The 72,089-nt window shown below is 35.5% G+C and overlaps 2 protein-coding genes across 2 annotated transcripts; both read left to right on the plus strand.

Annotated features, from left to right (window-relative positions):
• Positions 1–18,301: 18,301 nt before the first annotated feature.
• LOC113079251 (B-cell receptor CD22-like) lies at positions 18,302–38,603 on the plus strand. The gene is made up of 11 exons (XM_026251476.1): positions 18,302–18,376; positions 20,486–20,554; positions 20,672–21,013; positions 21,107–21,358; positions 23,137–23,394; positions 23,560–23,641; positions 23,854–23,887; positions 24,030–24,110; positions 31,193–31,235; positions 31,408–31,493; positions 38,169–38,603. Exons 2-11 carry the CDS (start codon positions 20,512–20,514, stop codon positions 38,178–38,180), a joined length of 1,233 nt encoding a protein of 410 aa, XP_026107261.1. The 5' UTR covers positions 18,302–18,376; positions 20,486–20,511; the 3' UTR covers positions 38,181–38,603.
• A 13,414-nt stretch (positions 38,604–52,017) lies between these two features.
• On the plus strand, positions 52,018–55,506 carry LOC113079242 (uncharacterized). Its single transcript, XM_026251456.1, has 4 exons — positions 52,018–52,111; positions 52,258–52,584; positions 54,872–55,276; positions 55,374–55,506. The coding sequence occupies exons 1-4, from the start codon at positions 52,075–52,077 to the stop codon at positions 55,442–55,444; spliced, it is 840 nt and encodes a 279-aa protein (XP_026107241.1). The 5' UTR covers positions 52,018–52,074; the 3' UTR covers positions 55,445–55,506.
• The last annotated feature ends 16,583 nt before the right edge of the window (positions 55,507–72,089 follow it).

Consider the following 72,089-nt stretch of genomic DNA (forward strand, 5'->3'; position numbering starts at 1 on the left):
GAGGAAACATTCGCCATGATGTCGATCAAGTTCAACTGACAAGTGAATTTGAGTTGGCATCAGGGTTATCACATTTGATAAAGATATTAAGTCATTTTTCTTTTTTTCTTGTTGTTAAAATTCTAAATACTTTTTAAATATTATTGGATTGTCACTGTTCCCACCAATCCTTGCACAAGTTAAGTTTATGCATGACAAAAGCATGTTAGTGCTAGTCCTCCTGGAACTCATTGAGATTGCATTGCAGTGCCTGCAGTTTGAAAAAAAAAATTCTTTAAATGGAAGTCTATGAGAGCACTCGGGGCGATTCTCAGTCTGACAGAAATCGCCAAAATGGGCAATACTATACTAAACACGACTCAATACACCCTCCACCAAGAGACCCGCCCTCCTCTGACTTTGATTGGCCGTGAACCTGAAACAAACCAATCAATCCAACGATGTACGAGTATTAACCAATCAGGGGCAGAATAGGACGAGTCTTCACAGAATGCAGGTGGGATGATTTGCATGAGATGCTGCATTGAAGACAACTCCGAAAATACAGGACAAACCCCGTCCCGTATTGATTCAAAACGGGACACGCTATTTTATTCTCAAATACGGGATGATTCCATATTTTAAGGGACGGGTGGCAACCCTACTCATGAGCTAAATTTCAACTGTCCCAGAAAAGGGTATGAATACGTATGCAATGGAACCATTTTTTTGTTTTATAAAAAATAAAACAGTTTATGCTCCACCATTATGGTGTATAGATTGATGTGGGGGAAAAAGTAATTGAAAGCAGTTTAACATTGTATACACTGTAAAAAATTATTAACTTTATTTTCTCAATAAAATTGTTTCATATTTTACATCCAATATTAATAAATACATTTAACACATTAGAATTAATTTGAAATAATCAAATTAGATGCTTAGAAGCAACAATTCAAAATGAGTAGAAAAACATGAAAAAATTAAGTACAATTTACAAAAAATATTGATTTCATTGAAAAAAAAAAAAAAAACACAATGCTAAAGAATACTATGTTATACATGCCAGGCCAGTAGTTGGCGACCATTAGCGATAGCAAGATGAAGCCTCATGAAGCATTAAGATTTTCAGCCAAGTGGTTTACAAAAGGATTAATTTCTGGAAATTTAATTTGCACACAATACCACCTGGCCAACAAGAGTAAAACAATCAGATATATTACAGACAGAAGTGTAAAGTCAGGGGTCAGAAAGTAAAATTCCTGGCATATTTTTGTTCCACTCATGAACTCAGCAGCTGATTTCATCAGAGGAACCAAGTCATTCCTTCCAAGTCACAAACAACTCTCAGTTAAATCCTAAGTCCTCAAACAGTTAAAGTTAATGAGATAATTAAGTGACTAATTAAATGATGATTGTGCATTAGTGATGAACACCTGCTGTTATTGAGAATTACAGAGGATCAGATGATGATGTTTTATTGGTTTAAATTATACCTCTTTAGTTGGGCTCTTGACCCTTTTAATAATTCAAAGTAATTTGCTTTTAAACACTTGCGGCTGTGGTACATAGTAAATCTTAAAAAAAAAAAAAAAAAACTCTCCATATCTACTTCACCACCTCGGGGTGAAGCCCCCCGGGCCTTGACCATTGTGTAGACAGTATGTCTGCTCCCACAGTAAATCTCCCAGGAATATACATACACTGCCACGAACGAGAGGAGTTTATCCTGGGACCACAAAAGGATCTGGGGTGCCAGTTTGCACAAGGGGCGCGAACGCAGATCTCTCTGGTGACTGATATAACAGACCACTGATGTGTTATTGGTGCACACCAACACATGGTGACTTCTCAAGTCTGGGAGGAAGTATTTCAATGCTCGATGCACAGCTAGCATCTCTAGACAACTGGTATACCATGTCAGATTGCGACCGCTCCACAGACCGCTAGCAGGGTGGCCACTCATGACCATACCCCAAACTTCCTGTGTTGTGGAAGGATGGAGATGCATCTTTGAGATCTATTGTGACAAACCAGTCCTCGGATCTGATTTGAGCTACAACCTGCTTGATGGTGAGCATTTTGAACTTCAGTGACATAACTGAGTGGTTCAGCTGACGTAAACCTAAGATCGGATGCAACCCCCCATCCTTCTTTGGAACTATGAAATTCCAGCTGCAAAACCCAGACTCCCAGTCTTGTGGAGGGGCCACCTGGATGGCATCCTTCCTTAATAGGGTATTCACTTCTTGTTCCATAACCAGAGCCTGCTGGGAGCCAACTAGTGTCAGTCTAACCCTGTTGAATATTGGCAGTGGATAGCCAAACTGAATGCAGTAGCCTTTTTCTACTATATGCAGGACCTACTGAGATACATTTGGCAGTGGTTTCAACGCTGCTAAATAATCTACTAAGGGAATCAGTCTCTTGAGACTGACCTCTGGTGTAAGAGGCCCCCGAAGGGGCGGCGAGCGTCTCAGCTCCGCTACACTCACTGGTGGAAATAACTGAGAGCAGCGAACGGGGAACTCGGGCGGCAACGCTCTGTTTGCATGCGGAGGGGGCTGCTCCTGCCCAGCAGTCCCTCCAGTACATTCAACTTCACAAGTTAAATATATTTTATTATATTCCTCAGAATTCAATGCAATCAAACAATCAGACATTGAAGTGAGATAATTGTCATTATATTCCTCAGAATCTAATGCAATCCAACAATCAGACAAGTAAACCCGGTCTGGATTGTGATAGAGTACACATTGAAGTGATATATTAACTTCTCAAAGGTAGATAACTGTCATTATATTCCTCAGAATTGAATTCAATCAAACATTCAGACAAGTAAACACAGTCTGGCTTGTGATACAATTCACATCGAAGTGATATATCTCCTCCTAAGAATAAGAATAAGAATAAGAAATTTAAACTAAGAAATTAAGAAAGGCAGAGCGTCGAGCGCCTCGGCGAAAGCGGGACCGGTAACGTGAGGAATGCTGGCGACGGCTCACTTCTCGAAGAGAGCCCTCTGGGATCGAAGCGTCCGCGTGTGAGATCATACACAGCGTGCTTTGTTGTTGTTGTGGCTGTTTTTTAGTTGTTATTTAAACTTACTTCTTTTTTTGCTATTTGACTCATTTTTAATGGTTAATTTCTAAGCATCTCATTTGATTAATTCTAATGAATTCTTATATGTTAAATTTAATTAATAACATTGCTTGTAATCTGCTTGTAATAAGCTTAAGTAAATATAGTGTATTATTTTTAACAGTGTACACCAACTATGTACACATTTCCTATTTTGTATGCCTATGAAAGACGATCGAACCAATCAGAGTAGGTATGGGGCGGGTTGTGATGTGCAACCCCGCCTCTATATGCAGGCTGCAGCCTGGTGCTTCTCGTTTTTTACAACCGAACCAATATTTTTGTAAAAATTTTACTTATTGTTTTAATGTTATTTTACTCATTTTGAATGATTGCTTGTAAGCATCTCATTTGATTAATTATAAATAATTTGAATGTGTTAAATTTAATTAATAATATTGCTTGTAATCTGTTGCCACAGTTTTATTGAGTAAATATATAGTAATATATATCACTTTTTACAATGTACAGCATGCATAACATTAAAACATTATATTAAAACACACACACACACACAAACACACACACACAAATAAAAACACACACACACTTGTGGGAATGTGGTAATATGTCCTTGAAGATAAATGTGGCCACGAGATAATTTTGTCAAGGTAATGGCCACAACATAATATCACATTCCCACAAGCTAATGTAATGTTCCTTCAAATTAATATCTTGTGGCCACAACAAAACTAAGTAAACCGACCATGTCACCTTAGGGGTACCGTTAGATTGTGATAAAGCAGCTTTACAGTGATAAATAGGAAAACAGTGTGTCAATAATGCACACAAAATTCAAAAAGAGGACGATAGTAAACTGTCAACTCACAGTAATGTGGAGCAACGTTTGGTTGAGTAAAGAGTTTGTCTTGTGTTTGAATAGCTCCTTACTCTGATTTTTAGATTTTTTTTTAATAATTGCATTTCTGGTGAATATCAGTCCTAAAGATCTGCTTTGAAAAACGTGTAATATGTGTGTGTAATGTAAACCAATTCTCATAGTAGAAAACAAAAAACAACAACAAAAAAAAACCTTTTTTAATATTTTTCTTTGTTTTATGCCAGGTGGTGTCTGGTCACTGTTGACTGTCATCTCTTTAATAATGTGTAAGTGTAAGCCGATAGTTTTCTTCAAACACATGTCTGCTGATCCTTTATAAAACCTTTGAACTTTATAAAAAAATGTATGCCGTCGGTTACATTTGTCGGTTACATTTATTTCTTAGTACTTTCACTTTTAAATTATTTAATTAAGAATATAACGCATATTAACAGACCAGTTAATCTCACTTCCAAAATGCATTCTAAATGCATACAAATCTAAATTAAATATTCCGAAAATATTGAATGCATTTTAAAGGATTGATACAACACAATAAAAGCAAATCAACAGTATAGTCCACAGATCCTTTAGTTCTGCAAAGGGTTGAAAAAACAGTGCAAACTCGTGTGTTTCACAATAAATTAAATGTGCTAAACATGCTGGAAATTCACCTGGTATTGTATCTCTGTTTTCTGACTTTGATCATATCTTTCTCATCCTCAGGTTTCATATCCACAACTGCTACTGAACCAAGAGCAGCCGTTAGTCCAGTTTTTAACTGTGAGCTTAATAATGGAACATACATCTGCACTGGTGCTCAGTATCACATGTACTGCAACACAGGAATGCATCATTTCAGCTACCAGAGATACCAAAACCAAAACCAATACCAGTGCATAAGTAATAACTGTATCTGTGTTAGTAATAATGACACATGTACATGCTACTTTAATACTTCATCATGCTTCTGTGATATATTTAGCAATAACATCACTGCCCCTACAGCAGTTAGGCCAGTCTATGAATGTGTGCATTATAATGACCTGTACATCTGCAATGGTGCTCAGTATCGCATGTACTGCAACACAAGTGTACATGATTTCCATTACAGTAGATACCATTACCACTGTATGAATGGTAACTGTTACTGCATTGGTAATAAGGACACCTGTACGTGCTACAGCAGCACTTTGTCCACCTGCTTCTGTACAAGCAATACCACTATTTCTGCAGCAGTTAGTCCGGTCTTTGACTGTGTGCTTTATAACGACACTTACATCTGCACCGGTGCTCAGTATCGCATGTTTTGCAACATGAGGATGCATTATTTCAACTACCAGAGATATAGAAACCAAAACAATTACCAGTCCCTTTGCAGTAGTAATAACTGTTACTGTATTGGTGATAAGGACACCTGTACATGTTACAGTAGCACTTTGTCCTCCTGCTTCTGTGAGACCTACAGCAATAACATCACCATCCCTACAGCAGTTAGTCCAGTCACATACCCTGACTGTGTGCTTTATAATGACAAATACATCTGCACTGGTGCTCAATATCGCATGCACTGCAACACAAAAATGCATGATTTCTTCTTCCAGAGTTATCAGTACAAATACCAATACCAGTGTGTGAATAATAACTGTAACTGCATTGGTAATAAGGATACCTGTACATGCTCTAGTAGTATTTTGTCCTCCTGTTTTTGTGAGACATATGGCAATAGCATTTCTTCCACTGTAGCAGTTAGTCCAGTCTATGACTGTGTGCTTTATAATGACACATCATACATATGCACCGGTGCTCAGTACCAAATGTACTGCAACACAAGAATGCATGAGTTCAACTACCAGAGAAATAGATACCAAAACCAATATCAGTTCCAATGTTGGAATAATAACTGTAACTGCTTTGGTAATAAGGACACCTGTACATGTTACAGCAGCACATTTTCCTCCTGCTTCTGCAAGACTTATGGCAATAGCATTGCTCTCACTGCAGGAGTTAGTCCAGCTTATGGCTGTGAGCTATATAATGGCATATACATCTGCACTGGTGTTCAATACCGCATGTACTGCAACACAACAGTGCATGATTTCTACTATCAGAGAAACCAGAACCAATACCAGTATCAATGTGTGAATAATAATTGTTACTGCATTGGTAATAAGGACACCTGTGCATGCTACAGCAGCACTTTGTCCACCTGCTTCTGTGAGACCTACAGCAATAACATCACCATCCCTACAGCAGTTAGTCCACTGAGAGTCTCTCAATGTGTGCTTTTTAACGACACATACATCTGCACTGGTGCTCAGTATCGCTTGTTCTGTGACACAAGAATGCATGATTTCTACTATCGGAGATATAGATACCAAAACCAAGACCAGTACCAGTGTGTGAATAATAACTGTTACTGCATTGGTAATAAGGACACTTGTACGTGCTCTAGTAGCACTTTTTCCTCCTGCTTCTGTGAGTCTTATGGAAATAGCATTGCTCTCACTAAAGCAGTTAGTCCAGCTTATGGTTGTGTGCGTTATAATGACACATCATACATCTGCACTGGTACTCAGTATCAAATGTACTGCAACACAAGTGTACATGATTTCCATTACGATAGATACCATTACCACTGTTTAAATAATAACTGTAACTGCATTGGTAATAAGGACACTTGTACGTGCTCTAGTAGCACATTGTCCTCCTGTTTCTGTAAGGCATATGGCAATATCATTGCTCTAACTACAGCAGTTAGTCCAGTCTATGACTGTGTGCTTTATAATGACACGTACATCTGCACTGGTGCTCAGTATAAAATGTACTGCAACACAAGTGTACATGATTTCCAGTACAATATATACCATTACCACTGTTTAAATAATAACTGTGACTGCATTGGTAATAAGGAAACCTGTTCATGCTCTAGTAATACTGCATCCTCCTGCTTCTGCACAAATGACAGCAGTAGCATCACTGTCCCTGCAGCAGTTAGTCCGATATATGACTGTGGGGATTATAACAACACATACATATGCACTGGTGCTCAGTATCGCATGTTCTGCAACACAACAATGGAGTATTTCTACTATTGGCGATACAGAAACCAAAACCAATATAATTATGTATGCTATGGTTATAACGGTTACTGCTTTGGTAATACGGACACCTGTACATGCTACGGCAGCACTTTATCCTCCTGCTTCTGTGAGCCTTACATCTCCATCCCAACCACAATCAGTCCAACTACTGCAGGTGCGCATGTTTCTAGACTGGAATTTTGTGTTTGATATCCCTATGTTTATGATGTATTGAGGAATTCCTTTATTTCAGGTGTGAGTATCACACTGCAGGATCAATATGTGGTAAGCTGAATGTTTACATTTACACAGTGCACAAAGTCTTTCAGTGTTTTTTTTTTATTTTATTTTTTTTTATAAAATTCAATTGTGATTTCAGAGTCAGACCTCCAGAGGATATCTTCAAAATCATACTGAGCAGATAGAGTACATTACAGCTCAAGAGCTGCCTTTGTATGTAAGTCTTCAAGAGAAAAAATATACAATCATTGAATTAAATCAATTTAATATATGATTGATGTAGCAGTGCAGTGTGAATGGTTCTCTTAGCATTTACAAGTACATTAACTGTTCACTAAATTAGACTGTGATGAACATGTTGACGGTGGTATTCAACACTTCAGAGAAGATTTTAGAGTCATCTTCATCAGAAAACTCAACTGAACTAGCCTTGATTGGAAACCATGTGTTACAAACCAGTGAGAAACTCATCTCTACATTAGTGAAGCCGACAGTCACAAATGCCAGTGTCAGTTTTACTCTGGCTGCTGTAGGTAAGTGAAGACACAATTATTATTATTGATCATGAATATGTGATGTCAGTGACTTTTTATAGTCTAGAGTAGGGATCCTCAAATCTGGACCACACTGTAAAAATTTTTGCCGTTAAATAACAGTAATTTTCTGGCAGCAGGGGCGCCAGTAAAGTACTGTTAATTTACAGCTCTTAACCATTAATTTATCACTCTTATTTTTTAACAGTATTTTACCGTAAATTCTACCATGGAAATTAACTCCACTCCCACTGCTTCAAACAGTTCTAGTTTTTAAAACTAGCATTCCTACGATGTTAGTACTATGAACTTATTTCATTTGAGTCCACTGAGAAGGAATATGTCTTAATATAACAATGCAAACACTTAATGTGCAGTAATAAAGTAACTAAATACATGACTTTTACTCAAATCACTGCAGCTCATTGTCATCTACACCGCACATGTATGTGCTGAAGTACTTAACACAGAAATCATCACTGTATCAGCAGCTCCACATTTACTGTCTTTATATAAAGCAGCAGAAAATCAGAATTTGTGGCTCATCATTGACTGAAGCACCGGCTCTACTCTCCAGCACAATGGTGAACAACAAAACTACATTAAACTAACAATCTCTCTTGTGCAAACACACATTAATACAGTCAAGTTCAGTATTTACTCTCATTATCAGTGTATGACTTTGCCTAATTTTTTTTCTATAGATGTTCACAATTATTTTAGTTAAATTAACTTTTTTTTCATTTGGTAAATCTGACGTTTACATTTTACGGTATATTACTGTTTTTCCTTGACTTAACGGCAACAAACTGTAGAAAAACACTTTTTTTGCTGGCAACCATTAATTTACGGCAAGAAACAGTAGAAAAACAGTTATTTACTGGCAGCAGGGGTGCCAGTAAATAACTGTTTTTCTACAGTTTGTTTCCTGTAAATTAATTACAGTTTATTACTGTTAAATTATGTTTCATGCTGTTTTTTCTTCATCTTAAATCTTTAACCCTTTAAACCCCACAAGAAAATCCTCAGTTTTAAATGAGCACTTATAATGTGTGCACACTACAGAGTGCTTGAGTAACACTGAATCAGTGAAGTTAATGAGATAATTCGGTGATTAATTGATGATTGAGCATTAGTGATAAACACCTGCAGAATCACTGAAGGAAAGAGAAACACAAGATCTACAAATGACTTCAGCCACAGCCTTAGATGAAATCAACTGAATAAAAGAATACATCAAATCTCTCAAGATCTGATTAAACAACTACTAAAACAGCTTCACCAGATTCACATTACTAACCAGACTGACTTTATTTCTGTCAGATGTCTACAGAAGAACTTATGGAGAGTTAAATAGGTTTAGGTGTTTTTTTTCCACTACCATGATGGAGATCAGTATTTACTTTAGTTGGGCTCTTGAACGTGACTTTTCAACAACTAAGGTTTTTTTTTTTTTTTACATGCTGTAACAATGCGCCTTTGGAACCTGTTATAGCAAAACAAAAGTACACAGAAGAGAAAAAAACTGATATTGTTGTTTATAGATTGACAAGAACAAATACTATTATTTCTGATCTAATCCCGTGTCTCTTCTCTTATTGAATATTGATACTACAGCTTAAGAAGGAACACTGCTGAGCCATAAGTTATGAAAGACTGTTAAGAAAATTTCACTCATAATAAAAAAAAAAAAAATCTTTGCTGAAATTTAGACAGAAACATCAAGAATCAGCGTATGAATCACAACAATGGTGACAATCCACAAAATAAATAAACATATCAGTTCTGAACATCACAACACATGCTACTAAAACTTAAAACAAATGCCAAATTATAAGCACATAAGAATTCAAGAAAATAAGTGAACAATTCAGGGGCATAATTTATTCATGCCGCAATGCATGCTGGGAATCATGGATGAGTTTTATCCTGTGCTGGTACCCAGCATGCATTGCTTAATGAACCTTTTGATTGTCACCATTGTTGAGATTCATATGCTGATTGTTGATTTCTCTCTTTGAGTGTTGTGGAGACACTACTTTTCAATCTTACAAAATTGAAAAAAACAAAAAAAAAATTGTTTCATTCACTCAAATATTTCAACACCAAATTAATATTTGATTACTAAAGCAACACTTTAAGTCAGTCTAGTAGATCATGCCTGACAGAAATAGACATAATCACTTGACTATCAAAATTAATATTGCTATAACAGATGTATCATGAAAATACAAATACAGCAATTAAACAAAATGTAAAGTGCAAAAGTCAAGGGTCAGGAGACCAACTAAAGTAAACACTGATCTTCACAATGGTGACGTCAAACGAAACAGTAACATTATCATCTAAATCTCTGTAATTCTCAATAAGATCTTTCGATCTCTGATCTGATAGAAATAAAGTCAGTCTGGTTAGTAATGAGTGAAGTTGGTAAATCTTCAGTTGATTTTATCTAAGGCTGTGGCTGAAGTCAGTTGTAATTCTTGTGTGTGTCTTGTTTCTGTTTTCTTCAGTGATTCTACTCGTTAACAGCAGCTGTTGATCAGTGTCTGAATTCACTCATCAGTTTTCATTCTCTCTGTCAGGTGGACTATATTAGTAAACTCATGTAGGGAATAGTGAATGAGGGTGTAGGGTGTGATTTGAAACACAGCCGCTGAGTGTCGACTTTGAACGTTGTTAATTTACGATATATAGCAGCAGGCTACCTTCTCGAAAATGATGAATATTACCCAGAATGCACTGTTTTAATGAAAAACAGTATGTTACTGTCGAAATTTGGCCGTTTTTTTACAGCGATTTTTAACAGTGCACAAAATCCACTTTCCTGCAGAGTTTAGCTCTAACCCTAATCAAACATACCTGAACATGCTAATCGATGCTAATCAATGTCTTTTGGATCATTAGAAAATCACAGGCAGGTGACTTTTATCAAGGTTGGAGCTAAACTCTGCAGGAAAGTGGACCTCCAGGACAAGATTTGAGGAACCCTGGTCTAGAGAGCAGCGATGGGTCAGACAGCAACACTGATAAAAGCAGATACAGTAACTCTATAATTGTGTAAAGTTACAGATGTTTAAACAGAGAGCAGCAAACGCTGCAGGTATATTTTTATGTTGATGTCAAAGGTCAGTATTTTGCTTCAAAGTCATCCAGCAATAGATAGAAATGTCTTGAAACACAGGTTCACTTACAGTGAAGTTCATGATTTGTGGAGAGCACGGTGTGTTTGTGAATATTTGCTTCCTTGAGCATAAAAACAATCAACATTCACATGACATTACCACAAACTCAAAAGATAAAAACAGAAAGTCAGTGCAGTTTATGTTGGTGCTCACTTACAGTGTTCTGCTTTTGTGTTTAATCAGAGGTAGAAGTCTTCATGGTTGGACCACAGGTCACCTTAGAGAAAATCCCTCGACTCAACACGACACACTCTTCTGTGGACATCGATCTCATTGGGATTGCCAGGAACAACAATGGAGGTATGTGAAATGTTTCTGTTTTGATAGTTTTTACATAGTATTGCATGTACTGTAGTTTCTGTTTCTGTCACACAGGATCAGCTGCTGTGGCTTTCATGAGCTACAACACGATGGAGAAACTACTGAAGCCAGACTTCTTTAACACACCAGAAAACACGATTAAAACCATGATGTCCACTGTGATCTCAGTTACTCTTCCCAAAACCACCTACACTAAACTCACCAAACCAGTCAACTTCACATTCAGACACATCAGAGTGAGAGACTGATATGTTATTTTGTTTTTTTCTGAGCACTGATGAGCATCTAAAAACATCTTATAGTTCTGATATATACTGCCTGATCCTTCATCTTTTTCAGGAGTTTGATCCCAACGGTTCTCTGTCCTGTGTGTACTGGAATATCAGCGAGTGGATTGTAGATGGATGTTCTGTTTTAAAGACCAGCAGCAGCTACACTGTGTGTTCCTGTGATCATCTGTCCACATTCGCTCTTGTGCAAATCAGCCGTCCACCTTTTGCAAATCAGCCGCCCACAGCCGCCCAGGTATGAAAGAGAACAAATACTTTCAAAATACTGAAGCATTGAATGCACTAGCATAATTCAAATCCAATCTACATTAGATGATTGGCATTTATAGTGAATACTAAGAACAGCACATATTTTGAACTCAGGTTTTCAGCTCAAAAATGGATCTGGTGATTTGGGTGTGTGTGATCGTGGGGCTGGTGTTCTTCAGTTTGGCCCTGTTGACCTTTGCACTTTATAAGAGTCCTGTGCGTGATTGGATACGTGGTTGCATTGTGCTGGGTCCTGAAGGCTACAACAGGAAAGAGTGAGTTTATTTATGTAATGATTTGTATTGTAAAAGGCGCTATACAAATAAAGTTGCATTGAATTGAATTGAACATACAAAATGTAAAAAGTTCATATGAAATAGTATTTCAACACTGGCTCAGTGTGTGGTTCTTGGTTGCTCCTGGATTCTGGGTTTCTTCCACTGATCTATAATATAGAATTGGATTGCTCATGACGTCATTAAAGTGAAGCCGCCGCGCCGCCATATTGGTAATCCCTAGTGTGCGAAAACGTTCCATTGAATTAATAGGAAATTGTACGATTTTAATGAGAAAACATCACCTAACAAGTCAGTGTTTATAAATATGAAGTATCACTATACATTATTACAATGCGAACACCCTAGGCATGTAAACTGTTATTTTTTAAGTGTCGGGAATGTCCCCTACTTATTAAAAAGCTACGTTCATTACAGTAGTGAGCATCATGAACATGATAAACATCAGACGGACACGACCTCAGCACATATAACAAACTACAAAGTGTTCATTCTGAAATCTGAATTTATTCTGAGAAATAACTGACTATATACACAGTACGGATTTAAGAAATAAATACAAAGCTTTATTTCCCAGATAGTAAATTATTATTTTTTTATTTCATTATAGAGAAATATTAACAACATAATTGTATAATTCATTGTAATATATTAAAATCCATTTCTGATACTAATACGTTCGTTTAATAATTCCTGAATAATCTTGTTCATAAAGAAATAAGCCATTTTTGTGTTTGATCAGTTACCTGTGTCGTCAGTGCGCAGCAGACACACCCACCTACACGATTTAAATATATCGCTTATCTTGTCCCAAAAGACCGTAAACACTGCAGATAACATCTGAAGTAAACATTACTTAATTATACATAACATAAAAACGAGTCCCGTTTGACTGATCAGCTTCAAATCGAGATATTTTAGGACAGCGGTTTGAATGTAACTCAATGGTGCTCTCTGCTGGTAGGGATTAGTAAAATGGCGGATCGAACACTTCCGGTGGCTTCACTGTCTGTTGGCAGTTTAGAACGTGATGAGCGATCCAGTTATATATATAGATCAGTGGTTTCTTCACTATAATGGCAGTAAAGTGCTGGAGATAAGGAATAATTTTTCAGTTGTTTTCACTTCTTATTTTGGTGCTCTCTGAACTTTAGAGAGGAATGTCAGAATCAGTTTGTTTAATATGTTACTTTAATCTGTTATTTCCTTCCTGTGACAGAATGTTCAAATGAGCCAAAACTGAAGTCACTTTAAGACAAGTGATTTCACTCGGTGGCCATCCTTCAAATGTGTCCTGTCGGGCATGCGAGTGCAGCTCCTATTTCTTTGAATGGGGAAACATCAAATTCTCCAAAACTGTTCACTAAGATTATGATTCAGTTTCATATTTGAAATCACCAATGAAATCTAAAAACAAATGCTTCATAAATGTATTTTATTATGCTCTAATAGCATTAAAAAAGCTTATTTTTTCAGGCCATACCAGCGCGTGCACAGTCATAGCGCGTTGTCTCAGAATGCTAACGTTTCTACTGCAACCAGTGCTTCTAAAGGCAGCTGCAGTGATGTGATGACTTTATCAATCAGTGATTGGCTCTTATATTGAGAAGGCGGGGCTATTCCGTCATATTCCACGTTATACTTTCTCCCATTCACAAGTAATAGGAGTCGTTGGTATATCCAAATTCTTTGTCCAAATCGAATAAAAACTCCAACTGTCAAAAATCAAAATTTAAACAAACACAAAATGCCATTGATCTGCTGTCTATCTGCACAGCATTACTCCTTTTAAATGTCAAATTCTTAAGCATGGCTTTCTCAGGCCAACATCAGAATTTCAAATATTTTATATATAATTTTTTTTCTGTTCCAGTCTCTTTTAAACACTTTTTCTTACCTGTTTATTATCATCAAAATCTATTCTGCTTCCGAGGTTAAATTGATCTCATGAAGTCACTCAGCTCCTCTCGTCTCATTCCTCTCCAGGTTACGCTGCAGTGAACGAAGTGCTTCAGATGCTGTGGACTCAAACCCAACATCAAAAGTGTCCCAAAAAACACAGAGCAAAACCTGTTAACCCTAGAATGCATGGACCAAAATCAACACATATGCATAAAGGGGGTCAAATTGTTATTAAAGATCTTCCTAGAAAAATAGGTGACATAGAAATAGCTAAAATAATTGATGGTACAAATGTTTTAATATATCAAACATCTTTATTTGTCCACATTTAAATATATGCATTACAAACAATGCATATTTTTTTTTTTGCAGCTGTACTTTTCCTAAATACACTCAGAATGTATTTAGATGTACTGTAAAGCATGTTCTGGACTGAACCTTCGCTCCCCACATTTCTCACACACACACACACACACACACACACACACACACACACACACACACACACACACACACACATATATATATATATATATATATATATATATATATATATATATATATATATATATATATATATATATATATATATATAATAATGTTTTTAATGTTTAATTTTTTTTTCATTATCTTTGACCAAGTAATACAGTAACTCACTCCTCAGATAGTCCATGACCCAACAAAGATTCCATTCAAGCAAAAATAAGATCTGACCAGCACCAGCAGATGCAGGGGTAACACACTGATCAGACAAAACAACACTGTTGGTTCAGTGTGAATTGTGATATGGTCTCAGCTTCTTTCAGCAAATGATAAAAAAAAAAAAATATATATATATATATATATATATATATATATATATATATATATATATATTATACACATTTCTTAATATTACAGCTGTCAATATTACTGATGTGAAATAAGAAATTATATTTTAATCTAATTTAAGATGTTTTGGTGGAGGGAAAATATATGTTTACAGACTAATTGTTTTAGTTACTTAAAATTAAAGCTGAATATGTAATGCTAGTAAATATATACAAATAAAACTACAATAATATTTAACTATAAACTGTTAAAAACAATTATATATATATATATATAATTATATATATATATATATATGATACTATATGATGGCTATATGTAGGATTTTCATGGTGGAGGGTGAAAGCTTATTTTTACAGATTTCTAACAATAATCAAATTTAAATGATTTCAAACAAATGAAAAATCCATAACCTATTTCACGTGTGCATGGTAAAGGGGAACTAATTAGCATATGGCTTCATGGTTATTTAGTTGTAAAGTTATGTAGTTTTAGATCTTGCACAATTATATTTTTGTTTATTAAGCTTGGAAAGATGTTTATTCAGCAAGGAACCATTTTACATTATATTACTTTATTCATATGCCTCATACAACATATAAATAGGTTTTTAGGTGGAAGGGAAGCATTTAAAGTGAATCTGCATTTATGTGACTTGAGTTTTTGTTACAAGATACAACTACATTTTCCTGTATTATTTTACTAATGTATTTTGTTACAAATATCTTAATAAAATAATAAATGATAACAATAACTGCAATTGTAAACATGTTGTTTTCTTTCATGATTTCAGAGGAATACACCAGTTATTCAGGATTTCTTTATTTAAAATGTAACACAAATAACCCTTAGAACTGTATGCAGAAATGTCCTATCATTTTTTTTACAGTATCAGTAAATAAACTGAGTTATGGGATGGATGAGACCTGAAATGTCAATTTATTGAGGATGTTAAGAGGGCAATGTCGGGAAGCTGAGAAAGACTATGATCAATTACCAGCAGCTAACGACGTTACAGAAACCTTCACTGTCCACGCGGAGTCATCGGATTCAAACTGTTAAAAGCCTGATTTTGATTTACACATGCTGTAGAAGGTCACTGAAAATCCACTTTATAGGAAATGAACATGTCAACAATTGTTAGGTATACATGTGTGTTTTAAATTTTAATTAGTGGCCGAAACAATGGATTTTTATTTAAAAATAATAATAATAATAAAATAATGAATAAAGAAAAAAATTTGATTTTGTGATGTGATAATTAAATTTGTCAACACACCTTGTTGCAGTTAAACTTTTAGGTTCACACTTTCTATAATAAAACCTTTAATCTTCTTGTAGATTTTAATGGTGTTTGGCATTCAACTTCTAAGTGCATTACCATCACCTGCTGGTTAGTGTGGGCCAAGTTCACAAAACCCTTTTCCTAATACCCCCTATCACATATATCAGTCATTATCAAATAAAGTATTCAAAAATGAATAAATTCCTCATATGAGTCCCTCTGTATTAGGTTTATCAAGTCAAACTTCATCTTAATTATTATCAAATTACAAACCATCATTCTTCTTTCACTATCATACATTGGACATTTTATTATAATGTGTTCAAATGTTTCCTCTTCATAACAATAGTCACACTTTGCTGTATGATGTTGTATTATTTTATTCAAGGTACTATTAAGTGCTGCATGTCCAAATCTAAGTCTAGATGGGTCTAAATCTAGTCTAACTGGGTCTCCTTTTCATTCTACCTTTACCCACATTTCTTTGGATGTTATAAAACCATCTTCCTGTTCTTTCTTCCTCCCATTGTTTCTGCCATCTTATTTTCAAAAGTTGGTTAATCTCAATCTTACTTCCAGGGTCTATTTCTGGTTGTCCTGTCGCGTCCTTAGCACACTTATCTGCCATCTCATTTCCTTTTATTTCAAACCCTAAATCTTGGTCCAACTGCTTTAAAATAACAGCCACATCACTTCCTGTGGAAGCTGCCATTTTGATGTGATGTCAGAGGGGGGGGGGGGGGGTGGTCAGTTAGGAACAGTTGTTTTGCCACTAAATTTGTTAAACTCTCTTCTGTTAATGGTTGTTGTTTTACTTATTTCTTTTACATGTAATTCTGGTTGTGTTGGGTGTATATATTATTTAATTTGATTGTTACAAACCTTTTTTTCTCTGTTAATGGGGCTTTATTGTTCTGATTTTGGATTGAGCAGTGATGCACACTTGGTCCATTTGGTTTAGCCAAATAAGCAAATTCTTGGTGTTTTGTTCTCTCTTTTTTTTTTTTTTTTTCATGAACTGTAATTAATTTTTCACTTTCCAATAAAACACTGTTTTTGGAATATTGCACAAACATTTTGTACAGAACGTTATTTTCTTTTCCACTCCAACCAGTTGGCCTCCTTACAACCACATTATGCAAGTAACTTGAGTTCTAGACACTTCATGTCAACATTCAGTGACCTGGGCCATGTGCCCAGGAGGAAGGGAGGTGGCTTAAGGGAGTGTGAATGGACAGTTAACCAAATGGTTTTCCTTGAGATCTTCTCTTCAGATTATAAAGTTTATTGTTTTGTTGCATGGCTTTTTATTTATTTATTTATTTTTTTTATTTTTTTTGTGAGAGTTATAATACACTTCACAAACAGTACATATATCTAGACATTACTTAACACTTGGATTAAAGGTGCAATCGAGACAGCAACGCCCATTCCAGTAACAAACAATCAAATAATAAATCAGTAATTCTTAGTATCTGTTTTAGAGCCACAAGAACAGTGGATTTTTTTTCAATTTGTTTTTTTTTTTTTTATATTAAATTGTAATCAAACCTTTGTAAAATTATCTCTAAATTAACTTCTCAGTACCCGGAAAAACCTTGAATTACAGGAAAAGATATCAGGGGTGTGTGTGTGTGTTTGTGTGTGCATTAAGTGCATGCACCCGTGTGTGTGTGTTTGTGTGTGCATTAAGTGCATGCACCCGTGTGTGTGTGTGTTTGTGTGTGTGTTCACTGTCAGTTCATTTGCTGTTAAATTTATTTATTATCCTGCACCGAACTATATGTTATTTATGATATGAATACTGATTCATTTCTCGATATACTATGCTTACATGAAGTATTCCACATTTTATCAATCACTTAATTTATGACTCCTTCCTCTACTTGAAGTCCTCAGTTACAATTCTGTTTACATTTTTTTATTATTATTATTATTTTCTAAATGCAATATAACAAAGGATTTGTGTAAAGTTTCCTGTTCACACAGACTTGAACAATACAACTACAAAAATATTTCCTGTCATGAATATGAAAGACTGAGCCAATGAGAGTTTTTAAGGACACATGTAGCACCGCCCAATCAAGTGCAGCCCAATCCTGTTTTCTAGGATTTTCTCCATCTGAATCACTATATCCTAGATCCACCCATCTGCTTGTGGTAAACAGAGTTCCTGAGTGAGGCGACATTTGAACGAACAGAGCAGAAGAAAATATTTTACGTGAGTATATCACTTACAGTTGTATACATGAGAAGATTGTCAGTTCAGAGCATGTTTGAATTGATTTTATAGTAACTAGTGTAAATGGGTGTGAGACGTGCGTGCTTGGGTTTGTGTTTCTCCAACAATGTGTTATACTCACTTAAACCATGTTAAAAGTTATGTAAATGCCTAATACATTCAAAAAAAAAAAAAAAAAATCTGCTTCCTCTAAAATTCAGTGTGAAAATGTGAGTACTGTCTTTCACAATGCTATGGGTAGTTGTCAAGTGTTAAAGTCACCAAGAAATCTAAATAAACATTTAATTTCATTTAATACTATTTAATAATAGTTTTAATTATAAATTACTACTAAAAAAGCTGTAAAAAGGCCAAATTTTGACCATAACTGTTTTCCATTAAAAGTGCATGATGTTTGTCATTTTTGAGAAAGGAGTTTACTGCAATATAATGTGAATTATATTTTGCAAAAACAAAGCTGAATGAGATGCAGATTCACTCTCTGCCACTCTCTGCCAGCAGGTAGCACTTAAGAGTTTCCTTGGTTTCTGCTGTAAACAAAGCAGCTGTGCACTTCTATGTATATATATTATATTATATTATACAGAGGCAAGATGAAATGACAAAATGCCATCTAAACTTTTCTAAAGACAGTAAGCTCCCCTCATACATTCATATGAACTCCTTCCGCTAAATTAATCACGATTTGTTTAGCATCTCAACCAATTTGAATCGTCACATATTTGAATCGATTTTCAACAAGCTGGTGGTTAATCATTACTTGCACGTCATAAGTTGATACTTCTATAATGCTTTGAATATGAAACATACACTGCATGAAAGTGTTTAGCGCTTATAATGTTCATGTAATTTTGATTACGAATAAAACATCAGGGGCCCGTTCTTCATACGTTGCTTACAAGCCAAGATCCCAACTAAAGCAAACATTGACCACTATAATGGTGACACACAAATTGTGATTTTCTCGTTTGGTGATTCTGCTTGTTAGCATCAGGTGTCCTCAATAATGGTCAATCATAACTCAATTAACTTCTTAATTATCTCATTAACTTCAACTCTGCTTCAGTGTTACTTTTAACACTGCTTCAGTGTTTATATGAGTCCACACTCAGAGTGTTAAATTAACACTGGGGATTTTGCTGTGTAGGATGACGGGAGGGGGAGAGAGCATTGACATTGTAAGTTACTAATTAAAAGGCTTTAGTTTCCACAGTAATTCAAACAAAATGAAATATATATACAGAAAGCGAACAAAGAACATTTACATTATTACAGAACACTATCACTTCAGTCACAGAACATGACAGACTTCAGTCTAATGTGAGTTCAAGCATCAATAAAGCTGTCTACACTGTAAGATGAATGAATGTGTAAGCTCCACAGAACCGTGTGTGATTGGTTATAATACGCATTGCTGTTGGAACACGCAAAATAAAATTTGATGCAACATGAACAGATCTAAATTTAATGCTGCAACCAACACTGTCCATTTCATTTTCATTTTCACTTTATTTGCAACAGCAATCATAGGTTTTATTTAATAAGAATTACAATTTTGTTTTAGGAGAATTTGTTGCCATTTGGTGACCCCAAGCCCCCGTTAATTTCTGACCCATGTCTTACACACGCTCCGTCTATGACTGTCTGTATATGACTGTCATCTTCTCAACTCTACTTGTTTTTACATTACAGATCCAACATAGGCTAAAACTTCATTTTAGTTTTTCAATCATAAATACTGTTGTTAAATATATTGAACGATAAGCATACAATTCTATTTAGAAATTAATTACTCTTTCTACTTAGCAGTTTCGCCTCTTTCACAAAAACAATAAATTAATAAATAAAAAAAAAAAAAAAAAACGGAAGGTGTGCAGGGGGCCTGCAATGTGAAATTTGCAGATAAGGGCCTCCAAATATCTAGAACCAGCTCTGCATGGGAGTGAGAGAATTACAGGAAAACAAGAAAGTTTTTATTTATTTACTTATTTAGAATTATTATTTTTTACTAGGTATTGTCCTTAAAGTATCCAGTAAGAGAGTAAAACACATTTCAAAACAATAAAAATTATTGTACATTTGTTGTAGGTGTTGCCATAGTGATATCATTCAGAATGGCTTCTCTTCTTCTGCTGTTCTTTCTGCTCATGATTCACAGTGAGTCGTTTGAACACTTCAGAGACTCTCAAAAGATTTTTCATACAGCTTTTTTTTTTTTTTTTCAGCATCCAATAAGCTTACGTTTATTTGTTCAGTATGAATTCTGTGTTTCAGGGGTTTCTGGTGCTGATTGGGGTGTGAGTTACAGTCATTCAGACATCTGTGCACTAAAGGGGTCAACAGTGACAATCTACTGCACTTATACATACCCTACTGGACATCAGATCCAGGAAATGTTCTGGACCACAGGACCAAAAATGCATAGTGAAAAAATTCCAGATCTGTCTAAGGACCCTGAATACAGTCAGAGGCTTCAGTATCTTGGAGATAAACAGCATAACTGCACCTTTAGACTGAGTCATGTGTCACAGAAGGATTCACACATGTACTATTTCAGATTCATAACCGATATAGATAAATGGACCGGTTATCCAGGAGTGAATCTTACTGTCACAGGTGACTTTCGTGAGGTTATTCTTCTGTGCATTATGTTGAATAATAATCAGTGTATGAAGGCAACACTAGATATAATGTGTGTGTTGTGTTCAGATCTTCAGGTGGAGTCTCCTGAGACAGTGAAAGAGGGAGATTCAGTCCGTCTGACATGTAAAAGCAGCTGCGCTCTGACTGACAGAGCAACATTCATCTGGTACAGAAACTCACAGCCATTAACTGAGATAGGAGACAGAAACAATCAACTCCTGCTGCAGTCAGTCAGAAGAGAGGATGCAGGCAGATACAGCTGTGCTCTACAGGGACACAAACTCACATCAGCACTCTCTGCTTATCTCAGTGTTATGTGTGAGTATGAATTCAGTCATATTTAATATGTCATATTTTTGTTTATTATTAGGGCTGTGAACATTAACATTACCACATGCAATTCATTTTACAATTCTTAAAATAATTTAAAGCAATTAATGCAAAATTACTGAAGCCCAATTCTATTCAAATTCTTTAACCCAGTTTTACTTCTCCGCTTGTGATCAGATCATTTTAAGCCACTAAACTCCGGTGTCCTGACATTTTATCCTAACCATCAGATTGTCCTAGCAGAGTTTACTGCACATGCACACATCAATACTGTGTCCTTTTTCTCATGCTGAACAACCATATTTAATGTATCTGCATTACTGTAAGGGTATGTATAGGGTTAAGGCAGGTATAGACTATAGTGTATAAACTATAAGTTTAAAAGAAGAATTTTTCATTTTCAAATTGCATTACCCAATAGGAGATAGAAAAATCTGACAGTATAGCACAAATCAACCAGACATATATATATATATATATATATATATATATACACGCAGCAAAATCTCCAGTGTTAACTTAACACTCTCAGTGTGGACTCATATAAACACTGAAGCAGAGTTGAAGTTAATGAGATAATTAAGAAGTTAATTGAGTTATGATTGACCAATATTGAATACACAACTTCTATACATATGATTTTTTTCTAATTTTTATTAAAGAGTTTTAATTTTAGACACACCACACACAGATAACAAGAATCAGTGTATGAATCTCAACAACGGTGACAAACAGCATATTCAGATAAACAGATGTACTCTGAACATCACAAAACTAGATACTAAAAATTCACATAATAACAGCAAAAATAAAATATAGTTAGAATACAAAGTGTAAAAGACAGTTCAGCTCATAATTTATTCATACCGCAATGCATGATGGGAGCCATGGATGAGTTTTTGACATGCTTTTTTGATGCTCACGCTGATTCTTGATTCCTGTGTGTCTAAACTAAATAACTCTTTTTTTTTATGTAGAACTAACTTTTAAAAAAACATTTCATATTATGCCAAAAATGCTGTATCACTTTTCTGATCCACCTAATTTAAGTTCACAGTAAAGAAACCTGAACTCTGGCCACTCCATGACAGTTCACTCCATGGCACTCCAAACCACAATCAATTCCATAACATAGCATTGGCTCTGGTCTGTCTGTTATAACTCAGTTACCACAGGCACAAAAAATCTAAAGTTAATAGCTGAAGGGTCAAGATCCCAACTAAAGCAAACACTGACCACTATAATGGTGACACACAAATTGTGATTTTCTCCTTTGGTGATTCTGCTTGTTAACATCAGGTGTCTTCAATAATGGTCAATCATAAATCAATTAACTTCTTAATTAACTTCAACTCTGCTTTAGTGTTACTTTTAACACTGCTTCAGTGTTTATTTGTGTCCACACTCAGAGTGTTAAATTAAAACTGGGGATTTTGCTGTATATATATATATATATATATATATATATATATATATATATATATATATATGCATTTTTTCTTTTATCAACAATTATTCTGAGTGTCTATTTAGTACAAGTGCATGCATCTGCCACACTTGCACAGCCTGGCTTTTTACATTTTGCATGACCGTCCCAAGTTTAAATGCACTTTTTTTCTGATTCCATTACTCTCCTTATTTCCATCGCATATAAGTTTAGATTCAGACTGTGACATGGTTTCTAATTCTAATACAATCTCTGCTGAAGTACAGAATTTTTTATATATTTTAAAGATTACCTAAAAATAACATCAATTTACTTATAGATCCTCCAAAGCACACATTTGTAGCAGTGAGTCCATGTTGTGAACTAGTAGAGGGTAATTCAGTGACTCTGAGCTGCAACTGTGATTCATATCCTCCTGCTCTGAACTTCAGCTGGTTTAAAGGAGGAACATTTGTAGGATCTGGAAGAATCTACAGCATCTCAAAGATCAGCTCTAATCACAGTGGAGAATACAAGTGCAAGTCCGTTACTGAACATGGAGAGGCATACTCTGATGCTGTGACTTTAAATATCATGTGTGAGTATATTATTAAAATTAAGATGTTGAAGAAAAATCCAGCATTACTGTTATAATTTTCAGTAAATATTAGTAGAAAAAAAAGTTTCATGTTTAATGATCTTTGTCCCAATAAGTTTGGTAGGAAAAATGCTTTCTTTCTGATATTTAATTATTTCGTCTCAGGTGTAGGATGTCCTGTGATATTGTACATATTCATTGGAGTGTTTATTGGAGCTGCAGTTGTTATAATGGTGGTCCTGGTTTGGTAAGATGTGCATAGTATTTGTTTGCTGGTGCATAATTGGATTTATAATGTTAAATAATGTTAAGTGACTAAAAAATAGTCACATGGATAATGTCTAGTTATTTTTTACAAATGTTGATTTTGATATATTTTTCTACAAGCAATTATCTAGATATTATTTCTATACTTTATTATGAACCATATTCATTATCTTTTCAATGTGAAACATTAAGGGTGAAAAAGAGAAAAGACGCACAGGAGTCTCAGGTGAGAAACATTATCAGTAATTTATTGACGTGGTCAGTTGACTGAAAGGTCTAAATGTAGTTGTGAACTGTATAGTGAGTTATTTACATGCATCAGTTACCTGTCTGTTCTTTTTTTTTTTTTTTTTTTTTTTTTAACAAAGATGAACCTGTCCAGACCTAATCACAACATATGTCAAACATCTGATGTGAAGATTATGGATACTGTATATGAAAATGAAATGGTAAGTTATTGTTATGGTTATTGTCTGGATTTTACAGATGTTTTTTTTAATTACTATTATTATTATTGTTGTTGCAACAGTTTTTTTTTTTTGGGGGGGGGGGGTGGTCGTCTCGTTTTCAATGGGGTGTTAATACACAAAAATTAAATAACACACAGCAAAAAAAATCTGAGTGAAATTAACTTTGCTGGGAGTACATGTGAGACCACACTCAAGAGTGTGAAAGTGTTCAAATAGGATTGAGTTAAAGTTAATGAGATAGTTTAAGTGATTAAATGAGTGATGATTGACCATGAATCAACAAAGATGAAAATCACTATTTTAATTATGTCACCATTATAGTGATCAGTGTTTGCTTTAGTTAGGCTTTTTTCTGAATATGTGGTTTGTCACCATTGTTGAGATTCCTACACTAATTTTTGATTTATGTGTGTGCCTAAACAAGATTTTTTTTTTATTATCAGAGCAACTTTCAAGAAATCCTTTTAGTTAGTGGTTACTGTACAATCACATATTGTTGTTATAATCAATGAGGTCAGTCAGATCTGTTTAGGCTTTAATTGAGTCTGGTGATTCAGGTCAAATGTCCATGTTTTTTTGTCTGTTTGTTATAATTCAGTTGTAACAGCCAAATCTGACTTTGAAAAAGTAAGGCTCAAGAGCCCAACTAAATAAAACACTGACCACTATAACGGTGACATAAAAATAGCGATTTTCATCTTTGTTGATTCTGCATGTTAACATCAGGTCTCGTCAATAAATGTCAATCATCCCTCAATTAATCACTTAACTATCTCATTAACTTTAACTCAACTTTAGTGTTAATTTAACACTCCTATTTTAAGACTTTCACACTCTTGAGTGTGGTCTCACATATTCTCCATGCAGAGTTAATTTCACTCTGGATTTTTTTGCTGTGCATAATAAAAACAAACAACAATGACCATAGCAGTCAAAACTACACAACACATCCTACTACAATATTAACACATGCAATATTAACAATTATATTTATATTTACCTAGTGTTTATAAATATAAGCAAAGATACATCATCTAAAGCAATTACAAGAAGTTTTAATGAGAAAACCATTTTTAAACATATAAAATGAAGTCTTGAGATTGTACATTTAAATGTAAATTATTCCAATCTGCCAGAGCCTCATACCTAAATGACTTTTCCCCAAACACTTTCTTAACAAAAGGAGTAAGAAACAATTTGCAGAATGCCTTAATTTATATGAAGAATATAATATCAAGCACTGACGGAAATAATGATTTTTTTTAAATAAAAAGTAAGCGAGTATTGCAAAGAGTGCAAGTGTTAAATGGTCTTATTATTATTATTATTATTATTATTATTATTATTAATAAGAAAACTAATATATATATATAAATATAAATGAATATAAAGTGCTGATGTTAGAGTGTCAGGTATATGGAATATAAGCATTTAAGCCATTTCCTGAAGATAGCTAAGGACTCAGCTGTTCGGATTGAATTGGGTAGGACATTCCACCACGATGGAACAGTAAATGTAAAATTCCATGACATTAGTTGGCATTTCCAATTAATGTAGGGATTTCACATTATTATTATTATAAAGGGTATTAGTATAAGGTTATTTTTATTATTAAAATAAAAATAAAATTAATTTGTACCACAATAATTTCATTGTGCATCACAGCATAACTGTTGCTTAGAGAATTAGCTTACTCCTCATAGGAAATGTTTTAATAAGGTCTTAAACAAATCTTTATTATATCCTACAATTAATTATAGGCCTATAATTAAAATGTTTAATTCTGCAGTCATCAATGAAAATTAAGAGCAGCTTTATTTCTAGGGCCGACTTTCAAAAACCTGTTTAACACGAAATACATTTCTCACTATGTTTGGGCATCAAACGAAACATTAAAATAATAAATTAAAACAGTTATACTGCTATCAGCATATGAAGTAGATGTGTCTCTTGTCGTCTCGAAAGCGCCGTCAGTTTTTTTTATTGTCACTTTTTGGTAAAATACATTCACTGGCATAAGTCTTGTGCAAAGTTTGCACATTGCTTGTGTAGCATGGACCGGTCACCATCAGACACAGAGAGCACATGACAGTGGCGGATCACATTCATTGAATGTGTTTTGTTCTCTACACTACATTAAATGGAGTTTGAGTCAAATCAGAGATGTAGCTGGGTTTTTGGATGGTGTGGGTCTTAATTTTCATATCAACAGTCTGTGAGCAAAACCATTGAGATATTTAACTGGAATCTAAGCAATTACATCTCATGCACTAAACATGTGATGTGCTGACATCAGCTTCAAATGTCTAGACTAGTAGCCTACCCTGATTAGAGTTTGAAAGTAGCGGGCTTCTTTTACTTGTTGTGTTTGAGTAGAATTTCAGTCATGTAGGGCTAACTAAACGGTCACATTGTTTTTAACAGGTGTCCACGTGAGTCAAACGCGCATGTGCTTGTGCATCACCAGATAATGACACTGCTTAGATATCTCAGTTTAATTTGGCATGTCAACCATTTTTTCAAAATTGGATAGTCATAGATGCTGGGAAAGTGGATGCATGCCAATTTTGTGACAGCGGTAGTTTAAATGCAGACGAAGAGCTAGACTAAGGTTAGACCCTTCCCAGCAGGCACAGGATGTAGACTCCAATGTTGGTTAGACATTGGATTTTGGTTGAAAATGAAAATCTGGTTGATGTATAAATCCAATGACTGTTTGACATCAAGCCACCGCCCCCCCCCCCCCCCCCCCCCCCCAAAAAAAAAAAAAAAAACTACACGTTATTACCAGCTTCCCTTATTACTAACCAGTTTGACTTTATTTCTGTCAGACGTCTACAGAAGTTATTTTTGAGAATTAGCAGAGGTTAAGATGTTGATGTTTTATTTGGAAATGTTTGATCACCATTATTGTGATCAGTGTTTGCTTTAGTTGGGTAGTTTGACTCTTGGCTTAGTAAGTTTGTGGTTCCATTAATAGGGTTTATCAAAACACATAATTTGTTATGAAATGAGCCAAAAGCAACGACAAGGCAATATAGCTTTCATCACCATGAGGAAAAATGGTTGAGGAAGATTTTTGCATCATTGATCCAAAGTGGTTACTTATTATTAACAAACAATATTCATGAAACAATACTTTCTTCCCTCAGATCAGACATTCTGAATTTTTACTTTTAAATACATTTTGGGAGAAAAAAACTTTCGAGACACATATATATCAATAACCAGTACATGAATCTCAAAAATGGTAACATGCTTCATGCAGCAATGCATGCTGGGAGTCATGAGTTTTATACTATGGTGGCTCCCAGCATGTCACCATTGTTGAGATTCATACGCTGATTGTTGATGTCTGTGTGTGTCAGTGTATGTTAAGTTTTTTTAAGCTCATGTTTGTTAAAAGATTTTAACTGATTGTTATAGTACTGCTGAACACAAGGTTTGTAATGAGTGTACGAATAGAACAACATAGTTGTTAGATTAAAAAAAAAACTCAGTGAATTGGGTTGTTTGATGATGATAATAAAACCATCAACAGATAACAGCCATCGCCTGATCTCATGTCACTTTAGCTTTCTTTGATGCTGCAAATGTGTTCCACAAACACACCATCACAGCAGCTTTCTTATACATAACATTAACATTCCTATTAATGTTACATAAGAGTGTATAAAACATTACAATAAATAGATTACAAGATTACATTAGATATAAAATCTATATAACATTATTAACTTATGCAGTTATTCAAGTATTTATACATTAAATTATATATATATATATATATATATATATATATATATATATATATATATATATATATATATATATATATAATACCATTTGTATGAACAAATCAGTATTCCTATATGTTATATGTTGCTTCACAAATAGCATGAACCATTAAATAGGATTTTCTCCTGTAACACTATGGGTACAATACACATTCACAGTCAACTAAATCTATTTTCTTTTACAAAACATAACTAATTAAACAACATACCTGTAATAGGGGGAAATAATCAGTGGATCAACATGCAACAGCTTCTCCATTTCTGGCACACTACGCATATGATGCTAATTAGTTAGCGTCACAATGTACATAATTGAAGTAAAATAACACATAAATTTATAAGTTTTCATCATAACTAGCGCAATCTAGTGCTAGTTTAAAATATATTAATATAATTATGCATTTTAGACAAAAAAAAAGTAATACCAGAATCATTTACATGGAAAACCGAATAGACAGCTCGGGTCGAGTCGTTCCTTAATCACGTGACAGCCCCATATGCTAAACCAGTGCAGTCTGAGCCGGAAAGATAATTGATTAGTTCATCTTTCAGGTCGAGTTTGACTCGCTCCCTAATCACGTGACAGCCCCATTGACTTGTTCCGTGTCGCATCATCACTGTTTGGGAAGAGTTGGGGAAAACAGTCCTTTCCCCCTCATTGAAAAAGCATGGTGTAGACTCAGAATGGCCTACATAAAACAGTTTCTGCCATTTGACAGAGCAACATACGTATAAAAACTGAGCTGTATTGGGTCGGACTGTCTATGCGGTATCTGTGACTATACACAGCAAAATCTCCAGTGTTAATTTAACACTCTGAGTGAGGACTCATATAAACGCTGAAGCAGTGTTAAAAGTAACACTGAAGCAGAGTTGAAGTTAATGAGATAATTAAGAAGTTAATTGAGTTATGATTGACCATTATTGAAGACACCTGCTGTTAACAAACAGAATCACCAATCGAGAAAATCACCATTGGTGTGTTACCATCATAGTTGGTTTAGTTGGTTTAGTTGCTTTAGGAGTGACTTGAATGCCTGAGTTTGGGTTTCTTTATTGCATATATATATATATATATATATATATATATATATATATATATATATATATATATATATATATATATATATATATATATATATATGTTGGGGATGCACTGAATCCAGATTTTTGGGGTTCGGCTGAATACCGAATCCACTGTTTAATATTCGGCCGAATACCGAATCCTACTCGCATCCTTATTCCATTATCACAGTAAAACACACTAATGAAGTAAAAAACATCCACAGCAATGTATTTTTCATTTTATTTTATTTTAAATGCAAAAAAAACAAAAAAAAGGAATATGCAACATTATGCCAGGATGACAAGTGAGAAAAAACTTTTTTGACAATTACCAAGCTTATGCTTACCCAAGTAAACAACCAAAACCTTTCAATAAAAGTGCAGCAATGTAAAGAAAAATGTTTTTCTTTTCTTTTTAGAAATCTGAATATGTTTGGTGACTTAACTGAAATTAATGTAATTGAACATTAACTCAATAAACAGGGATAGTAGGCTGTTTAGTTTTCGTTTATAACAGTAGGATAGGCTACGATTAGAACAGTAGCCAAATATTACGAAAAATATTACGGAAGATCACACACATCTCCTGCATCATAATTAAATTAACGCAAAACCCTCTAATCTTTCACATGAAATGAGAGTTTCATTTAAAAAAAAAAAACAAGACACTCTGCATTAACAGGTGACAGCCGGTTGCGAGTGTGGGAACGAATGTCCCCAGCAGTACTGAAAAGTCTTTCACTGGGCACAGAGGTAGATTTTTGCCATTTTTGCCAGCAGTGGAAATCGCTGCTGGTTTGTCTTCCACCACTGAAGAGGATCCTCTCTAAGAGGAATCAAAGGCTCGCCGAAAAAAATGCTTATCTCCACGTTAGCACCTGATGTGACTGGCTGGCTCTGTATTGCTACGGTATAAATCGTCCCAGCCGCTCAAGATTCCTGAACAGTTAAGTTTAGAGCGTACTGTCGGGCCTTGTGGCCGTGTGACATCAACCAGCGTAGCGCTAGCCTAGGGTTCGGTTTGGTGAAAAAAAACCTAAGGTTCGGCTGAAACTGAACCCCGTGAAAAAGCCCAGTATTCGGCCGAATCCGAATCCTGGATTCGGTGCATCCCTAATATATATATATATATATATATATAAGGTGAAATAAAGTTAAGAGATCCAGCATTTCTGGCGTAATGTGACATGTTTTTAAAAATTTGTTCTAAATAATGAAAGAGTTATTTAGCTTAGACACAGAGACATCAAGAATCAGCGTGACAACAAATGGTAACCATCAAAAAAGCATGTTGTAGCCAAGAAAAACACATCCATGGCTCCCATCATGCATTGCGGCATGAATAAATTATGAGCTGAACTGTCTTTTAAACTTTGTATTCTAAATATATTTTATTTTTGCTGTTTTTATGTGAATTTTTAGTATCTAGATTTGTGATGTTAAGAGTAGATCTGTTTATCTGAATATGCTGTTTGTCACCGTTGTTGAGATTCATACGCTGATTCTTGTTATCTTTGTGTGCCTTAAAATAAGACTTTTTAATAAAGCAAAAAATAAATCAAAATCACTTGCAAGAAATGCCTACAAAATTTATAGAAAATATAGACTCTTTCCTTGTGGAATCAAAGCTGTTATAATCAATAATGGAAGTTTTACATAGAAAAAAACACTGTAAATGAGTTCTGTGAATCAGGTCATACAAGGATGAGATTTAAACATAATCATTATAATCTGAAGATTTTTGTTCATGGCTTGCCAAATCTGCTGTAGTGGAGTGTTAAGGGGGTAGCAACCAGTAGTGGGAATGCCCACTAGTGACCTCAGTTGCCTGCCACAAGCGATAAACAACAAAAAAGTTCCTGGCGGTGTGAATGGGGATTTAGGCTTGTTGAAGCGGCACTGCACAGACTGATCGGTGTATGATATCAAAGCACCGCGAGAGTGATTCGAAAGCATATGTAGCATCTCCTCTCTATTCACTCTCACAGTTCTTTGATGTCATACACCGATCGGTCAGATGGTGATGATCTGCTTCAAATAGAACAACCCTAATGATTAAAAAAAAGTATAATATGTAAGACTGTTCATTGGTCAGAAGTATTGAATTATCATTATATAGATGTACTTAAATCCAAGATTGCTCTACAAGCACATATTACATCTATACTTTTTTATTAAACATATTAATTTGTTTTTAAGGCAAAGCAGGATGAAGAAGAGAAAAGACACACAGGAGTCTCAGGTGAGAAAATTAGTTATCAATAGTTTATTGATCAGGTCAGTTGACTAGTAACTAAAAGACTGAAGGTCTGGATGTAGTTGTGAGCTGTATAGTGAGTTATTTATACGCATTAGTTACTTGTCTATTCAGTATTTGTTGTTGTTGTTTCATCTTCTTCTTCTTCTTTTATTAGCAAAGATGAATCAGTCTAAAACTTATCACAACATATATCAAACTTCGGATGAGAAGTTGCCCGAATCAGTATATGAAGATGTAACGGTAAGTAATTCTTACGGTTATTGTCTGGATGATTTTCCATTATTATTATTATTATTATTATTATTATTATTGTAACACATTTATTATTTGGGATAAACCCCTTGGGTAGTGATTGCAAGATGAAGCCTCATGAAGCATTAAGATTTTCAGCCAAGTGGTTCACAAAAGGGTTAATTTCTGGAAACTTAATTTGCTCACAATACAACCTGGTGCCCAATGAGAGTAAAACAAGCAGATATATTACAGACAGAGGTGTAAAGTCCAGGTCGGAAAAGTAAAAGTCCTGCCATATTTTTGTTCCACCCATGAACTCAGCAGCTGATTTCACCAGAGGAGGAACCAGGTCATTCCATTCAAGTCACAAACTAGTCTAGTCAAATCCCAATTCCTCAAAGAGTTAAAGTCAATGAGATAATTAAGAGACTAATTAAATGATGACTGTGCATTATTGACAAATGCCATTATTATGTGTTACAGAGGATCAGATGATGATGTTTTATTGGTTAAAATTATGATTATGCCACCATCATGGAGATCAGTGTTTGCTTCAGTTGGGCTCTTGACCTTTGGCTTCTTGAGCTAGAGATTTCTCTGTAAAAGTACATGTGCTGTTATAAAGCAGTGCGATCAGTGCTGTGCAGAAAGCTGCTACTAGCTGGTTTTACACGATGAAGTAATTACTAGGCATCAGCCTGTTTATTTCCAAAACAATTTTATTTCACTTAACATACGTTCAGTTTTTAAATAGCCTACCTTGTGGAACTGCCACATGCAACTGAACTGCTGGTTTAATATTTATAATGAATTAATTTGAAATCTAATAAATATAAATTCTTTGAAAAATTGCACTAATAAGATGCACAGACATCATGACCCAGCATATGAATCTCAACAATGGTGACATGCTGGGTAACACCATAGTAAAAACTCCCAGCATGCACTGTAGCATGAATAATTATCGTCACCACTGTTGAGGATCATATGATAAGTGTTCATATCTAAAATCCTGAGCCTGTACAACCCCCCCCCCCCAAGTATTTAAGCATTACAATAATAATTGCTTAATAGGACTTTTTTTGTAGTTAATAGCTGAACATCATTTAACAAACCAAAGAGAAACACCTTCATGATGTTCATTTCAATGTTTTAGAAAAAAAGGACAATTTAATTTGTTATTTCAAGCTTTTATTTAAGCAATGTGTTAATATTTACTATGTAACACGGCAGCAAGTGTTTAAAAGCAAGTTACTTTGAATTATTAAAAGGGTCAAGAGCCCAACTAAACCAAACACTGATCTCCATGATGGTGGCAACATTTTAGCCAATAAATCATCCGATCCTCTGTATTTCTCAATAACAGGAGGTGTTCATCACTAATGCACAATCATAATTTAATTAGTCACTTAATTATCTCATTAACTTTAACTCTTTGAGGACTTTGGATTTAACTTGAGAGTTGTTTGTGACTCAGATGTTGATGTTTTATTGGTTAAAATTATGTCACCATCACGGAGTTCAGTGTTTGGTTTAGTTGTGCTCTTGACCCTTGACATGTTGTGTTAGATCTCTCTCTGTATGTGATGTTGTGGAGAAGAGAGATCTGTGTATATACAGTTCCAATTAACTGTTTCAATATATCTCAAATAATGCTTTATTTATTTTTTTTTTTACATGTTTTGAATAATCCCAGTGTCACTACAGCATACACAAAAAGAGCATTATTCTAATATTTACTAGCCTGGTAATACCAGACTCTGCTACTTCACTTTGCTTCGAAGACAGAGTCTGGAATGGCATAATAGAGAAGTGTTTTCTCTCTCACTAGGGGGCGCTTGTCTGAAGTTTAAAATCATTGGTTACCCGTAGCCAATCAGATATGTTTAGTTATGACGTATGTTATGCGCCTGTACAGCCGCATCGAAGCACAGACATCATGCATCGAACTCAAATCTATGATTGAACTTCCACTGTAAACCTGTTGTTAACACATGATGATGCGAGCGAAATACCGGAGTGAACATGGCTGTAAACGACTTGTGCAGTTTGAAAAAGAGTTGAATGTTCTCCATAACAGAGCGAATTGCATCCCGTGTCTCGTTTCCCATTTCCGCGGTCGTTTCGGTTTTCGATTTCTCTAACCTACAATGTAAAACTCGGCGCTAAGCATCTACGTCACGGCTCTCAGCCCGCCCTCTGTTCGTTGATTGGCCCGGCTGTTTCCAGACCGGTGAAAAACAGAAAGCTCTGACGCTGTATCAGACTGAGTACAGAAGCGAAATGAAATTGAGCGGAAGTAGGAAGTCTGACGTAGTCAGGCTAAATATTTACAGGGAGTGAATATAAAATTTGTGCAACACATACAGAAATCTGAACTCCAGTTCTTGCTTTTTAGACACAAAATGCTTCATGTTTCAATACATGAAAGACTCCCATAATGCACTGCAGTATGAATAATTATTTTCACCACTGTTGAGGATCATATGATAAATGGTCATGGCTAAATGCCTAATGCCTACTTTCTTTGTTTAACTCTTTAATATTGAAGACTTATGGTGGTATTTATGGATTGAGATTTCTCTCTTTTTTGTGAAAATGACATACAGTTAAGTATCGTGACCCAAACTCAGAATTTGTACGCCGCATTTAATCCATCCAAAGTGCACATTTAACCCAACAGACAGCAGTCCTCTCTAATCACTAATCCATTATTTGATTTTTTTTTATTTAAAAGTATAATCAAGAAAATGAAATCAAGAACCAGCATTGCACAATTTTTTAATGTGAAACAATAATGCAATTGCTTACAAGCACATTTATAGAAACTGCTTAAAGGCTCAAGGGCTCCACTGAAGCAAATACTCACCACAATCATGTTGACACAGTTTTTTTTTTTCTTCCAGTTGATTTCATCCAAGGCTGTATTTAAAGTCCGTTGTAGTTCTTGTGTTTCTCTTTTCTTCATTTACGTTGATTGTAAACAGCAGGTGTTCATCACTAATGCACAATCTTCATTTAATTAGTCACTTAATTATCTAATTAACTTTAACTCTTTGAGGACTTCAGGGATTTGACTCAAGACTAGTTTGTGACTTGGAAGGAATGACTTAGTTCAGGGATGCCCAACCCTGCACCTGGCGATCGACTGTCCTGCAAAGTTTGGCTCCAACCCTAATCAAACACACCTGCCTTTAATTTTTAAGTGAGCCTGAAGACCTTAATTAGTTGCTTCAGGTGTTTTTGATTAGGATTGGAGCTAAACTTTGTAGGACAGTCGATCGCCAGGAGCAGGGTTGGGCAGGACTTCTACTATTTGGCACCTGGTAGTGATGGGAAGATGAAGCTTTAAGCTTTTCAGCCAAGTGGTTCACAAAAGGGTTAATTAATGTAAAAGCAGCTAGCAATAGTTTTCTGCACTGATTGCACTGCTTTATAACAGCACATGTACTTTTGCAGAGAAATATCTAACACATGAAGCCAAAGGTCAAGAGCCCAACTGAAACAAACACTGATCTCCATGATGGTGGCATCATTTTAACCAATAAAACATCATCATCTGATCCTCTGTAACGCACAATAATGGCAGGTGTTCATCACTAATGCACAATCATCATTTAATTAGTCTCTTAATTATCTCATTGACTTTAACTATTTGATGACTTGGGATTTGACTTCAGACTCGTTTGTGACTTGAAAGGAATGACTTGGTTCCTCCTCTGGTGAAATCAGCTGCTGAGTTCATGGGTGGAACAAAAATATGGCAGGATTTTACTTTCTGACCCCTGGACTTTACACCTCTGTCTGTAATATATCTGCTTGTTTTACACTCTGCTTTTGCTGGCCACCAGGTGGTATTGTGAGCAGATTAAGTTTCCAGAAATTAACCCTTTTGTGAACCATTTGGCTGAAAAGATTAAAGCTTCATGAGGCTTCATCTTCCCATCACTAGCACCGGGATTACCCACCTCTGAATATAAAGCAATTACAATAATTTTTAAAACAAGAAAACCATTTTGAAGCATATAAAATGAAGTCAGAGATTGTACATTTGAAGGTAAATTATTCCTATCTGCCAGAGCCTCATACCTAAATGACTTTTTCCAAAACACTTTCTTAACAAAAGTAGAAAGAAAAAATGTAGAATGTCTTAAATTACATATGAAGTATATAATATCAAGAACTGATGGAAATAGGATAATTCAAATTTTATATTTAGCCATTTGGCAGACGTTTTTATCCAAATTTACATACAAAATGAAGACAATTAAAGTGATCAAAACCAACAAAAGACCAATAATATTTAAATGCTTTGATAAGTCTCAGTTAGCCTTACACAATACACATAGGAAGTTTTTTTAATAATAAATAAAAATAAAAAAGTAAATTTTATTCTCTAAAATAGAGAATATTAGTGTTAGAGGCAGGGCTGTAGACTAACTTTCTGCACTGTTGCACCTAACTTTTTTCCGTGGTGCACCAGCACAAAAGTTAGGTGCACTCACATTTTAGACTGCAACACATTTAACACTCCATTTTTATAAGTTCACTTCTTTTTTTATTTTCCTTTTTTTTTAATCACTGTCCATATAGGCAATATTGACTTGTAGCCTAAATGATTAACTAACAATCTGGTCAGCGTAAAGTTCTTTATTTGAAACACAATTCTACAAGAAAGGTAACTTACAGAAAAAGTGTTGGTGCTTAAAGTGCTTCACTGAGCTTTAACTTAAAACATCTCAAATAAGTGAAATAAAAAGAAAATCAAAATTAAGTGTTTTAAGGGCTTCAAACTGAACATCTCATGGCTTAATATCTTAAGGACTATCCTCCACTGCAGTCACATGCCCCTCAGATCTGTGACCTTGACATCTGTGACGTGTCTGATTTGAACAGCTAAACAGTCCCTAAACAGCTTATACTACTGTTTCAGCTATTAAAATAGTTCATATTCAGAGGTGGAGAGTCCAGGGGTCAGAAAGTAAAAGTCCTGCCACATTTTTGCTCCACCCATGAACTCAGCAGCTGATTTCACCAGAGGAGGAAACAAGTCATTCCTTCCAAGTCACAAACTAGTCTCAACTCAAATCCCAAGTCCTCAAAGAGTTAAAGTCAATGAGATAATTAAGAGACTAATTAAATGATGATTGTGCATTGGTGATGAACACCTGCTGTTATTGTGCGTTACAGAGGATCAGATGCTGATGTTTTATTGGTTAAAATTATGCCACCATCATGGAGATCAGTGTTTGCTTCAGTTGGGCTCTTGACCTTTGGTTTCTTATGTTAGATATTTCTCTGTAAAAGTACATGTGCTGTTATAAAACAGTGCGATCAGTGCTGTGCAGAAAACCGTTACTAGCTGGTTTTACATGAAGTAATTATTAGGCATCAGCCTATTTATTTCCAAAACAATTTTATGCATTTATTGTTAACAAATGTTCAGTTTTTAAATAACCTTCCTTGCGGAACCGTTGGTTTAATCACTATAATGAATACATTTCCTAATGTGTGTAATAAATAGACATTTTTGAAATCTTTTCCTAATAAGACGCACAGACATCATGACCCAGCATATGAATCTCAACAATGGTGACAATCAACAAAACGCTTCAAGCTGAAGTGCATGCTGGGTAACACCATAGTAAAAACTCCCATCATGCACTGTAGCATGAATAATTATTGTAACCACTGTTGAGGATCATATGATAAGTGCTCATGTCTAAAATCCCGAGCCTGTACAATTTTTTTCCCCCAATTTTTAAGCATTACAATAATATTTGTTTAATAGGACTTTTTTTGTAGTTCAGTAATTGCTGAACATAATTTAACAAACCAAAGAGAGACACCTTCATGAAGTTAATTAAAATGTTTTAGATGAAAAAAGGGCAATTAAATTTTCTACTTCAAGCTTTTAATTCAGCAATGTGTTAATGTTTACTACGTAACACAACCGCAAGTGTTTAAAAGCAAACTACTTTGAATTATTAAAAGGGTCAAGAGCCCAACTAAAGCAAACACTGATCTCCATGATGGTGGACTCACCACAATTATGGTGAAAAAGTTTTTTTTTTCTTCCAGTTGATTTCATCCAAGGCTGTGCTTAAAGTCAATTGTAGTTCTTGTGTTTCTCTTTTCTTCAGTGATGTTGATTGTTAACAGCAGGTGTTCATCACTAATGCAGAATTATCATTTAATTAGTCACTTAATTATCACACTGACTCTTTGAGGACTTGGGATTTAACTTGAGACTTGTTTGTGACTTGAAAGGAATGACTTGATTCCTCCTCTGGTGAAATCAGCTGCTGGGTTCATGGGTGGAATAAACATATGGCAGGACTTTTACTTTCTGACCCCTGGACTCTCCACCTCTGTTCATATTATATATATATATATATATATATATATATATATATATATATATATATATATATATATATATATATATATATGGTTAACTTTGCTGAGATATGAAAACTTGTGTACAGAAGGGTTCTTTTGAAAATACATAAATAAAAATCTTTTTTTTTTTAGACTGACAAGTATAATAAAGTCATTAAATGACATCCAGAAATTGGAATTGTATTATTTCTCAATGTGTTAGTGATCTAATTTTTTCCATTCTTTTTTCATTTTTTTATTTTTTTATTTATTTATTTATTTATTTTTTAACCTGACAAGCCGATGACATAGTATTTGGGACACACAGAAGTGAAGTGCTGAAAAGATGGGGGAGAAGTTGAACACGTGCGTGTGAGCTATTTTATACAGAGATCAAGGCAAATGGATGGGAAAAAATATCATGAATTGATAAAAAGTGTTTTTCATTTACATTTTGTTTAATATATTTTGTTTACTTCATTTATATGAGTTACGGTGTTTCACACTTTTGTCTCATTGTCCATTTAGTCTTCTCTCATTCAAAGCTTCAGAATGAAATAATAATGACAACCTACAATTCTTTATACTGGTCAATTTTGAATGAAAACAACACAGTAGTATATATGTGTATATGTACATGTAGTAGTATATGTGTGTGTGTGTGTGTGTGTGTGTGTGTGTAGAGTTTAAATCAGATGAATAGCATTTCTTGAAATATAGAAACATACTACACAATAAACTGCAAATTAAAAACAAAAAAGTTTCCATGTTTGTTATTTCCCATCACTCCTGGCTGATGTGCATTTTACGAGGCAGCAGATGGCACTGATACTCTGAGGTTTTGATTATTTTCCTACTATAGTCAGGCGAAGCTGCAAAGCATTATAACTTCCTTATCTTCATCTTTGTATGTAAAGACTCTAAAACCAAATGCACATTTGATGTAATTGTAAGACAAAAGTAGGAAGTGACTGTCAAGCTGAAGTAGTCCATGCATCTCATGCTATATATTTCAAATCTGAATGATTTTTTTTGACCAGACAGAACTGAGAGGCTTGAAAAATGTGTTTAAATAAATATATAAAAGTGGAATTGTATGATATATTCAACATGTTATTATGTGGCTGAATATAGTCAATAGAAGTCCCTTCAGTTGTTTGCTGTCAGTATTGGGTTTTTGATAAATGCTTTAGCTAAAATTAATGCAGACGTTAAGAGTCTATTAGGAAGGTTGCCAACTATTTGTTATGAAGTTTACATAAACAATATAAGAATATAAATACACAATATTTACAAATTAAAATACAATTTTCTTTCTTGAGTAGCAATATAAATTCAATATAATAACACACATTTTTAATGTAGTTACATAACTTCATACAGTAAGCTTCATAATTACATAGATAAACAAGGTTGTTGTTCATTTATTTATTCCACAAAAAAGACTGAAAAGCTCTATGGAGAAAAATACGATATTTCTGAAACATTATAACTTTTTTAAAATATCTTATTTGTTGCCTTTTCACTTTTATTGCATCTATTCAGTTATAATCAAGGTATGAGCATGGATGAGACTTAAAATGAGCCTCTTACTGAGGAAGTTAAGAAGTCAATGCTGTGATTAGTAAAGACAGGCCATGTACAGGTGAGAAAAATAAATAAATAAATACACCTATTTATCCATATTCAGCAGCTGGAATCATTGGGTTAAAAGTGTGATAACCTGATAGGGAATAACCTGTGATTAACCTGTTAACTGTCACTCACGTTTTTGAAGATAGACATGAATGTGCATGATACAAACATAAAATTTTATAATTCATGACTGAAAACATTTTGTAACATGATTTTGATGAACCATTTACATGGTAATGCAATGTCTGATTTTAAAATGGGTTTTGAAGGATGAATTTTGAGATTTTATGTTTTCAAGTGATATATAACTTCTGATGATTTCTAAAATGTGATAGAGAAAAAGGCAACGAGGAAGTCTTTTTTTTAAACAAAGGTCAAAGCTCCTTTTGTAATGTTGATTTCTGAGGGTGCACTCTTGTCATAAATTCATCTATTACTTTTCCTACATAATTTTTAACAAATTTGGGAGTCTTAGACCTTTCCAACGATATATAGTTTGTCAAGATTAGATTAGATTTGATTGTAATATAGTATAGTCAACGTAGGTGTCCCGTATACGGGACGGGGTGACATTTAACAGGTTAAATGAAGGTGATGGTATTTTTAGATATTATAGTGTAATGTTCTTGTCAGAAAGCAATAGCGTTGTTTACATGAAAATGCACTGACAAGGAACTGGATAAGTGAGATTTCCATGATTCATTACATTTGTATTTAATTTTGAATTTGAGTAGTAAATAGTGGACTTGGGCTCATATTTACTTATCAGAATGATGGACTGATAACTTCTCTATAAACTTTTGAACACACACACACAGTAAAAGCCAGAGTGTTAAATTAACACTGCTCTGAGCATGTATTAAGTGCTGATTGATCATAGGAGTTAAAAGAGCCAGAGGCAAGAAGTCTGAGGACCAAGATCCCAACTAAACCAAACACTGTCCACCACAATGGTGACTTCAAATGAATCAAATATCAACATTTAAACCTCTGTTAATTCTCAATAAGAGCTTCTCTAGATGTCTGAAAGAAATAAAGTCAATCTAATGATTCCATGTTTGTGGAGATGTTTGATCCTCCTCTGCTGAGATCTTCAGAGATTTAATGTCTTTGATTTGCAGTTGATTTTACCACATAATCAATCGTCAGTTATTTCATTATTTCATGAAGATTATTTTATTTTCTTGATTTTAGGACAAACAGTGTCTGGGAATTACATTGAAATAACATGAGTCTAAATCTAATATATCCTGAGAGTGTTGATTTGGTCCAGAAACAGTATAAATTATGTTTAAATTAACCTTAAATGATGTTGAAAATATTTTTATGATGTCAAAAAAGACTTCCAAATAGTGCTGTAGAAATTTAAATTACAATGTCAGGGTATGAGAAAACCTGCCTTTGAGTCATACAACTCTGTATTCAATCTCTAAATGGTGTTCTTTAGTAATTCATTTTTGCTGTTCTTCTCTTTTTGCACCACCTTCTCTTCCTTTCTCTCTCGTATTCCTCCTCACTATTCACTTCAGTGTCTTCATCCTCATCCATTCCTCTGTTTGTCCGTCCTCTATTTCTTTGCCCAAACAATAGTGACATTCCCATTTGAAACAGAAGACGACCAGCTGCTGTACGGATCATGAGGGTGATGAAGTTGTCTATAGCTGTGTCCAGTCTTGCTCTTATACTCCTGGCTGTTAATGCGGCCACAATCGCTGATATAATTGCAGATACAGTTGCTCCAGCAGCTACTGCTAAAGCGCCAGCAGCGACACCATCCACCCCGGTGAACTTCACCCATTCAGCCGCCATCCTCCCGATAGCAAGTAATATGATCATAGCCAAACTGCCTCTGAAGACACCAACAGACTGGAGCCTCCTAAATACCAGCAAAAGGCCGGTTTCCCCAAGTGCACCATAAGCAAATGCCAAACTGACTCCCAGTAAAAGCACTGGAAGCCAAATGGCACTTAAAGCTCCAGCAGTCTCGATACTTATTTGAAGACATGGATCTGCCATTTCTGTTGATCTTCTAACAGTTGTAGTTGGCTTTAAAGCTTTTACTTGTGTCTCTCTTTTCCACCACCGTTCTCGTGTAGCTGATAAATGGTTACTTCTTTAAACAGTCTAAAAACAGACAGTGTGCATCCCAGTGTTTGTGCAGGCAGTGAAGTGCTTCTATTTGCTTTTTAGGAGTGTTTCTAGCGCACCGACAGCTACAAACTGTTCACCCTCTTCTGTGTTTGCTGGAGAGATGTTGAAACTGAAACTATTAATACACTCACTTCGGCGTGTATGTTTAAAGACCTATATTTAGACATGACAGGAGTCTGCTAGACATTTTGCTCCATTATAAAGACAGAACTGCGATTAAGTTCATGTAAACAGAATATTGTGACTATGTGTAATTCTTCTTTTTTGTGGTTATCATGTTTTGTCTGTTATCAGAAGCTGGGTGGAGACATTTTAAGCATGTCTGTGACAAAATGGACTATAGCAGCTAAACATGATCAGACAATTCAGCAATATTTGTCAACCGCAAATACCATAATTTAAAAATCTAAAAATGTAAATTTTAAATTTTAAATTTTAAAAATGTAATTCATATAAATTCTGAAGACTTTCGCTTTTAAGTGCATGATTAAAATCATATGCATATTAAAGGCATCATGCATATTCAAAGTGAGAAGCCAAGTGGATTTTGAATGCAGCTGCCAAAAAAAAAAAAAAAAAATAGCTGATTCATTGTTTCTATATTTAATACAATCCAAACGGTGGCGCCCAAGCTAACAAAATTTTGTTACAAAAATGTTCTCCAAAAATACAGTGTTGATTATAGGAATATAAAAAAGGTATAATTTTCCTCAAATGTTCTGTAAACTTATTTTTTTTTTTAATTCAACATTCTAGGAACACTGATTTGTAACATTCCAAGAACATAATATCCAGTTTCCTTGTTAATAGAATGTTATTTAAAGGTATGATGTTCCTGAAACATTCAATCATTCAAACACCTGCTGTGAACAAACACTCAAAGAAAGAGAAATAACTACAACTTTCTTCAGCTACAGCCTAAAATGAACTCAAGATAAAAGACTTTAAATCTCTCAATAAACACCTCCACAAACAGAATTTATAGCTTTACCAGACTGACTTTATTTCTGTCACACATCTTCAAAAGATCTTCATAAGAACTAACAATCTAACACAAAAAGTACTTGGACCAAGATTGCAACTAAAACAAACGCTGTCCACCACAATGGTGATTTCAAATGAAACACATATCAACATTTACACCACGTGAGCACATCCTTTGGAGATGTCAGCCTTGACTACTGTCCCAGATGTCAAACTACTCCCATGATCTGATCGGATATTTATTTCAGAGTGATCAGACTGATTGATCTGATTGTTTTATCTCCTCTGTTTTCAGGCTCTTCTCTGATCATTCCTCTGGTTCTGGTTCTGATCATCATTGTTATTTTATTACTGTCTCTTTGTAAGAAGCATCAGTCTCAAAGTAAAGCTCCTTCTTTATGTCTTTAGACACAGAAACTCCATAATACTGTTTAAAACATACTGTTCCTCACGTTGAGTCTGTCGCCATCTACAAGCTGCAATGAGATGAGCAAAATACAGATAATTGATGTGTGAAAACATTTCCAGAAGACTCCAGTGATGTGATATAATGTAATTAATTTAGACTCTTGTTTTAGCAGGTGGTAATTCATCATTTCAGAATGAAGTGGAAACAAGAAGTGGTTCATCCAGTTACTGCATAAAATAATATTTTGATTTTTATTCATAATGAAAATAAATTCTAATGTCTTTCATCATGAAGATCTTCAGAAACATAAATTATCTTTATCTCTTTAGGTTTCTCACACTGGTTAAGATTATGAGTTGATTAAAGACACTCACCGACAAATTCTCAGCTGGCAGCCCTAAGAGGGCCAGTAAAGGGACAGTGCAGGCTTATTTGCAGGAGACTGTCCTGAAAGTGTCAGATTGAGGAATAATCAGGATTACAGTGAAAACGCTGCTGTCAATCAACTCACTGCCTGACGACACACAGCAGAGAATCTCAATGAACTGAAGGCTGTGATTTTGGGTTATGATTGGTACACTGTTAACAAAATGATGACATTTTTACAATACATTTTTCAACAACACATGATCTTTTTATTGTGAATGCAAATGCATGATGGGAAAATGATGGACAATCCTGTAAATATTTTTAGCTACACTGTAAATGCATTATTTTACATCTACCACATATACATATTGTGGTATAGCATTAAAATTGGTACTTTCCCAGCTAACAGAATTTTGTTATAAGAACATTCTCAAAATTTTGAGTATTGGTTCTGGGAACATAAAAAATGTCCAGTTCTCTTGAAATTACAGGAACATTTTTAAAAGGAATAATATTCCCACCTATAAATTTTTATGTTCTAGGAACATTTTCAGTGGCTAGTTTTATTTTAGTTCCCAGAATGTTCTGCTAAAAGTTCGAATAACATTCTCTAAAAACATTCTAAAAATGTATATTTATAACATTGTTACAAAATTATTCTCTAACATTGTAATAAAGCTTTCCATCACACTAGATGTGGACTGACATTGCTCAGAAGTCAGATGTTGGTTGAAAGTATACAATACTATTACAATACAATTTTATTTGTTAAGCACATTTAAAACAACCAAGGTTAGCCAAAGTGCTGGACACTGACATAATTGTAACAAAAAAAAAAAAAAACACATAACATGATCACAATACACAGTTTAAACAAGTGACAAACTAAAATAATAAAATGCAGAAATGAACTCTTAGGCTGGTTTAAAGGCCAAGTTGAAAGTCAAAAGTGAGTTTTAAGTCGTGATTTAAAACTGTCAAGGCTGGGAGCCACTCTGACACGCATAGGCAGATCATTCCACAGCCTAGGGGCCACGACTGAAAAAGCTCTATCTCCCCTATTTTTAAGTCTTGTTTTAGGAACAGATAAGAGTAGTTGGTCAGCAGACCTCAATGACCTTAGAGGAGGATGCATCTTCAGTAGATCATCTATGTAAGCTGGGGCTTGACCATGAAGAGATAAAACAAACAATAAAATCTTAAACTGTATTCTAAAACAAACAGGTAGCTAATGAAGAGAGGCAAGAACAGGCATAATGTGCTCTCGTTTACGGGTTCCTGTATTTGCAATCTAGAAAGAGAGGCCTGGTTAACTCCTATATATAAAGCATTACAATAATCCAGGCGAGTGGTGATAAAAGCATGTATAACCCTCTCCAAATCTTTGAAAGATAGAAATGGCTTCAATTTGGTAAGTAGCCTAAGTTGAAAGAAACTAGCTTTTACAACAGAGTTTATCTGTTTCTCTAGGTGAAGATAACTATCCATCTTTACCCCAAGGTTCGCTACCATAGACTTTACGTAGGGTGTCAGGGGTCCCAGGTCCAATTTAGAGGTGCTAGTAAAACTGCTAGGTCTGAAAATCATAATTTCAGTTTTACTTTCATTAAAATGTAAAACGTTTAAAGCCGTCCATGCTTTAATATCATAAAAACACTCTAACAGCCTTTTTATCGAATCCTCACCCTTTCGTTTTATAGGCAGGTAGATTTGTAAATCATCTGCATACAGATGGAAACTAATGTTATGCTTTTTTAAGATGGAACCTAAAGGAAGCAAGTAAAGGGAGAAGAGAATCGGCCCCAAAATAGAGCCCTGCGGTACTCCACATGTCACTGGTGCTGCTGATGAAGTAGAGCCCCCATACCCAACTTTAAACACTCTCGCTGAGAGATATGATCTAAACCATTTTAATACAGTGCCTTTAATCCCCATGTTGTGCTCGAGACGCGAGATAAGAACACTGTGGTCAACCGTATCAAAGGTTGCTGTAAGATCTAAAAGCATCAAGATTGTAGAATCTCCAGAATCTGTTGAAATCAAAAGATCGTTAAAAACTTTTATAAGTGAAGTCTCTGTACTATGAAATGCTTTAAAACCAGACTGGAACACCTCAAGAATACCATGAAGATCTAAATAGGCTTGTAACTGCACTAGGACTGCCTTCTCTAAAATATTGGACACAAAAGGAAGTTTTGAAATTGGACGATAATTTGAAAGAACTGAAGTGTCCAGATTTTTTTTTTTTTTTTTTTTTGATAAGCTGCACCACAGCCTCTTTAAAACAAAGTGGCACATAACCAGAAGTCAGACTACTGTTTATGATTGCTTGAATGTTTGGTCCAATAGTGTTCCATACCTCTTTAAAAATATGTGATGGGATGATATCAGTGGGACAAATTGAAGGTTTTAAATGTGTAACAATATCATTAAGGGCCAAGATGGAAACAGGCTCAAACTCAGTGAGGACTGCAGCACACTCTATGGGAATGGAAGGATCAAATGCTTGAGGTGAAATGCTAGCTCTAATAGTGGTAATCTTTTCCACAAAAAAGTGGAGGAATTTTTCACAGGCCACAGTAGATTCTTCCAACATTATAGATTGGGGGGTATGAAGAACAGAATTAATTGTTCTAAAAAGAACATGAGGTTTATGGCCATTTTTATCAATAACATCAGAGAGGTATTTAGCCTTTTCAGTTTGAACAATTCTCTGATAATTATGCCAACAATCCTTTAGAATATCATAAAAAAACTGCAATTTATGTTTTTTCCATTGTCGTTCAGCTTTCCTACACTTTTGCCTAGCCGCTCGAGTTAAATCATTAATCCACGGTTCAGAATTAGGTTTGGAGCGCCTGGGCTTTGGTGGTGCAATTTTATCAAGAATATTTATACAGGTGGATGAAAAACAGGAATCAAGCTCATCTGTACATTGGAAAGCAGACGGCTCTAAAGTGTCTATAATATTACTAAATGCTTCGGAAAATTGTGCAGCAGTGGCCGGTTTAATCATCCTGCGGATACGAGGTGGAGCACATTGCTTAACAGTATTGTATGGAAGGGAAACATCAAATAAAATTGGTGCATGATCAGAAAAAACAGCCTTTTGTATCTCAATATTTAAAATAGGCAAACTGCATGACAAGACAAGATCTAATGTGTGGCTATGAATCTGTGTAGGACCACTTACAAACTGTATAAGGTTAAATGAATCAATAAGTTCTAAAAAATCTTTAGCCAACAGATTTGTGGGACAACATACATGAATATTCATATCTACAAAAATTAAGATCCGGTCATATTTTGGCATAATTTCAGACAATAATTCAGTAAAGTCTCTGATAAATTGCTTGCTATATTTAGGAGGTCGATAAATAAGAGCACACAAAACGGGCTGAAATTTGCCCAATTCAAACATTGTTATCTCAAAACTCGAAAATTTTATCATTGGCAACTGCCTGCAACTGTATTTTTCCTTAAAAATAACGGCAAGTCCTCCTCCTCGACCAGTAGTCCCCGGGGAGATAAAATATGTGCAATCCAGTGGCAGAAGTTCAGAAAAAGGGCTCGACTCACCAACATTTAACCAAGTTTCAGTCACAAATAGAAAATCCAAGTTATGCTGGGAAAAAAGCTCCTTTAAAATAAAGGTCTTATTCACCAGTGATCTAGCGTTGACCAGGGCAGCTCTGACAGGAGCCGGGAGACTGGCCATACGAGGTACATAACTCAAAGACCGAAGGTTTCCATGGTTAACACCGCCTTTCCTAGGGCGAGGTGATCATTGGCGAGAATACTCCATATCTGAGCCGGTAATTGGTATCAACCAGGTCCTGGCAGGATCCATAGCACGCCAGGATAAATAGTGATCCAAAGGCAAACGAAAGTGACGCTGGGCTCCACAGGCAGAATAGTCCGCTATGTAAGCTTTCAACCTCACCAGCTGCCCGCTGTGCTTCCCACGGCGTCTCGAGCGTCCTCTCCGGACAAGGGAAGCCGGATTGCGTACAACAGTGGTTCCCAAACCTGTCCTGGAGTACCCCCAACACTGCACGTTTTCTTTGTCTCCCTAATTAAACACATCTGATTCAACTCATCAGCTCATTAACCCATGTGATAATGAGCTGATGAGTTGAATCAGATGTGTTTAATTAGGGAGATAAAGAAAACGTGCAGTGTTGGGGGTACTCCAGGACAGGTTTGGGAACCACTAGCGTACAAGATGAGCAGGTATGTTTAGCAAGGGGGGAGGGAAAAAAGTTTTCTGACCATCCCAGTCATACTTAGGCGACTTCTACAACGCGAGACGGAGATCGATCAGCATTTGACGATCATAAACCAACAGAGAGTCAATACAATGCATAAACAGTGTCACAAGCAGTAAAATCACGAACAATTTGCTCAGCACCAGACGGCCGGCCACAAACACTGGCGCCATCTTGCATATATGATAAATAAAGTAAAATAAAAGCCCAGCATCTGATTGGTGTCAAACTCTAGCGTAAATTACTCCAAAAAAAGTATTACCAACTTCACTTATTATAAACAAGATTTAATTCTGTCATAAATGTAAAAAAATATATATATATTATTGAGGTTAACAGAGGAGTTGATGGTTTATTGAAAATAATAGTTTAGTTTGACGTCACCTTTATGGTGATCAGTACTCTTTTTAGTGTTACTGTTAATTTAAGTGCTGCAACTATATTTGTTACAGCAAAAATATAGTGATATTGGGTACTTGCTGATATTAGAACTTTTCTCTTGTAGTAATCTTATCAACTGGTTTTCTCTGGAGTTGAATCTATGCTATTAATTTAATATTAGTGACTATAGCAGATGCAATCCATACGATCCTACAAATGTATGTCATATTTTGTCTGCTCTTATTAAACTACATTGTTAATAAACCAGAGAATGCTTAGACACACAGACACTTCAATAATTACTGTATGAATCTCAACAATGTTGACATACTTCATGCTGCAATGCATTCTGGGTGCCATGGATGAGTTTTGCGTGATGTACCCAGAATACATTGCAGTATGTCACCATTGTTGAGATTCATACACTGAATCTTGATGTTTGTGTGACAAATAAAGTATATATATATTTTTTTTTCTTCAAATCCTTGAAATAATCTGCTTTAAATTCAGCTGGGTCTCAGTCTGCTCAGCCATTAAGTTGTTTTAATAAATACTATTCAAATAACACCATACATTTGATACATAAGAATCTAGACCACATATGTGATGATGTATTAATCATTCGCAAGCAACCAGCGTCATCTAACCACATGTCCTCTTGCTGTTTTGCCACAGTAAAGATTACAGCAGTTAAAGAACAGCATTGACAAGTCAAGTGTCAAATTGCACAACTAAAGCCAACACTTACCGCCATTATGGTGACATCAAACCAAACTATTACTTTTAAACAAGGCAAGGCATCTGCTTAAATCTTAATTAGAATGTTAGGGGATAATGTTCTAATAATGTTATTAACTAACATTTTTGGAATGTTTTTAGAGAATGTTATCCTATCTTTTGAGATAAAATTCTGGGAACAAAAATAAAACGACAAAAAACATTTTTAGAACAATCCATGGGAATGTTCTTAGAACATTTTTATAACAAAAAAATAAATAAAATTCTAGCTGGGTTCCCCAAACATTCTTTTAACTTAATTTTGATTTAACAATCAATATTCTAGGATTGTTGATTTGTTACATTCCGATAACAATATTTTTCAATCATTCAGTCGCCTGCTGTGAACAAACACCGGAAAAAAGAAAAGCACACAAACTACAACTTTCTTCAGCCACAGCCTTAGATGAACTGAAGATAAGACATTCAGTCTCTCAAGATCTGATTAAACAACTCAACAAACAGCATTAGGAGCTTCAGCTATTACTAACCAGATTGACTTCATTTCTGTCACACGTCTACAGAAGTTCTTCTTGAAAATTAACATATGTTTAGATGTCAATGTCTTATAGAATTTTATTTTAGATCACCATCATGGAGATCAGTGCTTGTTTCATTTGAGCTCTTGAGCCTCGAGTAGGTTTGTGTAATTTTTTTCTTTTTTTCAATTGCAAGTATTTTCAGAAATAGCTTTTCTGTTGATGTTAGTATTTATACATTTGTGGATTGATTTTTATTTTGTTATTTATTTTTCTTTTGATGAGGATTGTATGACAACAATACAAAACACCCTTTTCGGGTTTGTAAAAATGCTCCTAAGTATCACAGTAGCACTGTTGTATAAACACAGCATTTCATTGAATAAAAAAACAATACATTATCTATGCATTATTTGGTATGAATTCATGCCAATTAGTTTCCAGCAGAAAACTTTTCTAATTTTTCTTACTGACAGAGCACTGTTTTGTTCTGCAAATTACACTGGAATAAATTATATTGTATGCAGATGTGATATAAATGACCTACAGAAACCTGAAATGATAAAAAAGCACAACTTATGTCCTCTGACTGAAGTGAAGTGCAAGAGGGGAGGGGAAGTTTTAAATTAAAGATTACCAGAAAACATTAATTACAAATAAAATATGTTGTGCACAAATAGGAATACAGTAAGAAATACTGCAATGTTTCATAAAAAAACAAGAGCTGTCCATTTTGATTTCACAGCCATCTTATTTGATTACCATGGTATTTGCACATGTGGCCACTAGATGTCACTGTTCAGTTATAGTCTTTGACAGTGATGGGCAAACTTGGCCCTTCCAGGCCACTTTCCTTCAGACTTTCAAGTCACAAGCAAGTCAAGTCATATCCATAGTCCTCAAAGAGTTAATGTAAATGGTATAATTAAGTGACTAATTAAATGATGATTGTGCATTCAGATCAGTGTTTGCTTTAGTTGCGAGCTCAGTATTGTGTACAGTGTGTAACTTAGCTGTTTGTATGAGTCATTATGAGCTGGCCTGATAACAATCAAAAAAACTTCTTTATTTTTTACACATCTAGGTTTTGCACAATCAACCTTGAGAAACTACAGCTTACAAACAAAGTACTACTCATGTGCTGTTTAGAAACACACAGGCATAAAGAAACAGAATATGAATCTCAACAATGGTAACAATCGTCAAAATATTTCATGCTGCAATGGCATGGTAGATAACACCATAGTAAAAACGCCCATAATGCACTACAGCAGGGATCCTCAAATCAAATCAAAGGGATCATTAGAAAATCACAAGCAGGTGTCTTTGATCAGGGGTGAAGCCAAACTCTGCAGCGCATTGGACCACCAGGGTAAGATTTGAGGAAGGGGGCACTACAGTATGAAAAATTATTGTCACCACTTAAGGATCAAATGATAAGTGCTCTCATCTGAAAGCCAGAGCTGAAACAATATAGAAACATTGTAGTAATATAATTTTACTTTTACTATCAAGTTTAACATTACTATTTTTTTCAGATCACTTATAGCTGAACAAAAGAAAAAACACTTTATGAAGTTTATTCATTAAGCTAACGTGTAACATCAAATCTTAGAGTGTGCAATGCATAAAAATGCTTTCTATGAAACAAGATGGCAAACGCTTTAACCTGATAACTGTCACTCACGTTTTTGAAGATAGACTTGAATGTGCATGATACAAACCTAAATTTTTATATTTCATGACTGAAAACATTTTGTAACATGATTTTGATGTGCCATTTACATGGTAATGCAATGTCTGATTTTAAAATGGGTTTTGAAGGATGAATTTTGAGATTTTATGTTTTCAAGTGATATATAACTTCTCATGATTTCTAAAATGTGATATAGAAAAAGGCAACGAGGAAGTCTTTTTTTTAAACAAAGGTCAAAGCTCCTTTTGTAATGTAGATTTTTGAGGGTGCACTCTTGTCATAAATTGATCTATTACTTTTCCTACATAATTTTTTACAAAAAATATTGGGATAATATATATTTGGGAGTCTTAGACCTTTCCAACAATATATAGTTTGTCAAGATTAGATAAAATTTTATTGTAATATAGTATAGTCAACGTAGGTGTCCCGTATACGGGACGGGGTGACATTTAACAGGTTAAAACTCTTCACTTTGAGTTAGTAATAGGGTCAATAGCCCAATTAAAGCAAACACTTTTTCCATGATGGTGGCGTCAATTAAAACATCTACATCTTATCCTTTGTAATTCTCAATAACAGCAGGTGTTCATCAATAATGGCAATCATAATTTAATTATTCACTTAATTATTTCATTAATTTTAACTCTTTGAGGACTTGGGACATGACTTGAAGACTTGCTTGTGACTTGAAAGTTCCACCTCTGCCTTCTAGAAGTCTTGAAAACAATGATTGACTGGTTTAGGTGTGTTTGATTAGGGTCGGAGTTCAACTCTGAAGTGGCCTAGAAGGGCCAAGCTTACCCACCCGTTCTAGATACATACTTTTGTAGAAATCTCACAAATAATGCTTTTAACACAACGTTTTTTACATCTCTGTGATTCTTGCATGTTCACATAAACATGCGTCATCATCACTTCTCTTTTATTATTATCTCTCTCTCTATCAGAGGAACTGGGTAACTCTTGTCTGAGTTCTTGTTAAACACATAACCATATCGTGAGTTTCAGAAGAACTGAATCTACTACAGAAAGGATAACTGAATAAGAGAGAAGAATGAAGATCATCTGGACTTTCACTCTGATGATTCCTGGTGAGAGTCTGAACTCACAGTAAATCATTCAAAACATTCTTTAGAATTCATAACTCTATATAAACATTTCACATAACCATACAAATTAACCTCTTCATTCTCACATAAATATGTTATTGTTGTATTAAGATGCTGTTTTGTTGTAGGTGTGTTGAGCTCCATCAGTGTGACAGGATATTCGGGAGAAGGAGTCAACATCACATGCAAATATGATAGAAGATATACAGACAATAACAAGTATTTTTGTAAAGGACAGAATCCAGGATGCACTGACCTCATCAAGATGTATAAAAAGAATGGTGAAAAACGGGTTGATTCTGGAAGATTCTCTCTGTATGATGACCCAAGTGCAGCATTTTTTACTGTGACCATCAGAGATGTCAGTGAACAGGATTCTGGGTTATACCAGTGTGCAGTTGATATCTATATGGCTGAAGATGTCTACAGTGAAGTGAAGCTGAATATTGTAACAGGTGAGTAACTGAGACTCTCAAACTAGTGATGGCAAGATGAAGCCTCGTGAAGCATTAAGCTTTTCAGCCAAGTGGTTCACAAAGGGGTTAATTCCTGGAAACTTGATTTGCTCACAATACCACCTGGTGGCCAACAAGAGTAAAACAAGCAGATATATTACAGACAGAGGTGTAAAGTCCAGGGGTCAGAAAGTAAAAGCCCTGCCATATTTTTGTTCCACCCATGAACTCAGCAGCTGATTTCACCAGAGGAGGAACCAAGTCATTCCTTTCAAGTCAAATTGGGATTTGACTAGTCTAGTCAAATCCCAAGTCCTCAAAGAGTTAAAGTTATTGAGATAATTAAGAGACTAATTAAATGATGATTGTGCATTAGTGATGAACACCTGTCATTATTGTGCTTTACAGAGGATCAGATGATGATGTTTTATTGGTTAAAATGATGCCACCATCATGGAGATCAGTGTTTGCTTCAGTTGGGCTCTTGACCTTTGGCTTCTTGTGTTAGATATTTCTCTGTAAAACTACATGTGCTGTTATAAAGCAGTGTGATCAGTGCTGTGCAGAAAACTGCTACGGTCTGGATTTACATGATTAAGTTATCATTAGGCATCAGTCTGTTTATTTCCAAAACAATTTTATTTTACTTGACATATGTTCAGTTTTTAAATGACCTACTTTGTGGAGCTGCCACATGCAAATGAACTGTTGGTTTAATAGTTATAATGAATTAATTAGAAATTTAATGTGTGAAATGAATATACTTTTTTTTTTTTTTAAAAAAAAACCTTTTCCTAATAAGACGCACAGACATCACGACCCAGCAAATGAATCTCAACAATGGTGACAATCAACAAAATGGTGCATGCTGGGTAACACCCTAGTAAAAAGAGCACAAGAGATGCAGATAACATGATCTTGACCCTTCAGAAACTTGAATTAATGCTGTCATGTAACAAATCTGTTAAAATATAAAATTAAATGAATGGCTAATTAGTACATTGAATTAAAAATGTAACGTCTGTACAAATATTAGAAATCATAAATATAAATAGTAATCATGTTAATTGAAATAAAATCAAAAACGGCGCACATTTCATTTATGTATTATAACATTTAGTTGTGCTCATTTAGCTGTTTCCTTATAAAAGTCCATAAATTTGTAAAGTTTTTTCGTCAGGTGTCTTTTTCAATTATATGATGTCATTTGGTTGACGTCTTCCCACCTAGAAATGTTTCATGTTCTGGGAATGTTTTCAGCAACAAGTTTTATTTTAGTTCCCAGAATGTTCAGATAAAAGGTAGGATAACATTCTCTAAAAACATTCTAAAAATGTCTATTGATAACATTGTTACAACATTATCCTCCAACATTCAAATAAATCTTCCCATCACACAGCAGCAGAAATTGATCCAGTGACCACAGACATCTTAAGTGGCGACTCCATCCGTAACTGTTGGGTGTGGACTTCTGTGGCTCAGAAGTCAAATGTTGGTTGAACGTGAAAACCCAACCTTTGTTTGATGTCAAACTCCAGCGTAAATATCTCCAAAAACAGTATTACCAACTTCACTTATTATAAACAAGATTGACTTTATTTCTGTCATAAATGTAAAATAGTTATTATTGAGATTAACAGAGCTGTTGATGGTTTATTGAAAATAATAGTTTAGTTTGACGTCACCATTACGGTGATCAGTACTTAGGCATTATGACTCTTTCAATGTTAATTCTGTTTAAAGCCTGCATGAACAGGGTATTGCAAATGAATTTTCTTCAGTGTTGTGATAACTGTGGAAACTGGTGGTTGTTTTTATTTTCAATTTTGCACCTGTTTGGATCTAGAAAAGTAGTTAATGACATAGCCTTTGGATGTAAAGTGCTTCAAGCAAATCCGTGATCTCTCTGTTATTCCTCCTTCCTCGAAATGTAAAAATTTGAGCTATTTGGATCGTAATGAGGGAATTTTAGGGAATGGGAAAAGTGTTTAGATCCTGCAGATTTATATCATATGTATTTTTGTCTGTTTTTTTCCAGCTACATTGTTCATGAACCACTTGAACCACACGCAATGTGCGGTGATTTGAATCCATTAGTGTATTTTGAGAGACGGGGGTGGGCGTGGTGATTCACTCATGTTGTTTGTGAAGTTACTTCTCAAGTTATTTAATGAAAAAATATACTGTAGCATTACAATTATTTCATGATTATCTATGCCTTTAATGCAACAGTACGTTCTATGTAACAGACAATTCCTCTAACAGCTGAAAATGTACATTTTTTTAGGTGAATTTTTATTATTCACAGCTTATCCTTCTGTTGACCCCTGCTACAACTACACTGTGCTGGACGATCCATGGAGAGCCAACAGCAGTCAGCTATCAAACTCCTACAAGTGTGACCAGTCAGTCACCTGGAGCGGCTGGTATCGTCTCTTTATTAACGGTCTGAGTGCTCAGATCCCAGACACATGTGTTGATCAATACAGCTGTGGCACTGCTGCCCCACTGTGGATTCGTGGTGGACACCCAACAGTTCAGGATGGGGTCGTCACTCGAGGTGTCTGTGGTCACTGGATCAGTTACTGCTGCTATTACGGGGCTTACCCCATTGAAGTCAAAGCCTGTCCAGGAAATTATTATGTCTATGAGCTGGTTCGTCCCAAAGATAGCAATTTAGCATACTGTGCAGGTAATTATATTTAAATGAGTTTTTTTTTTTTGTTGTTATTGCTAATAAATTAACATTCATTATTAATTTATTAGTCATTATTCATTATATTTTTCAGTTGTTACTAACATCAGCAGCACTCATACAACAGTCGCACCAGAGACAAGCTCAGCTGGTAAAGTAGTCTGATGTTTCCTCTGTTGATTAAGTTTTGACTGAATGTTTGTAGATCTGTAGAAATAGACAGGTGTGTTTGTGTAAAGTTGAGTGATTAAATAGTGTGTGAATTATGCAGCTACAGATCATTGGCAATTCCATTTTAGATGGCAATGCATGAGTATGATTGTTTACAGAATCTGAACAAACTGCATGGAGACTGGGTGAAATTAGATTTGTTTTACTTTTTTTTTCTATTTTGTTTTTATTTATTTGTTTTACCTTAAATTTCTCCAGACTAGTTTCTGTTCATCCACATTCACCGTGCGCACCATGACGTAAAGCCAGAGTGTTAAATTAACAATGCTCGGAGACAGAGAGATGAAAAGAGACAGCAGGGCCGGCTCCAGGTTATTTGGTGCCCAAGGAGAGAGCCCCCCCCCCCCCCCCCCCCCACCAAAAAAAAAAAAAAACAACAACTACACAATTATTCCATAGTTAATCAATTTTTTATTTTAAATGTTCACACAACAACTCTTTAAAAGCAACAACCTGAAGGATACAGTAGAAAACAATAGAGAAGCATTAAGATTTCACCTCAAGGACAAGCAGTTATAGTGTTTTCATTTTAGGTTTGGCAAAGTTAGAAAAGATTGTGGGCTATTTACACAAAGAGTGGGTATACGGCATAAACCTGTGTATCACGTAGACTACTCCACTGCTGTAACACAGCATGTTGTTGCTGTAAGCTCATAGCCTACCGCAAAAAGTTCCTTTGGTAAATTGATATAGTAATAATAATAATAATAATAATAAATTTTATTTACTGTTAAGGGGTGAAAAGTTGTTGGTCATCCTCGTCTTTATCTCCTCCGGGTAGGCTGTGAGCTTGATCATATAGTCTACATAAGTTACCTCTGCTTTGGGCCCGTTTTTCTTCCTCCTCCTTCCTTCGTTTTCGGAAAGCCGATCCCGATGGCTTGGGTGTTCTTGTCATCATAAAAGATTATGTGTATATATATATATATATATATATATATATATATATATATATATATATGATCATTTATAGCCTACAACCGCCAAGGGGACCAGCTGTCAGATGTTTTCGCCCACTCCCGGTTGCTGGGCAACGGTACAGATACTTACATTTAATTTAATTAACTTTTTTTTATATATTTCTGCAATTTTGCGCCCCGGCCAGCAGATTGCGCCCCAGGCGGCCGCTTGTGTCGCCTGTCGGCAAAGCCGGCCCTGAGAGACAGACATACTTTTGACAGTACTCACTACGTTAAGGAGTTAAAGGGGGGGTGAAATGCTATTTCACGCATACTGAGTTTTTTACACTGTTAAAGAGTTGGATTCCCATGCTAAACATGGACAAAGTTTCAAAAATTAAGTTGTACGTTTGAAGGAGTATTTTTGTTCCCAAAATACTCCTTCCGGTTTGTCACAAGTTTCTGAAAGTTTTTTTTCGAGTATGGGTCTGTGTGACGTTAGATGGAGCGGAATTTCCTTATATGGGTCCTAGGGCACTTCTGCCGGAAGAGCGCGCGCTCCCGTATAGCAGAGCACTGAGAGCACAGACATTCACTGATCAGAGCGAGAGCATCGCGAAATGTCACAAAAGAAGTGTGTTTTTGGTTGCCAGGGCAAGACAACCCTGCACAGATTACCAAAAAAAAAAAAAAAAAGAATTAAGGGACCAGTGGATGGAGTTTATTTTTACAGAACATCAACAGAGTTGTGCAAGTGTTTTTGTTTGTTCCCTGCATTTCAAAGATGCTTGTTTTACAAACAAGGCCCAGTTTGACGACGGATTTGCGTATCGTTTATTTCTTAAGGATGATGCAATCCCAACGAAAAAGGGTCACGATCGTGTGTTGGAACCGCAGGCGGTGGGTAAAACTGCTTCAAATATCTCTGCCTCCTTGTTAGTGCGTCCGCCTCCCATGCCGGAGACCGGGGTTCGAGCCCCGCTCGGAGCGAGTCGTTGCTGCTGCTGCTCTCGTTCAGTTTCAGCCTCGGGATCTGATTCTGGATCATAAATAAACGGCTGAATCTGACTGTTAGCCATGGTTTGTTTTGGATGATGGTTTTTTTTCCTCACGGTAATGTCACAACTTCCAAACGCTCTCAACGCAAAAGCCTACTGGCGCTCGTGATTCTTTAGCTCCGCCCACACGTCACGCCTCCAGCCGGTCGTGTTTTCAGTACAGACTATCTTTCTCTTATGAATATAATAAAACTAAAGACTTTTTGGAGTTATGAAGGATGCAGTACTACTCTATAGGTACTCAAGATTAACAGGATATTGAGTGAAAACGAGCATTTCACCCCCCCTTTAAAGAACTATCTAGCCACATGAAGTGGGTCTCTTCTGAATTTCTTCTCACTGACAATGTCCTTAAAAAGTCATATGAAGTCACATGAAGGTAAATTTAAGATGTAACACTTTACAGTAAGGTGTCATTGGTAAACACTAGTTAATGTATTAATTAACATGAACTAACAATGAAAATGTACATGTTTTTAGGTGAATTTTTATTATTCACAGCTTATCCTTCTGTTGACCCCTGCTACAACTACACTGTGCTGGACGATCCATGGAGAGCCAACAGCAGTCAGCTATCAAACTCCTACAAGTGTGACCAGTCAGTCATCTGGAGCGGCTGGTATCGTCTCTTCATTAATGGTCTGAGCGCTCACATCCCAGACACATGTGTTGCTGAGTACAGCTGTGGCACTCATATCCCACTGTGGATTCATGATGGACACCCAACAGTTCAAGATGGAGTCGTCACTCGAGGTGTCTGCGGTCACTATAGCAATAACTGCTCCTATTTCAGCTCTAACCCCATTAAAGTCAAAGCCTGTCCAGGCAACTATTATGTCTACGAGTTGCTTAGTCCAACTGTCTGCAATTCAGCCTACTGTTCAGGTAATTATATTTAAATTAGCTCTTTTTTTTATTATTTTTTGTGTGATTGCTGATACATTTACATTCATTATTAATTTATTAGTCATTATTCATGGTTCTTGTTTATTTATTTTGGATATTTTTCTTTTGCTTTGGCAATTCTGCATGTGAAATATTTAAGCCGATAAAGTAAAGTCCCATTGACTACTTACATTATGTTTCCAGTGTCTGCATACCATTTTATGCATGCTGCCTCCAAAAAAAAATAAAAAAAATAAAACTGATACCAGTGATATTTTTATTTCAAAGAACAAAACCGAAAATATAATTGTATATAATTGTATATACAAATATAGATTAAGACTACAGGCATGACACAAGAAAACAAACAAACAAAAGAATCTACTCATTCAGAAATTCACCTCCATCACTGATAAATCAATCAGCATAGCAGTAGCCCTCAAATTCATTGAATGAATAAAACCCACACAGGACTCTACTCCTGCCATTCCTCACACACCCAGGTGGACAGTCTTTAAATACCTCACTGCACCGGAGGCACTGCGTCAGAGAACATGGCACACAGAACTCCTGTCTGTATTGTGCAGAAAATACACTACTGTTCACGACAGCTGATTTAGATAAAAAAAAAAACAATAGTAAAGCAATATTAAATCATTTTGAAGAAAGGAAGAAGAGCCATATAAGCAAAACATTTTAATGCATTTTCAAATATATTATAGGATTATGTTAGAAAAAGTGTTATTTTCTTTGTCTGTAAAGTACCTAAGAGATTTAATTTACAACCAGCAATAACACCAGCTAAATTAATAAAGTTTGTCAAATCAAACTTTAGGTTGGCTTGTCTTGAAAAAAAACATAGCCTGAAAGTTAGAAGTTTTTTCAATTGGAAAATTTTACAGCTGAGGGCAATATAGTTTATCGGAGAAAATAAAAACAGTTGAGAGGAGACAGAGAGATGAAAAGAGACAGCAGGGCCAGCTCCAGGTTATTTGGTGTCCAAGGTGAGACCCCCCCCCCCCCCCCCCAAAAAAAAACAACAACTCCACAATTATTCCATAGTTAATACATTTTTTATTTTAAATGTTCACACAACAACTCTTTAAAACAACTCTGGCTTGGGTGTTCTTTTCATCATAAAAGATTATATATATTTGATCATGTATAGCCTACAACCGCCAAGGGGGGGCTTTTACCCCATCATTTAAAGCGCTAAAACCAGCTGTCAGATGTTTTCGAGCCACTCCCGGTTGCTGAGCAACGCGCGTGAGTTTGACAGCTGCCTGTCAGAGTGACTCAGTCGTGATTTTTGTAATTGACCACAAGAGGGCGCATTTCCAACAATAACAAAGGTGAAGCTTGATGACGCTATGAAGCAGGTGACGATGAGAGATGTCGTTTTTAATGCGTTTTCACCATAGCAATGTATCTAAATTGGATAAACGAATAATGATCACGGATGAGGTAATTTATTCGTTTTTGTATTACCTGTATATCTGATCGTATTGTTTTATGTAATACCCCTCTATCCCGGGTCCTCTCTGACGCTCCTCGCACTCGCTCCGACTAGGGCTCGAACCCGGGTCTTCGGCAGGGGAAGGCGGACGTCTGTCGCTAGTGCGTCTCTTGAGAGTTACATATATTATCCCGTTACAACTTACAGCTATTTGTTAAATGATTTGTTGGGTTAATGTTGTGCAGTGTTACGTGTTTATGGTTAATGCAGTGTTGTTTAAAGTGCTCAAACCAATCGTTCTAAAAGTAAATTTGAACGAACATTTGCAAGTAATGACTAAATATATTTTTAACAACACATATCCGATTGTATTTAATTGTACTGCCATAATCTCGGTCACCACATGTGATAAAAATCCTTACCTTAGTACAAAGAGCAATATAACTTTGTTTATAAGTGCTATTATTGAAACTGAAACAGTCCATTTGTCACGTTATGTTATTTTCTTACAGGTAATGTTATTGATAAAAAAAAATGCTACAGTGACAGAATGTACAGGCATGTGGTGTAATTCATATCTATTAAAATCATCTTTACTGTAACTATTACGTTACTTGTACAATAACAAAATAAATAATTGATTTGCTTACCTGTCTATCAATACACTCGCGAGAGCAGAGTCTCTGTCAAGTCCAATATTTTCGCGCAGCTCTCTCCATCTCGTAAATGCCTGGCCGATATTTATCCTGGTTTTATTCCTCTGTTTGTCACACAGTCTGCGTGTATCCGAATATGGACGCTTACGTTTTACTGGCACTTCAATACTTGCCAAAGAGTAATCGTGATCCATAACAATGACAACCAAACCATACGCACGGCTATAACATAACCACCACTTCCGCATTTGACCATGTGATATTCCGGTGTGGTGGAACATCACATGGTCTACACCGGAAACAAAGTATAGAGCGGACATTTCGTCACTGAGAGGCGACTTTTCTTTTCCGGGACGGCCAGTTATTTAAAATCGGAATTTCTCTGAAATAAAAAATCTTTGGAGACTTTTGAGATATTGTAAGTACACAACTGGAGGAAATATATCACACTGTGCAAGTTATTTTTGGAAATTTTATTAAACAATTCCTCCATATTGGAGCTTTAAGGAGTTAAAGAACTATCTAGCCACATGAAGTGGGTATCTTCTGAATTTCTTCTCACTGACAATGTCCTTAAAAAGTCATATGAAGTCACATGAAGGTAAATTTAAGATGTAACACTTTACAGTAAGGTGTTATTGGTAAACACTAGTTAATGTATTAATTAACATGAACTAACAATGAACAATACATTTGTTACAGTATCTACAAATCTTTGATAATGTTAGTTAATGAAAAAGATTACAAATATGAGAATACTTTGGTTTGTTTGTTTTTGTTTTTCTTTTATTATTATTATTATTAGGGGCCAAGCACCGAAGGTGCGTAGGCACCTATTGTAATCGTTGGCGTTATTATTCTTCTTCCGTTTCTTCCGCCGCAAGTCTATGGCAGCCCATATAAATAATTGCGGGAAAGTTGTATAATTTGGCACACTGATAGAGGGACAGTACCAGCATTAACTATAGCAAATTTGAAGTCTCTAACTCCAACTCTCTAGCGCCACCACTTGTCCAAAGTTTCAACATTTTAATGCTAATAACTTTTGAACCTTAAGCCAGAAAATGAAAATTCTTCAAAAATCGCAAGGTTTAGTTTTTTCGCTATTTTAAATTTTTCGAAAAACCTACTTTTTCGAACTCGTCCTAGACGGTTTGTCAGATTTTCACGAAAATTGGCTCAGATCATCTTCAGACCATTCTGGCAAAAAGTTATGGAATTCAAGTTGATTTGTCCAACCGTTCTCAAAGGACACGTGAAAAAATATGACGAAAAGCACGCAAAAATACACGTGAGGCTATATCTCAGCAACGGTTTGGCGTATTGAGACCAAACTTGGTGTGTGTTATAATAAGCATGACCTGAGACTACCTGCAGTGTTTAGACACAGCGCCACCTAGTGGCCAGGAGATATGAAAAATGCATATTTTTGCTTATAACTTCTGAATTGTTTGGCCAAAAATCACACAACTGGTCTCTTTAGATTCAGTGAGTCATGTCGAGTCGAATGATATCCAATTTTCCCGTGTCGACCATTTTAGGCGTTGGCCATTTTGAATTATGTTTTAAAATGCTGTATTTTTTGAACGCAGCATCGTATCGTTTCGCAAATAATAAAAAAAAAAATATTCGGCTCCATGCCCTGAAGGCACTCAAAAAGTTTGGTGGCAGCGCCACCTTGTGGCCAAGAGTTATAATGAAATATCACAAAAATGCTAATAACGTTTGAATAAATTAGACTATTGAAATGAAAATGATCTCGCTATATTCTTTGGGTAATGCCGAGAGCATCGATACCAATTATGCGAAAATTAGCCATACTTCCTGTCCGCCATATTGATTAATGTTGAAAACCTACTTTTTCAAACTTCTCCTAGACTGTTATTCCGATTTTCACCAAATTTGATGTGGATCATCTTTAGACGATGCTGGCAAAAAGTTATGGATTTCGTGTAGATATATACGAAACGGTTCTCATTTTGCGCATCAACGAATTTGCTGGAAGGGTGCCAAAATGCATTTGAGGCTGAATCTCTGCAAAGCTTTGACATATTTGCACCAAACTTTGTATCTGTCATCCCCACCTCACACTGACCATGCCACAAACATTTGGTAACAGCGCCACCTATTGGTCAAGAGTAATAAACCATCCATTAACCATGAATAATTACACTTATAAAAATGCTAATAACTTTTTAATGCATTAGACTATTGCAACGAAACTGGTCTCAATATTCCCTGGTTTATGCCGACAACATAGATACCAAATATGCCAGATTATCCTGAACTTTCGGTCCGCCATTTTGATTTATGTTGAAAACCTACTTTTTCTAACTCCTCATCAACCGTTAGTCAAATTTTCACCAAAATTGATTCATATGATCTCCAAACTGTGCTGAGACAAAGTTATGGATTTTGTGTCGATAGACAAAACCGTTTTAGCATACCACAGCGACGAATTTGAGGCACAATGCCAAAATGACACTTGAGGCTGTATCTCTGGAATGCTTAGGCATATTGGCACCAAACTTTTTGTGTGTTATTGTCATCTCACACAGAACACACCAAAATGAATTTATTATAGCGCCACCTGTTGGTCAAAAGTGATAGGCCTTTTAATCTTATTACTAGTGGTTGTCTTTATGATTTTTCAACCATTTCAATTACAACCATCCTAAAATTGTTGTAGTTGCTCATTGTTGAATTTGTTGAATTGTGATGCTCCATGCCATGCTTAGCAGCCAAATTTCCCGCTGGAGTGCTTGGCCCCGTAATCGTTGCTTGCAGCTATATTTATTATTATTATTATTATTATTATTATTATTATTATTGCAATGCATGCAACCATCAATGGCATTACTTATATGAATACAGTCTTTCTGCTCTATTATAACGCATTTTAATGGCTAATTTTAGGCAAAATAAGACTTTTAAAGACCCCTTTAAAGACCTGGGTCCGTATCCCTAAAGAATTTTTGTGCAAAAGTGGCTTCTAGCGGCCAAATTCTAAGAAAATTCTCAGAGTCATGACGTTTTCTTAGAATTTCCCCTAAAAGTGACACGAAAATCCCAGTTAATATAAAAGCTATTCCTCAAGATTCCTAGCGCTTAAAAGGGCTCCGCGAGATCTGCTAAGAGCAGGGAAGAGGACTTTTAGTGGCTTAGGAGTTCCCCCAAGCAGCTGCACAAAATGGCCAACAGAGGAGGCAGGAGAGATGTCCTGCAAACACTGGATGACAGGGAATTATTGAGATGCTACAGATTGCAGGAATCATGTTTGTGGTGGATCTCCTTAGAGATGCAATTACTTCACCAACTTGGCCAGCAACAAACCTTGCTCCTCAGTCCAGTTCGGCTTGCGATTCCTTTTTTTTCTCCATTTTCTGTGTTTGTAGGATATTTGTTAACAAGCCTTCATAAATAGACCAGCCAGCAATCACAGACATTGATAAAAGCTGAGCCGTGTTACCCTCGTTAAGACCACACTGAGTTATAACGTTGTAATTTCTACTCCATTAAGGACAGCCCCTTGAGATAGGCCATCTTGTTTTCAATGGGGTCCATATGGGAGTGAAAGTACAAAATATGCCAGCTAGGATATTAATATGATCAAATAAGACACAAATCATTATTTGAACTGGGTGTAATGAGCTCAAGTTTTCACATATACATGTAGATTCTAATGTTAGGCTATAACCCCTACAGCTTACTATTAATTTTCCAGATATTTTCTTTATTTACAATTACAGTCTGCATAAGATAAGAGTTATGTTTATTGATTTGAGGGTACATCCTTTGCTCATTATCACCAAAAGTTATTTTTCATCAAACTTGTAGGATCAACCAATCACGGCTTTTGAAATGATGACTCATACCTCGCAACGGGGTCAACCACACCTCCTTACTAAGATAGGATTTTCGATCCATTCCTTGCTCAGAGTTCACTGAAAATGTTCTGGAATCACTTCTAAGCTAAAACTCCTGGCAAGGAATTTTTAGGTTAAGTTAGGAGCTATCTGAGAGGATTCTCAGAATCTTTAGGGATACGGGCCCTGGGCCCGTATTCATAAAGATTCTAAGAATTCTCTCAGAAAACTCTTAATTTAGCTTAAAAACTTTTAAGTAGGAGTCTTAGCTTAAGAGTGATTCAGGATCGATCTGAGAGCAACTCTGAGTAAGGAAAAGACAAAAACTTTCATCTTAGTGAGGAGACTGGGGTTGACCCCGTTGCTATGTATGACACAATCTTTTGAAGACTGTGATTGATTGGTTGTCCAAGAAGGAAAAATAGAGTGATTTTAAGTATAGGGTCTATTCTAATTCTCACTTTGAATTTACATGCGTAATTTTTCCTATTTGACCGTTCTCTCTCTCTCTCTCTCTCTCTCTCTCTCTCTCTCTCTCGCTCTTACACACACACACACACACATTATATGTTTGTATATAAATATTTTATTTTATTTACCATGCTTTTAATTTCCTATAAGGTATTGAGTGGCTTATAACTTATAATGATAAAAATTGTTCCACTCTTTCCAATTGCAGTGATTACTCTCCTATTTAAGTGATGGTTTGAATGTTGGTTTAAATGTATCAAACATGGAATCAAAACCAAGAAGGGCGAGAAAGCCAAACTGGACAGAGGAACAGTTTACTGTATAGCCCAGTTAGTGGATGAACACAAGGACATTCTTAAAGGAAAATTTGGGCTGGGTGTCACAGCAAGGGACAAGGAGCAGACATGGGAGCGTATAGCACAAACTATTAACTGTTCATTCCCCCTGCTTGTGCGCACCTATAAGCCTGCGATATTCATTAATGCAGTTTTTTGAGCCTGCAAGGTGGGAATGTCCAGTGGAAACTAAATGAACTGCGACACAATAAGATGTTCTAAATGTGCTGTAATTCTTTGTGTGAACACTCTGCTTACAGAAGGTTGTGACAGACCCAAATCATCACTATTGCATTGTTGCATTTTCCCAGTTGCCAAATATCATAATGTAGTGATTACTTTAATTTCTGGTGCTATGGCATTTCTGTGCTGTGTCGGAGATGTTAGCACGTCTCTAATAAGTTCAATCACAAACATGGTCACTTTGCACATGCACGGGTAACACATAAGTGACATCACCATGCTACAGTCTGCAGCAAGGAGTACTTGACAGAAGGGGGGGGGGGGGGGGGGGTTTACAAACATTATAAAACTTTAGCTGTACAAACAGAAAAAAAAAATCAGAAAGCATGAGATAATGCTTACACTGCTTTCTGTTTATTTATCCTTGAATTCTACATTACGAGAAGGATTTTTGCATCATAATCAAGATTAAATCATATTACATATGTTTAATTATGTGTAATTTTTTTTGAGTCACACCTAGAGTTATTTTTTTATTTTTATTTTTTTTGTCGTACATTATGCCCAGGGGGTTGGAACAAAAATGTGCAACAAACAATAAATAAGTTTCAATATGGAATTAATTGTACAGGGCTTTCTTTGTGCTTTATAATAAATTAAAATAAAAATAGTTAAAAGTGTATTGAACTGTGAAAGAGATTCTGTTCCCAAGGCGGCTTTCTGTGCATGTGATCTGAGACTGAGAGAAATCAAGTGTGCATTCTAAGCACTGCTTTTTGAAGCTTTGAAACCTTTGTGAAACATTTGTTTTGAACCAGTTGTTCAGAACATGAATCAAACCTCCACGTTAAAGCCACAAGGCTTTGTTGCATCACAACTGCTTCAATATGGGAAGATCTCTTTTGGTTCCCATGAAATGCATTTGAGTGCAAAACTCTCCAGGTTTACTTTATGATAATCTGAACAGCTTTCAGTGGGAGCAACTGTAGTATAATAATATAAAATAAAGCAGCTAATAATAACATTAATAATAATAATAATAAATATAGCTGCAAGCAGCAATCACGGGGCCAAGCATTCCAGCGGCAACATCAGGAGCTAAGCATATGTAGCATCAGACCAAATGCAACAATGAATAATGAAATTAATAATTGCATGATTGTAATTGAAATGGCTGAAAATCGTTAATAAAAGTTCCACAGCGAGGAGCTAAGCATGGCACGGAGCATCAGACCAAATGCAACGAGTAAGAAAAGCAATTATTGGAAGAGTGTAATTGAAACAGCCAGTAAAACTCCAGTAAAATGATGCATTATCATTTTTGGAAAATAGGTGGCGCTGTAATCAAATCGCTTTGTTGTGTTCTGTGGGAGGTGACAATGTTGTGGGCAATTTCTTTCAAAATACTTACAGACCTTTAGGGCAATGAGTCGAACATGCCCACCGAGTTTCGTTCCGATCGACTTCCATTAACCTTGTCAATTAAAGTTGTTTGGCCAATGGCGGCCATGTTTTTTAAGATAAGTGAAATTCCTCATAGAGCACTTGTGCCACATTGGGCCATATCAATTTTCAAGTTGATTGGATCAACGGTTGCTTAGTTATAGCCATTAGATTTTTTTTTCATCCTGTAGCGCCACCAAGTGGCAGATATGGAAAAAAAATAATAATTTGACTAAAGTTTTTGTTCATGCATATGAGTTCTGAGTTTGGTGAAGATATCTCATTTTGTTCCCGAGTTATAGCCTTTTTCGTAAAATTGGTCCACGAATTTGAATGTTTTGGGTCACCTGGTTTTTTGTTCAGTCTTGATCAAACCACGGCAATAATATTCTCTGGACTCTCTAGATCAATAATTTTCAAAAATATGTTGCATTTTGTCCTTTGGTTAGCTATAAGAGGTCATTTAGGAAAGGGCCGTGGCCACATGTAACCTAAAGCCTATAAAACTGAAACAAAAACTCAAAACTTTATGAAACTTGGTTATAACGTGAAAGATGACCCACCAAGCATGCAGAGTTTCATTAAGATCAGAAAATAGCTGGTGCTATAACAGTTAAAATGGCCTAAAAAACAAAAGATTTCTGTTGTGAATGGCATTAAACTGCAAAAAAAGGGGTAATATAATCACACATGCATTAGATCTGTATTTTTTCTAAACAATCATGCAAAATTTAACAGAGATTAGGTAAAAAAGAACACTGTAATATTTATAAAGCTTCAAAACCCAGTGTTGAATAAAAAATTGCAATTATAACCACTAGATGTCACCGGAAGACCACTAATGAGCTCACTAAAGACTAAAACATTACAGTTTATGGGCTTGTTGAGGGATTCATCTAGAAAAAATGTATATTACTATTATTTAATATTACTGTTCAAGCATTTCAGATCACATTGAGTCAAAGTTTACCAATTTATTCATACAGATATATCTAATGTTTATAATTATGCCAGATTATGATTGCAATGAAACCTGAAAAATGACATAGAAGCCCATAAAAACAGAAGACTTGCAATAGGTTTTATCACCCATCATTTATTTTAATTATCTATATATATAACAAAATGTGTGCATCTGTGTTTGGGTTTAAGCATGCTTATTGAGTATTAATATAGTAGTTTAAACGTTTCATGTTTGTGTGTGTCTGTAATTCTGTTCTATTCTTTTACTGTCAGCCATATATAGGTTATTTAAAATCAGTGCAGTACTATTATCTAGACTGTGAAATTATACATAAATTGCGTATGCTTCTTTGGAATGAAATTAAGACAACATATAACAGTTATAAAGGTTAAAGAGACAGTGTTGTATGATAAATTGCATTTACGACCACTAGATGTCACTGGAAGACCACTAATGGGCTCACTAAAGACTAAAACATTACAGTTTATTGTCTCGATGATTGATTCATCTAGAAAAATATATATTACTATTATTTAATATTACTGTTCAAGCATTTAAGATCACATTGAGTGAAAGTTCAACAATTTATTCATACATGTATATCAAATGTTTACTATTATGTCAGAATATGAATGCAATGAAACCTGACATAGAAATGTAAGAAAAGAAGTCTTTCTGTGAGTTGTGTGTCACCTATAATTTATTTCAAATATCTACATACAACAAAATGTGTGGGCATGTACTTCTCTCTGTGTGTGTGTGTGTGTGTAATCATGCTTATTGATTATTCATATAATAGTTGAACCATTTCATTTCTGTGTGTGAGTGTCTGTGAGCCTATTCTCCATGTTAGACAATGGCACACACAAGTTTGGCTTAATTACAACAAAGCTTTGCAGAGATATAGCCTCAGACTCATTTTGTGAAGATGTCTGACATCTGAAGCAGCGCTGTACAAAAACGGTTTCGTCTATTGACACGAAATCCATAACTTTTTGTCAGCACGGTCTGAAGATGATCTGATTCAATTTTGGTGAAAATCAGACAAACGGTTGAGAATGAGTTTTAAAAAAAAAGGTTTTCAACATGAATCAAAATGGCGGACAGGAAGTTTTGCTTAATATGACATAATTGGTATGTATGTTGTCGGCATGTCCCAAGGAACATTTTGAGACATGTTTCATGATAATAGGCTAATGCAATCAAAAGTTATTAGCATTATTGGAAATGTAATAATTAGCGGTTATGGATTGGTTTATTACTCTTGACCAATAGGTGGCGCTGTGACCAAAATGATGTGGCGTGGTCAATGTGATGTGACAATGTCACATATTAAGTTTTGTGTAAATATCTCCAACCTTTGCAGAGATACAGCCTCAGATGCAGTTTGGCATCTTTCCAGCAAATTCGTTGGTACGCTAATTGAAAACGTTTACGTGTATCGACACAAATTCCATAACTTTTTGCCAGCATGGTCTGAAGATGATCCAAATCAAATTTGGTGAAAATCTGAGCAACGGTCTAGGAGGAGTTCGAAAAAGTAGGTTTTCAACATGAATCAAAATGGCGGACAGGAAATTTTGCCAAAATTGACAAATGGGGTATCGGTGTTCTCGGCATGACCCAAGGAATCTATCAACATCAGTTTTGTTACAATAGGCTAATGTATGCAAAAGTTATTAGCATTTTTCGAAAAATCGTTATAACTATTGACCACAAGGTGGCGCTGCCCCCAATTTTTTTGTGTGCATTCAGGGCATGGAGCCGGACATTTTTGTAATTATTTGCGAAACGATACGGAACTTCATTCTTAAGATACAGCAATTTACAACTAAATTCAAAATGGCCGACGCCCAAAATGGCCGAATTGGGAAAATTCGGTATCATTCGACTCGGAATGATGCACTGAATCTAAAGACACCACTTTTGTGATTTTTGGCAAAACCGTTCAGAAGTTATGAGCAAAAACATGCATTTTTCATATCTTCTGACCACTAGGGGGCACAGCGCCGAAACACTGCAGGTAGTCCCAGGGAATGGTTGTTATAAGACCCACCAAGATTGGTCTCAATAGGCCAAACCGTTGCGGAGATATAGCCTCACGTTCACGTTTGCGTGCTTTTCGAAGAATTCGTTCATGAGCTATTCGGAAACGGTTTGAGAAATCAACTTGAATTCCATAACTTTTTGCCAGCATGGTCTGAAGATTATCTGATTCAATTTTCGTGACAATCGGTGCAACGGCCTAGGACGAGTTCGAAAAAGTAGGTTTTACGAACAATTGACGATAGCGAAAAAACTAAGCCTTGCGATTTTTGAATTTCGGTGTCCATTCGACTCGGCATGAGCCAAGGAATCACAGGAAAAAAGAATTTTCATTTTGTGGCTTACGGTTCAAGAGTTATTAGCATCAAGTTTTTGAAAGTTTAGACAATTGGTGGCGCTAGAGAGTTTGAGTTAGAGACTTCAAATTTGCTACGGTTAATGTTCAGACAGTCCTCTATTAGTGTGCCAAATTATACAACTTTCCCGCAATCGGTTCTATGGGCTACCATAGACTTGGGGTGGAAGAAGAGGAAGAATAATAATAATAAATATAGCTGCAAGCAGCAATTACGGGGCCAAGCACTCCAACGGCAAATGTAGGAGCTAAGCATGGCATGGAGCATCACACCAAATGCATTAATGAGCAATAACAGCAATTTTAGGATTATTGTAATTAAAATGGCAAAAAAAATCATAAATACCACCTCTAGTAGCATGATTACTTGGCCTATCAAGTTTGACCAATAGGTGGCACTGTTATAAAATCAATTTGGTGTACTCTGTGTGACTTTTCAATGACACACACAAAGTTTGGTGTTAATATGCCAAAGCATTCCAGAGATGCAGCCTCAAGTGTCATTTTGTCATTGTGCCTCAAATTCGTCGATGTGGTATGCGAAAACGGTTTTGTCTATCGACTCAAAATCCATAAGTTTGAGTCAGCATAGTCTGAAGATCATTTGATTCAAATTTGGTGAAAAACGGACCTACGGTTGATGAGGAGTTCTAAAAAGTAGGTTTTCAACATAAATCAAAATGGCGGACCGGAAGTTCAGCTTACTTTGGCATATTTGGTATCTATGTTATCGGCATAAGCCAGGGAATATTTTGAGCCCAGATTCATTCGAATAGGCTAATGCAATAAAAAGTTATTAGCATTTTTATAAGTGTAAATATTCATGGGTAATGAATGGTTTATTACTCTTGACCAATAGGTGGCGCTGTTACCAAATTTATGTGGCATGGTCAGTGTGGGGTAGCGATGACACGTACAAAGTTTGGTGCAAATATGTCAAAGTGTTGCAGAGATACAGCCTCAAATGCATTTTGGCACCCTTCCAGCAAATTCGTTGATGCGCTTAATGAGAACCGTTTTGTATATCGACACGAAATCCATAACTTTTTGCCAGCATGGTCTGAAGATGATACACGTCAAATTTGGTGAAAATCGGACTAACGGTCTAGGAGGAGTTCGAAAAAGTAGGTTTTCAACATTAATCAAAATGGCGGACAGGAAGTATGGCCAATATTAGCATAATTGGTATCAATGCTCTCGGCATGACCCACAGAATATAGCGAGACCATTTAAATTTTAATAGTCTAATTTATTCAAAAGTTATTAGCATTTATGTGATATTTCATTATAACTATTGGCCACAAGGTGGCGCTGCCACCAAACTTTTTGAGTACCTTCAGGGCATGGAGCCGAATATTTTTGTAATTATTTTCGAAACGATACGATGCTGCGTTCAAAAAATACAGCATTTTAAAACATAATTCAAAATGGCCGACGCCTAAAATGGCCGACACAGGAAAATTGGATATCATTCGACTCGACATGACTCACTGAATCTAAAGAGACCAGTTGTGTGATTTTTGGCCAAACCACTCAGAAGTTATAAGCCAAAATATGCATTTTTCATATCTCCTGACCACTAGGTGGCGCTGTGTAGAAACACTGCAGGTAGTCTCAGGTCATGCTTATTATAACACACACCAAGTTTGGTCTCAATACGCCAAACCGTTGCGGAGATATTGCCTCACGTGTATTTTTGCGTGCTTTTCGTAATATTTTTTCACGTGTCTTTCGAGAACGGTTAGACCAATCAACTTGAATTCCATAACTTTTAGCCAGCATGGTCTGAAGATGATCTGAGCCAATTTTCGTGAAAATCGGACAAACCGTCTAGGACGAGTTCGAAAAAGTAGGTTTTTTGAATAATTGAAAATAGCGAAAAAACTAAACCTTGCGATTTTTGAATTTTGGGGTTCATTCGACTTGGCATGAGCCAAGGATTCAGAGGAAAAAAGAATTTCC

The sequence above is a fragment of the Carassius auratus genome, unplaced genomic scaffold, assembly GCF_003368295.1.
Source record: "Carassius auratus strain Wakin unplaced genomic scaffold, ASM336829v1 scaf_tig00027515, whole genome shotgun sequence".
In the NCBI taxonomy this organism is placed as follows: Eukaryota; Metazoa; Chordata; class Actinopteri; order Cypriniformes; family Cyprinidae; genus Carassius; species Carassius auratus.

Coding starts and splice junctions, on each gene's coding strand:
- LOC113079242 (XM_026251456.1), top strand. CDS start 52,075: ATGAAGATCATCTGGACTTTCACTCTGATGATTCCTG. Junction 52,112..52,257: donor TTTCACTCTGATGATTCCTG/GTGAGAGTCTGA, acceptor GTTTTGTTGTAG/GTGTGTTGAGCTCCATCAGT. Junction 55,277..55,373: donor CAATTTAGCATACTGTGCAG/GTAATTATATTT, acceptor TATATTTTTCAG/TTGTTACTAACATCAGCAGC.
- LOC113079251 (XM_026251476.1), top strand. CDS start 20,512: ATGGCTTCTCTTCTTCTGCTGTTCTTTCTGCTCATGATTCACA. Junction 21,359..23,136: donor TGCTTATCTCAGTGTTATGT/GTGAGTATGAAT, acceptor ATTTACTTATAG/ATCCTCCAAAGCACACATTT. Junction 23,642..23,853: donor ATAATGGTGGTCCTGGTTTG/GTAAGATGTGCA, acceptor TGAAACATTAAG/GGTGAAAAAGAGAAAAGACG.